Source organism: Cavia porcellus, unplaced genomic scaffold (genome assembly GCF_034190915.1).
Source record: "Cavia porcellus strain 051 isolate PalLab524CR breed Dunkin Hartley unplaced genomic scaffold, mCavPor4.1 scaffold_8, whole genome shotgun sequence".
Taxonomy (NCBI): Eukaryota; Metazoa; Chordata; class Mammalia; order Rodentia; family Caviidae; genus Cavia; species Cavia porcellus.
In genome coordinates, this window is record NW_026947491.1 from 46981718 (window position 1) to 47053806 (window position 72089).

The 72089-nt window shown below is 33.9% G+C and overlaps 1 protein-coding gene and 1 pseudogene across 1 annotated transcript in view; one reads left to right on the forward strand and one right to left on the reverse strand.

The window, feature by feature from the left end:
- LOC100715441 (olfactory receptor 6C1-like) overlaps nucleotides 1–86 on the forward strand; it is a 939-nt gene extending 853 nt beyond the window's left edge. Inside the window, exon 1 of the mRNA XM_003476001.1 lies at nucleotides 1–86. This exon is cut by the window's left edge and continues 853 nt beyond it. Within this exon, the coding sequence (XP_003476049.1) occupies nucleotides 1–86 (86 nt within the window).
- An 11844-nt stretch (nucleotides 87–11930) lies between these two features.
- LOC101789353 (olfactory receptor 6C70-like) lies at nucleotides 11931–35835 on the reverse strand (annotated as a pseudogene).
- Nucleotides 35836–72089: the final 36254 nt, after the last annotated feature.

Sequence of the window (72089 nt, forward strand, 5' to 3'; positions counted from 1 at the left end):
CCTTTATTTATAGCCTGCGAAATGAGCAAGTCAAGCAAGCCTTTGTGAATATGGTTAGGAAGACTGCATTTTTCCCAAGTGCATAAAATACCATGTTATCGGGAGTTAGGTTCATGTTGAAGGGCAATTGAAAAAAACAAGAAATTTCAGGATCCCATTCAAGTCAATTTGATCTTTTTCATCCTTGTGTATTGTACCATTTAACAGTTTGCAATCATATTTTTTATACATTTGGTGCAGTTTACTTTGTATGTATTTCGGACATTCCATTTTTTTTGGTGCTTATTTCTTGCAGGGTCTTACATAGTATAATTTTATAAATAAAACTGTATCTTGAGTTTTTGGGGATGAAAAGCTTCTGATAATAGCAGAAATTATGTCTAGGAACAGGAGATACATTTTATAAATATTGATGTATTTTACTTACCACAGAAAGTATGATTTTACAACTTTTTATTTTTTAGAAATATATTTTACTATCTTGCAATTCCTCTAAGAACTCATTTTTAAATGATATATAACTGAATAAAATTTATTGGTCACCTAAAATGAGTTGTTAAACACTTTGAGAAGTGGATTATAAGGGCGTAAGAAGGCACAGCTCCAGAATCTTAAGTGAAATAGCTACAAGATCTGAGCTCAAAACTAAATGAACAATGGAGTGAGGTAACTACATACTGAAACACTTTTGATTCTTTTGTAGTACATCTACGTTTCACTTACATACAAGAATCCAGTACACAATCAAAGACTAAGTAAATAGCAGGGTTGCATCATTGTAAATACAATTGCTAATAATTGAGTTAAAATGTTAATAATGCCTTATTGGCATTATTAAACCAATGAGCAAATTATCTGCTGTTTTAATTCATTCACTTTCATGGAAATTTCTACTTTTTGAAGTTAAAATGCAACAAGCCAATTCATTTGCAAATACTACAATCCAACTGCTTCATTTGTAAAATCTTAAGTAGCTAATGAGGGGTGCAAAAGGCAATTACTCTGATTTTTTTTTGTATATTTGCATGATTTGAAACTCTGTAAACTATTTCTATGAATGAGAGTAGTGCACATTAACTCTTCATAGCTAGGCTTAAAATATCTCATTTAGTAAAAGCTAATTTCTTGACTACTCTGTTTTTAGATTTCCTCTACTTCCCTTGCTCTGCTGAACATTAAGCACCATCTAATGGTCAGTGTTATCTTAAAACAAAATCATTCTGTGCAAATGCTCTGCTCTGCCTTAACCCAGAAATAACATAGAAGTAGTTGATTCATAAATATGAATCAGATAGCAAAATCAAATTTACTTATTTCTAAGATGCTGACTTCAAAGTTGTGTTTGAAATTAAGTCATTGTTATTGTAAAAGTAAAATATACTTATTGTTAGCTAATAAACATGTAAGGAAAGAAAATAACTTTGAAATTTTACCACTCAGTGATAGCCTTTGATAGCATCATTTTGTGACTTTATCATTTTTCTATCCATATGAGTGTCTTAAATATACATGTTTAAATGCATATCTTACAAATTTGCATATTTATGCATATTTGAAATAATTAACAGATGAAGGTTGTATTCCTTTTTTGGAAGTTTTATTTATTGTATGGAAAATTCTCTGTTAATTTCTTGTAACTCATGGTAATAAATGTCCACTTTGAAAAATATTTTTAAATATTATTTTAAGATTTCTGGCTTAGCTTCAAATGAATGATTTTAACATCAACTGAATGATATTAATAATTCTAGTTTGGTTTCAAATAAATGATCATTATTATGAAAAATTCTGTGATGGTGATTCAGGTACATAGATGAGTTTCCAAGGTTGTCTAATTTCTCAGTATCAATCCCCAAAAATTGAAGCTCTCTTAGAAAAACATATTCCTTTGACAAATGAAAAAATAATTTATGGGTCACTATAATATAGTATTTTCATAAAATTTTTCTATTGATAAAGAATAATAGCCATTAATCAAATACATAATGTACACTATTAACTATGCCTATATACTTAATTCCCAATAATATTTCAATATGGACACACAGCATACACATTCTTGATAATAGTAAAGAAATAGATGTTAGATATGAGAAATCATTTTCTGAAATTCCATTATACTTTGTTGCAAACTAGCACAAAATGTGATAAGGATAATATATTAAAAATCACACATACAAGTAGATATATGTTTTAAATGCACTATTCATACATATTTTGAAAATATTATTCCTCAAAAGTTTTGGACTACTTTGAAACAAGATACACACACATATTATATAATATATATATATATATATATATACACATACATATAATCATTTATGTTTTCTATGAGGTAAAAGTTCTTGAAAGTTTGCATTATGGACAAATTTAGAGTTTCATTTTTAAAAATTTCTATTCCATATTTTCTCCTGAAAATATGAACAATTGAACAATATCTCATGGTCAGACAAGCAATGATGTGTGTGCTTGTGTGTGAGAGAAAAAGCAACTGAAAGAAACAGACAGAATATACCTTTCTGTATATTCTTCAAAGAAGAATTATGAATATTAAAATGCATTCTAAATAACATCAACCTCTTTTATCAAATAGAACATTTGCTATAATTGTCATCAGAAGAGCAACATCATTAATGATAATCATCCATTAAAAAACTATACATTTTTCAGGAAATTAAAGTGAGGGACATTTGAAGCAGATTCAAAATCATAGAGAAATGCTGTGATTGGTCTCTTTCTTCTCTCTGAAATTTAATTAATTGCAATTAATTTTAATTAATTTACCAGAATATAGTTGACAAATCTGAAGCTTCCATAACTTCAAATAATATATTTCCCTATCCATGAATTGAGTATGAATCACACATGGGGTTGACCTCCCGCTCCACCCTGAAGAACTCTACAGCTGCCTAGATCATCAGCAGCACCTCTTCCTTCACCCTGGAGACCTCACAGGGTTTTCTGTATCTTCAGAGTCACTTTCCCTTCCAACCCAGAGATCTCTGCATCCAGTAGGATCATCGGCAGCCCCACCCTCTCTACCATGGAGATCTTGGGCTGGCAGGATCACTGGTTGCCACTCCTCCTCCATTCCAGAGTTCTGTGAACAGGGGGATCATTGGTCACCACTCCCCCTCATTCCAGAGAGTACAACAGCCAATAAACAATTAACGACCAATCCACCACCTGTGGGACCCTGGAAGGCAGGTGGAAGCCACAGGAACTGTGCACTCACCCAGAGGACTTAGCAGGCCTGTAACAGTGTGGTGAGTTTTTCCTTCAACTAGAGGACCTAGGTGGGTAAGCAGGACCAAGAGCAAATACTCCCCAATTCCCCCAGCTGAAACACTGACAAGTCCGGTATGACTGTAGATGAGTACTTCTTCCATACAAAGAACACAGAGTGGGTTGAGGACAACACTGAGAAGGCCTTCACCAAGCTGGAGGAAATTGAAAGAGCTTAAGAGACCCCCAGTGATATGATAGGGTCCCAGGTGAGATGCCCAATATAACCAGGTAAAACTGCCAGTCTGGAATAGCCTATAAACAAAGTAACAATAGGAGCTAAGGGTTCACTTACACCAGTACACCGAGGTTAATCAGCTTAGGGAAAATATAAGACACATTCAACAGGTTGTAGAAGAGGAATTTGAAGGACTGACCCCTGTCCTTTATTGTGGGACCCAGAAATTGGACAGATATCAACCGCATAGTAGGATCTTAAGACACAAATGAAGATCAGTTGAAACTACTGGGGTTGAAAAAACCAAAATATTAATGCAAGAGGTAAAAATGACAAAACAAAAAAGCAAAATGCAATCTCAAACATCCAATCCATCAGAAACAAGTAGAGGAGACACTGAAATAGTGGATAATAGAAGTCATAAACCTGAGATTTTTGAAAAGACAGCAAGTGAAATAAAGAAATAATTTCATGAGACTATAGAGGAAATCAGATTTCAGGTAAATCAGAAATCAGTCTCTCAGGTAAACAAATGATAACTTTAATAAAGGAATTGCTCAACATAGCTAGATAAAAAAGTACAGGAGCATGGGAAAGTGATGGAAACTTTGCATGAATAATTTAGGAAAGAAATAGAATGCATGAAACAAATGTAAAGAGATACCCATGAAATTTAAAAAAAAAAAAAAAAAGGAATTGAAACCTGAAGGAACCATTTAAATGAAGTTGAGGATAGAATTTCGGACATTGAGAATAGGATCACAGCTAACAATCATGAAAGGATAGAACTTTTAAAAATAACAAGGGAGCATGAAATAACAATTCAACAGCTTTAAGAGGATGCAAAAAGAAACAACATAAAACTAATAAGCATCAATGAAGATTCAGGAGTCAATGCAAATGGCAAAATATTCACAGAAGTAATAGCACAAAATTTCTCAAACATGGGGCAATATTCAGATATATAGATAAGTGAGGCACATAGAACTCCAAACAGTCAGAACCTAAGTAAATCTACATCCAGGCATATAATAATTAAGGTCCTAGAAATTCAGCATAAAACCAGAATATTAAAAGCTGTTACAGAAGAGCCACGGCTCACCTATCAAGGAAAGCCTATTAGAATCATGACAGACTTCCCAGGACAAACCCTCAAGCCAAGATGAGTTAGAAATGAACTGTCTCAAGTCCTGAAAGGAAACAACTTTTAACCCAGGTTGATGTATCTTACATAACTTTCTTTGAAAATTAATGGGCAAATAAGATACTTCTATGACAAAGAACAACTGAAGAAATTCATGTACACCAAATCAATCCTAGAAAGAGTATTGAAAAACATAGTAGGTAGACAAAAAATAGTTACAATATCCAGAACAACAGCAGAAAGAAACCACCAGACAGAGCAAGCAATTAAACAAGGGAGAGAAGCAGGAAACCAACAGCAGGAAAGAAACATGAGAAAATTAAGCCAGTACATACTAGTTATATCCATCAATGTAAATGGCCTAATTCACCAAATAACAAAAACATTGGCAGAATGGATTAACAAAAAGGATCCAACAATATGATATATAAAGGAAACACATCAGAATCAAAAGGAAACTCATAGATCAAAGGCAAAGGATGAAAAACAATATTCCATGCAACAGGAACCCATGAAAAGCAGAGGTAGCTATTCTGTTTACAAACAATGTAAACTATAAACCAAAAATAATAAAAAGAGATAAAGAAGGTCACTACACACTTGTTAGGGAAATAATTCAAGAAGAAGAACTAACAATCATAAATATGTGTACACCAAAGGCAGGAACAACTAACTATACAAGACAAATAATAATAGGCATGAAAAACTAAAACACAATACTATAATTTTAGTAAAGACTGTTGGGAGCCGCAGCCCCGAGCCCGGTCGCCTCACTTGGCGGACGTGAGGCCTGTAGTAAAGAGTGAGGCCTGAGGTAGATTACCCCTCCCATCGAATATGTTAGTTTCCTGCTTACCGCGTAAACAACCCGCTCAACAATATAGTCTGCCTGGCAACTGATGATGTTAGCCAATCAGCTTGCCTTGCTTACTTTAACATGATTGGACACTGTACCCGTATATATACCGGTGCCACCCCTGGGCGGAAGTAGAAGCCAGATAGAAGCCCGGAAGTAGAAGCCCAAAAGGAGCCGCGGAGAGCGGACCGGTAGAGGCTTTGGGGCAGACTGAAGCACAAAAGGAGCCGCGGGGAGCGGACCAGAGGAGGCTTCAGCTGGGAGAACCCAGGGCAGGCTGTACGGAGAAGGAAAATAAAAAGAAAAGGTTGTCCACTACCAGACTTTGTCGTGTGTCCTTCCTGCCGGCCGGGAGCGGACATCGACAAAAGACCTTAATACTCCATTGCAACAAAGAGATTAATCAACTAGACAAAAAGTCACAAAGAAATAACAGAACAAAGTCAAACCTGTGAACAAATGGAGTTAGGAGACCTTTACAGAGTGTTCCACCCAAGCACATTAGAATGCACATTCTTCTCACTTGCACATGAGATATTCTCTAAAATAGACCATATATTCGCTCATAGAAAATGCTTAAGCAAATGCACAGTTACTGAAGCTATCCCATGCATGTTATCTATCCAGAGTCTTCTGAAATTAGAAATTAATAGCAAGAGAAACTGTAAAATCTACGTAAACACATGGAAGTTGAATAAAAACCTCTTGAGCAACCAATTGGTATCAAGTGACACTAAAAAAACTTAGAATTTACAATTCAATGAAAATGCGGATACAATGTACCAAACCTGTGGGATGCAATGAAAGCGGTCCTAAGAGGGAAATATATAACAATGAATTGTCACATCAGAAGAACAGAATGAACACAAATAATCAACCTCATGCTACACTTCATGCTTCTAGAAAAAGAAGAGCAAGTCAGCTCAAAACTTATTGAAGAGGGGCTGGGGATTTAGCTCAGCGGCATAAGCACCTACCTTGCAAGCAGGAAGTCCTGAGTTCAATTCCTGGTACCGATGAAAACCGTAAAAGGCAAAAAACAAAACAAAACAAAACAAAACAAACAAAAAAAAAACCTCATTGAAGAGAAGAAATTATAAATATCAGAGCAGAAATTATTGCAATTGACACTTAGAAAACAATACAAAGAATTAATGAATGAAAGAGCTATTTCTTTCAAAGAATAAATAAAATTGATAAGCCCCTCGCCAATCTTATAAAAAAAAGAAAAAAAAACTCAAATTCATGCAACAAAGGATGAAAAGTGAAATTGCTACCAGTTCCATGGAAACTCAGAAGATCATGAATACCTACTTCAAAAACCTCAACTCACATAGAGTGGAAAACACAGAGGAAATGGACAGATTTCTAGAAACATATGAACTACCAAAGCTCAAATGAGAAGATATAACAATTTTGAATAATCCATTACCAGCTACTAATATTGAAAACATGGTTAAAAACTTAACAACAAAGAAAAGTCCAGGTTCTGACGGATGCATGGTTGAATTCTCCAAGAAATTTAGAGAAGATTTAATGCCAAGACTCTTCAAAATTTTAGTGAGATTGAAAGGGAAGCAATTGTTGCTAACTCATTTCTAGTAGGAAGTATTACTCAAATACCAGAACCAGAGAAAGACCCAAACAAAAAGAACTATAGGCCAATCTCCTTAATGAGCATAGATGCAAAAATTCTCAATAAAATACTGGCAAATAGACTTCACCAAATCATGAAAAAGATTATATTTCATTACCAAGGGAGATTTAATCTCAGGAATGTAGCATACACAAATCAATAATTGTAATACATCACATAAATAGAGCTAGAGATAAAATTCACATGATCATCTCTATGCAGAAAAAGCTTTTGATAATATCCAACACTTTTTAATGGTAAAAAAAAATCTGCGGAAACTCAGAATAGATGCTATCTTCTTCAGACAGATAAAAGTCATCTCTTATGGATTAAAATTAAAAAACTCACCCTCAACACCAGCTGAATTAAATCAATGGGTGCTGAGTGTAGATAACCGACCTGAAGAAAGTTCCTAGCAAAAATAGAGGCTTGGAGAATAAGAGTGAGACATTATGGTTTTCACTAAGTGTTGCTGATTGAGCCATTTTTTTTTTTCTCCTGGAGGAGCTAATCATGACTAGCTTCCCCAGTGTGAGTTCAACCATTGTCATTGGAGGAGCTCAGGACTTTGTTGGTGAGAGTGACTGTGATTCACTTTGGGGGAGCTCTGGTCCTTACAATGAGTTCTACTTTCTGACTCTGGAGGGGAAGATGTGTGCTATTTAATTTTCTAGGAGAAATTTGTCATGCTGGCTTTATGGCATGTACTTGACTGTTATTATTATTGGAGGATTTCTGTGGTGCTTTCAGGACAGTGCTGGTCTTTATTATGAGTGTGACTTCTTGGCTCCAGCACAGAATGCTCAATCTACAAACAGCCCCTTCACCCAGCTGGCATAGACTTTCTAGCTTCCACCACAGACTTTTGGACCTTCCCAGTGTAGATCCACAAAACAAACTGGCATGAGTCCTTCTCATGGCCTTTAGATCTTCAGTTTGACTCTTGGAAGACATTGTCATGGGCTATAGATTTTCATCTGGACTCATGCAGGATTTTGCTGTGGGTTTCAGGCTTATGGCTAAATATTCTGTGTCTTTAGTGTTGTGGACAGATTTCCTCACTTTTCTGTGTTTAAATCTGGGTGACCATCATTAGATAATATTTTTATCTTTGTCCTATTGTAATTGTTCTCTGCATAACCTTAACAACAACACCATCTATGACAAAGCAACAGGCAACAGTAACTAAATAGAGAAAAACTGAAAACTTTCACTATAAAATCAGGAACAAGACAAGTATGTCCACTATCCTGACCTCTATTCAATATAGTTATGGAAACATTAACCACAGCAATTAGACAAGAAAGAGAAATAAAAGGAATAAAGATAAGAAGGGAAGAAGTTAAATAATCACTATTTGCAGATGACATGTCATTCTACATGGAAGATATGAAAAACTCCATCAAAAGACTACTAGAATTAATAAGCAGATTCAGCAGTGTAGCTGGATACTTGTCAGTACTCCAAAATCAATAGCATTCCTGTATACAAACAACAAACTCACTGAGAGAGAAATTATGGAAATAACTTCTTTCACAATAGCATCCAAAGTAATACAATACTTAGCAGTCAACCTAACAAAGGATGGAAAAAATGTGTACACTGAAAAATATGCTACTCTAAAAAAGGAGATTGAAGAGGATGTCAGAATGAAAAGATTTCTCTTGGTCTTGGTAAGGAAGAAACAACTTTGTGAAAATGACCATCATCCCAAAACTGTTATACAGATTTAATGCAATACTGATCAAAATACCATTGACATACCTTACAGATCTAGAGAAACCATTCCTAAAATTCATTTGGAATTAGAAAAGACCTAGAACAGGAACGGCAATCCTCAGAAACAATGGCCAAGCAGAAGACATCTCAATCTCTGACCTGACCTAAAACTACAAAGCTAAGTGATAAAATCAGCATGGTACTGGCAAAAAACCAGACCTGATGATCAATGGAACAGATTAGAAGATGCAGACACAGCTACAAAGATTCTCAGACCCCTTATATTTGATAAAAGGGCTAACCATGTTCACTGGAACAAAAGAAGCCTCTTTTATGAATGGTGATGGAAAAACTGCTTTTCCACATGCAGAAGACTGAAACTAGACCTATCATGCACTACATTAATGTCAAAATGGATCAGAGATCTAAATATTAAAATAGAAGCACTAAGTCTACTGCAACACAAAGAAGGTAGAAATCTTGAACATAGAGGTAATCAAAGAGTTTGTGTACAAAATTCATACCTCACAGGAAATATTTCAAAGATTCAACAACTGGGATCTCATCTTATTAAAATGTTTTTGTACTTCAAATGAAATCACCAACAGAGTGAGAAGAAAATTGAAAAAATGGGAAAGAATTTTAGCCATTTGTCCCTCAGACAAAGGACTTATTTGTAGAATATAGAGAATTGAAAAACATCAGGCCCCCCTAATTCAAAGATCCAATCAAATATGGACATCTGAAATGAACACCTACTTCTCAGGTGAAGAAATACAAATGGCAAATAAATACATGAAGACATGCTCAACATCATTGGTAATGAAAATTAAAACAACATTGAGATTCCATCAAACTCCAGAAATTATGGCTGTCACAAAAAAATCAACTGATAACAAATTTTGGGGCTCTTGGGAAAAAGGAACACTTCTCCACTGTTGGTGGGAGTGTGGACTGGTGTAACCACTGTGTAAATCAGTATAGAGATTTCTCAAAAACCTAGTGCTGAAAGTCCCATTTTAACCATCTATTACTCTTCTGGGTAGAAAAACTGAAAATCTCATGTCACAACAATGTATGTTCACCCTTGTTTATCACAGCACAATTTGCAATAGCTAAATCTGGGAAACAACCAAAATGTCCATCAACTGCAGAATGGGTAAAAAACATGTGGCATTTTTATACTCATCTATAAAAAGAGAAATCTTGGAGCTTTTGTAGGTAAATGGAGGCAACTTCATACCACACTTATAAGTGAAATAAGTCAGACTCACATTTGTAAATATCATATTGTCTTCCTAGTGTAAAAATAAATAAATAATAATAATAAACTGAAAGTAATAAAATAATAAAAGTACAATATATTTTATAATAATAAAATGGAAATCAAGTTCTCAAAAGAAAAAAAAACAAGGATGAGTAAAGGAGAAATTGAAAAATGGAAAAGATTATGTGTGTAACTATACACATATAATTGTATATATGTATATGTGTGCAAGATAGATAACTATGCTGCTAATTCTTTGTTATTTCACCAAAAAGAAAATTTTGTGCTATCATTTTTATGCCTACATTTTGTAACCAGAACAACTACTTCTAAGGTAACCATTTGCAATACATTATATAATGTTGATTTCTTTACTTTTTGAAATTCTATATTATTTATATCCTTATTTCTGTTTTACTTTTTTAAAATAAAAAGAAGAAATTAAAAATAAACAGTAAACTGACAATGGACATGCTAAAAATCCAGAAGATTAAAGATATTATTTGAAAAATGCATTTCTATAATTTGGAGAGGCTGGAGAAATAGATGTACTTATAGATGTATTTCAATCACCAAAATTGAACAAAGAGAAAAAATATAACAACAATAAAACAACAAACAAACCTCTGTATAGGAAATAAATTCAGTGCAGTAATAACATTAACTTTATATTACTGCACTGAATTTATTTCTAATACATGGTTCTACCAAGTGATCTGATGGAGTCAATATAGATTTTTCCCAAACTGTCAAGAAATATATAATTCAAGCACTCCTCAATCAAATATAAAGGAACACTATGAAACATGCTCCTGAAGGCTAGCATTGCCCTAATACTAGAACAGTGTAGTGATCTAACAGTAATAAATAAATAAAATAAAAATACATAAAAATAAAATTCAGTAACCTAAATGACCATAACTGTACACCTTCCAAATAAGATACAGACCAAAAAAAGTTATCTTAGTAATATTTTCTTTATTTGGGCAAAATACCAAAAGCCAACAAGTTAAGGGTGAAGAGGTTTACTTTGGCTTACAGTTCCAGTCTATATTTCTCCAGGTTAGAAATACCACAGTGCAAGTAGATGGCAGAAGAAATATGTGTAACCCATGTCAATTAGGAAGCCGACTTGAGAGGCGAAAAACCAGAGGCAGGATTATACCTTGCAACTTTCTCCCTCAGTGGTCCCACTTTACTAGACCTCTACCTCTGAATAGCACATTCAGTTACTTAAGTCATCAGTGGATAAGTCCTTTCATGTTTGTAGTACTAACCTCAGCTCATTAGGGAAAGGTTTATACCTAGAACATAAAAACCCATCCTGAATCCCAAAAGACATATATATGCAAAATGTATTTAGTCCATTGATACGACTTGCCAAAGACTTACCACTTCCAATTTTGGTAAAAAATCCAAGTCCAAAATCTTCACTAAGTATAAACCCTTAGCTGTAAATACATGTAAAAAAAAAAAAAAACAAGCAAACAAACAAACAAACAAAAAAACTAATCCTTCAAACACGGAATGACACAAGAAAAACATTGACATTCTAAAGGGATAAAGTGAAGAATACAAAGGTTTGGGACAAAGCAAAATTAAAAATCCAGCAGGGCAAACATTTAACCCTGTAGTTCCATATTTATCAACTGTGCCATGATGTAGTAAAATGAATTACAAAGGGTCATGGATTTGGGTGGCCTCATCCTTTATGGCATGTTCATTTCAATTCCCCTGGCCTTTTCCTTAAGGTGACTTTGCTTGTGGCTGCAGCTTTCCTTAGCAAATGTTCAAAACTGTTGATATCTCCAATTTTCTAGTATCTACACCACCATTTCAGCTTTAATTGCACAGCTTCACTGCTTGCACTATCAGGTTCATACTGTCAGACTTCCCAGGCTGATTTGAAATCTGGATAGATGACTCCATGACCACATAACTCTCATATTCTGCATATCTGAAAGACCAACACAAGTGAATGAGGCCAGTGTTTGCCAATAGGTTGAGTTGTACCCTTTCCTCCCTTGTGAATTGGATATAGAGTCCTCTAAATGCCTGAATGTCTGAATATTGTGAAGTGAATCACTAAGAACTAATTCCTTATGTGGTCCTTATTAAGTAGGATTTCTATAGATTATCTCTAAAAATGAAGCTTTAGAGTTCTGTTTCCTTGAGTCTTTGAAGGATGGTGTCTTAATATTTCCTGGAATTTCTTAAAGCTATCATTACTACTGTACTGCTATAAAGTATGTGGCTTCTCTGTTCAGCACTAATCTTTTCAGCACCCATGTTCTCTAATGGACCCAACTTTGTAGGTGCTTCATTCTTGATGAAACAGAAAATTTCTAACATCTGATTTTGATTCCTGGCTGTCCTTGTACAATTGATTAATCTTAGTGAGCAGTACCAATGCCAGAGACCAAATATTCAGAAGCTTTGAAATTACCCACCAGATTAGTTTTTCTGCCACCCTTTACCTCAGTCTCTCACAAAGTCCCAGTGCATTGACAAATTCAAGATAAATTTTCTGCAAGCAAGTAACACATGTGATCTCCAGTACAGTTAACAAGGAGTCCTATTCTCAACTGAAACATTCTTAATCTGTTCATTACTGTCTGGTATTCTGAGCTCTGATCATTTCTGCTTATCAAGATTGTCTAACTTTAGCTTCTCTAACCATGATGTCTAAATCTTCTAAAATCTTGTACAAACAAGTTCCAAAGGCTTCTAACCCACGCAGTAAATTACACTCATAGTAAATCCACTTCTCTGGCACCAAAATATGAATTTATTACTGTTTCATAACTGGAAAACCCATAATTTAAAGGGAGAGAGGTTTATTTTGGTTTTAGTCCATGGTTGATTGTCTCCAAGGAAGAAGTGTCATGATGAAAGGGCATGGCAGAGTATTGCTGTTTAACTCACAAAGCAGAGCATTGCTATTTAACTCACAGAGCAGACTATAGCTGTTTAGTCACAAAATTGAGAGATAGATAGATAGAGAGAAACAGAGAGAGACAGAGAGAAACAGAGAGAGACAGAGAGAAAAGCCTGATAACTGGGAGATCTCCTTGTATGTCATTATCCCAGTGATTCACCTCCAATGAGGCTTCACTTCACAGCATCACATTTTCAGTGACTGAAATCATCAGTAGATAATTCCACCAATTGTTCCAGCAGAAACCCTAACTCACAATCCAATTAGCTTCCAAACACATGACACCATTGTGAAGCGCTTTGTATTCAAAATGTAATAACAATAAATCTTTGAAAAGGTCGTACATCATGACCAAGTTAACTACATTCCAGGAATTCAAGAAGGATTAAACATACTTAAATTAATATATGTAATATATTGCTTAAAGGGAAGCACATTAAAGCAATAAAAACATGGATAAAACTTACAATTCCAAGCAAATAGATACAGAAAAAAACCTTACACAAAATCCAATACCTTGCATGAAGAAAATAAGAATATAAGGGCAGTATCTGAAACTGATTAAAGACTCACTGCTGGCATTATACTAAATATATAAAAGTAGAAATAGTATCCATGAAAATCATGAATAAGATTAGAGTGTTGGTGGCATGAGTGAGCTGCAGGTGAGACAGGAAAAGAACCAGGCAGTGCTTCTTGAGATCCAGCCATGTTGTAACTTAGGGCACTGAACAAGAAAGCAACTTGCCCGCCTTCCTGGTAAGCAGCCATGGCATAAGTGAGCAGCATGTGGTGAGCCAGGAAGAGAACCAGTCAGCATCTCCCAAGATCCAGCCATCCTGGATGTTGGGCAGCTAAGCAACTTTCCTGCTAAGTGGCCCTGGCGTGAGCCACAAAGAGAACAAATCAGCACTTCCTGTGATCCTACTGGCGTATGTGCTGAGAATCAAATATCCAATCCCCGACTTCCCCAGTTAGCAACTGTGAGCTGGAGGTCTGAGTATCTCTTGGAAGGATGACAGTACACAATGGGGGATTTCCTACTATCATCTCTTTGAAGGCAAATATTGTTTTCACTGTTTTGCCTTGTTCTGATTAATTGTTTTGCTCTATTCAATATTCTCTTTCAATTGTTTTTATAATGTTCTGTTTTTGGTTTGATTTTGCTATACTTAATGGAATGGACAAGTATTATGAAAATAAGGAGATATACTATAGTACCTATTACTGTTATCCTGGTATCCTGCTCTGAAGTTCTGAAACAATTTCACTGCATTGTCTCAACTGGCTTTGTTTGGTCTTGCTCTGTTGTATTTTATTACCTTCAAAACAAAACAAAACAAACAAAACAAAATGGATTAGAGTGTCTACACTGTTACTCTTGTTTAATACAGTACTCAAAAATTTAGCCAGAGTAATCATGCAAGAGAAAGAACTAAGTAACACATAGAAGCAGTCAAATTAACCTTATTCAGAGATTACATGATCTTTTCCATAGTAGACCAATAAAGTTATTCAAAATCTCCTAGAACTAATAAATTGAGCAAAATGGCACCATAAAAAAATCACCACAAAAAACAACAGTTTCTGAACAGAAAAGGAAATAATCAACAAAACGAAGAGACAACATATGGAATGGAGAAAATTACAGCTCTGCCTTGTAAAGAGCAATAATATGAAGAATATATAAAGAACTTATAGATGGAAGTCCTAAAATACAAGATGAGAAATTGAAATGTGTAGGTCAGCTGCACTTGGGACATTCTCCAAAATAGATCATATATTATCCTATAAAACATTCTTAAGTGTATGCAAAGGTATTGAAATTATCCCATACATAATATCTGGTCATAATGCACTGAAATCGGAAATTAATTTCAAAATTTAATTTCTCAAAAAAACAGTATATGATGTTGATCTTCAGCTCCCACCCTTTCTCCTAGAACCTTGGACTATAGTGGATTAACCATGTTATCTTGATGGGCGATTCAGTAACTGCCTCGCTCAAATAGATAGAGCATCTTATCAGAATACAGTCAGTGTGGTGAGTATGCCCCTAAAATAAAGGTGAACAGTGGATAAATAGGGCCAGTAATAAAACTCCCTCCAACTAACTGTAAGACCTTGGTGTGTCTGGCAAGATTGTGGATGACTCTTTCCTGCACACAGAGAACATCAGGAAGGGTGAGGAGTGTCCCAATAAAGACTCCTCAACTTGGAGAAAATCAAAAGGGGTTATGAAACACACAGGCACACAATAGGGACACAGTAGGGCCTCAGCTGACACAAACACTATAGACAGGGAGATTTGGTGACCTGGAATAACCTGAAGATAAAGTAACAGCAGGAAGTAAATGTTGACCTACATCGATACTCCTAGGCTTGTCAACCAGGAAAAATATAGGACTCATCCAACAGGCCCTGAAGGGGGAACTCAGGTGACTGGCCAATCTCTTCACTGTGGGACCCAACAATTAGACAAACGTCAACCTTACTGTAGGACCCCAAGATACAGAGTACAAGCAGTTGACACTTGTGGGAATGAAGAACCAAATATTAACATGAAAGGCGAAAATGGGAAAAGGAAAAAGCAAAATGCAGTCTCAAACATCTAGTCAACTAGGAGCAAACAAAGGAGACATTGAAATACAGGACTTCAAAAGTAACACACCAGAAATCTCTGAAAAGATAGCAAGTGAAAAAAAAAAAAAAAAAAAAAAAGCTCCATGAGGCTGTAGAGGAAACCAAATTATAAGTAATCTCTCCTTAGTAAAGGAGTTGTTCAGTACAGCTAGAGAAGAAATAGATTTTAAAAAAGTACAGGAGCAATGGAAACTCATTGAAGCCTTCAACGAGCAATATAGAGAACAAGCAGTATTCATGAAATAAACTCAAAGAAACATCCAAAAAAAAAAAAAACCAAAAAAATTCTATTGAAAGCTGGCAAAACCATTTAAATGAGGCTGAGGATATATTTTTGGATCTTGAGAAATGGATAACAATTAGTAATTATGAAAGGATAGAACTTTTAAAAATAACAAAGCAGCATGAAATGACACACAAGCAGCTTCAAGATGATGCCACGAGAAGCAATATAAGATCAATAGGAATCAGTGAATATGCAGGAAGCAATGCAAATGATGTACCTAAAATATTCACAGAAGTAATGGCAAAAACCTTCCAAACATGGGGAAAAAAAGCTGATATGCATATAAGTGCGCCATACAAAACATTAAACAACCCCAACAAACATAAATTTAGACCCAGACATATAATAAGTAAGATCTCAGATATATAACATAAAAACAGAATACTAAAAGCTGTTAGAGGAAAGACACAATTTATCTATCAAGGAAAGCCAATTAGAATCACAGCAGATGTTTCAGCACAACCCTCAAGTCAAGAAGAGCTTGAAGTGAGGTATTTCAAGCCTTCAAAGAAAACAGCTTTCAATCCAGACTGATGTACCCAGCAAAACTTTCATTCAAATTTAATGGAAAAACAAGATATTTCCATGACAAAGAACAACTGAAAAAAATTCATGTCCACCAAACAAACCCTAGAAAGAGTATAGACAGACACATTATATAGAGTTGAAAATGACCACAATTCAGAACAACAACAGAAAGAAATCACCAAGTATGACAAGCAATTAAACAAGGGAAAAAAGCAGAAAGCAAACAACTGGAGAATAACAAAGCAAAGTTGAGCCAGTACATATCAGTTATATCCATAAATGGTTTCAATTCACCTATCAAAAGAAATAGGTTGACAGAATGGGTCAAGAAACATGATCTCACAGTATGCTTTATACAAGAAACACATCTGACCCAAAAGGAAACTCATAGATTAAAAGTCAAAGGAGGGAAAACAGTATTCCATACAACAGGAACCCAGAAAAACAAAACAAAACAAAACAAAACAAAACAAAACAAAACAAAACAGGAGTAATTATTCTATTTACAGACAATGTGAACTTCAAACCTAAAATGATTGAAAGAGATAAAGAAGATCATTACATACTTGTTAGTGGAAAACTACCAGAGGAAGAACTAATAATTATAAATATATTCAACAAATACAGGAGCACCCAACTATGTAAGACAAATACTAATGGACCTGAAAAACCAAATACACAAGAACACATTTTTAATAGGGGACTTTAACATCACATTGTCACAAGGAGATAGATCAACTAGACAAAAATCCAGCAAAGAAATAGTAGAATTGAATCATACCAGTGAAAAAATGGACTTAGTAGATGTTTACAGAGTATTCCACCCAACCACATAAGAATACACATTCTTCTCAGCTGCACTTGGGACATTCTCCAAAATAGATCATATATTATCCTATAAAACATTCTTAAGTGTATGCAAAGGTATTGAAATTATCCCATACATAATATCTGGTCATAATGCACTGAAATCGGAAATTAATTTCAAAAGAAATTGCAAAACTTGTATAAATACATGGAACTTAAATAACAACTTTCTGAACAACCAGTGGGCTACATATCAAATTAAAGAAGAAATAAAGCAATAACTACAACTCAATGAAAATGCAAAAACAACATACCGTAATCTGTGGGATGCAATGAAAGTAGTCTTATGAGGGATAAATACAGCAATAAAGTGACATATCAAAATAACAGAACAAGCAAATATAAATAACCTAATGCTTCATCTCAAGCTTCTAGAAAAAAAAGAACAAGTTAAACCCAAAGTTCATAGAAAAGATGGAATTGTAAAGATTAGAGTAGAAATCAATGCGATTAAAACTAAAAAAAAAAAAATACAAAGAATGAATGAATCAAAAAACTGTTCTTTTGAAAAGATAAACAAAATTGACAAACCGCTAGCTAACCTTATAAAGAAAAAAAAAGAAAAAACACAAATTCACTCAATAAGGAATGAAAAGAGGGCCATTACTAAGGATCCCATGGAAATACAAAAGATCATGAAAATCTACTTTGAAAACCTCTATTCACATAAAGTGTAAAACAGAGGAAATGGACAGATTTCTAGAAATGTATGAACTACCAAAGCTCAAACAAGAAGAAATAATATTTTGAATAACCCAATATCAGCTACTGAAATTGAAAACATAATTAAAAACTTGTCAACAAATAAAGCCCAGGTCCTGATAGATTCATGGCTGAATTCTACAAGAAATTTAGAGCAGATTGGATGCCAATACTCCTTAATCTTTTCAATGGAATTGAAAAGGAAGCAACTTTCCCTAAATCATTCCTGGAGGCAAGAATTATTCTGAAACCAAAACCAGAGAATGACCCAATCAAAAGGGAGAACTATTGACCAATCTCACTAATGAACATTGATGTAAAAATTCTCAATAAAATACTGGTAAATAGAATGCATCAATCATCAAGAAGATTATACATCACAATAAAGTGGGATTCATTCTGGGAATGTGGTGATGGTTTAACTTACGCAAACCAATAAATGTAATACACCATATTAACAGAGCCAAAAACAAAAACTACATGGTTATCTCAATAGATGCAGAAAAAGCTTTCCATAAAGTCCAATACTTGTTCATGATAAAAACCTTTCAGAAACTCAGAATACAAGGTGTTTACTTCAATATTATAAAGGCCACCTATGACAAATCAATAGCCAACATTATACTAAATGGACAAACAATGAAAACTTTCACTTTAAAATCAGAAACAAGACAAAAGTTGTCCACTATCACCACTCCTATTCAATATAGTTCTGGAAGTACTAGCCATGACAGTCAGACAAAAGAGAGAAATAAAAGGAAAAAAGATAGGAAAGGAAGAAGTTAAGTGGCCACTATTTGGAGGTGACATGGTACTCCACATAGAAGACCCAAAAAACTCCATTAATAGACTACTAGAAGTAAACAAATTCAGCAGTGCAGGTGGATACAAATCCAGTGCTAAAAATCAATAGCTTTCATGTATATAAACAAAAAACTCACTGAGAGAGAAATTGTGGAAATACTGTCTTTCACAATAGCACCTTAGGAATCAGCCTAAGAATGTAAAAGAGTTACATGCTGAAAATTATGCTACACTAAAACAGGAGACTGAAGTGGATATTAGAAAATGGAAGGATATTCCTTGCTTTTAGCTAGGAAGAACCAACACTGTGAAAATGGCCATACTACCAAAACTGTTATACAGATTTAATGCAATCCCAATAAATATCATTAACACACCTCACAGATCTACACAGAAAGCACTCCTAAAATTCATTTGGAAACAAAAGAAACCTAGAATATCAAAGGTAATTCTTGGCAACAAAGACAAGGCAGGACACATCTTAAGTCTCGACTTGAAACTATACTACAAAGCTGTAGTGATAAAATCAGCATAGTACTGGAAAAGAAATATACCTGAGGTTCAATGGAACAGATTAGAAGGTGCAAGCACCACTACAAAGACACTCAGCCACTTGATGTTTGACAAAGAGTCTAAACATGTTAACTGGAAGAAGGACAACTTCTTTAATAAATAATGTTGGAAAAATTGACTCTCCACATGCTGAAGACTTAAGCTAGATCCATGCTTATTACGATGCACAAAACTAAAATCTAAAGGGATCAAAGACCTAAATATGAAAACAGAAACACTAAATTTACTGTCAGACAAAGTAGGTAGAAATCTTGGAGACATAGTGGTAGGGAGAGAATTCATGAACAAAATGCAAACTGAATGGGAAACACTTCAAATATTAAATAGCAACTGGGGGATCTCATTTTATTGAAGAGTTTCTGCACTTCAAAAGAAATTACTAACAGAGTGAAAAGAAAACTCAAGGAATGGGAAAGAATTTTAGCCAGCAACCCCTCAAACAAAGGACTTATGTCCAGAACATATAAAGCATTGGAAAACATCAAGCCCCCAAATTCAAATACCCTCTCCAAAAATGGGCATCTGAGATGAACACACATTTCTCAGATGAAGATATACCAATGGCAAATAAATATACAAAGAAATGTTCACCATCATTTATCATTCTAGAAATGCAAATTAATACAGCACTGAGATTTCATCTCACTCAGGAAAGAACATCTGCTATCAAGGAATCAACTCATAGCAAATGTTGTCAAGACTGTGGGGGAAAAGGAACACTGCCCTACTATTGGTAGGAGTGTAGACTGGTGAGCCACAATGGAAATCACTATGGAGATTTCTCAGAAGACTAGAACTGGAAGTTCCATTCAATACAGCTATTCCTCCCCTGGGCTTTTTCGCAGAAAAAGTGAAAAAGTCATCTCATAGTCATATATGTGCTCCCATGTTTATAGCAGCACAATTGGTAATAGCTAAATCTTAGAAGCAATTAAAATGCCCATCATCCACAGAATGTATGAAAAAGATTGTGGTATATTTATGAAATGGAATATTACTCAGCTATAAAAAATGATGTGGAGGCCCTCATAGGTAAATGGAGACAACTTGAGACTATCCTCATAAGTGAAATAAAGAAGAATCATAATTATAAATATCATATTGTGTCTCTAGTGTAAAATATAATAAGAAATGTAGGAGTAATAATACAAAAAATGTGTAATTGCTATTGTAAAAAAGAGGAAAAGAAAGTGCTCTAAAGGGTATACCTGTATGTATATTTCAGTGTGTAGGATTGATAGCCAAGTTACCAAGTTTTTGTTGGATTATTGATCAGAACTGTTTGCAGTCTCACTGTTTGAATGTCCACTTTGTATGCTTTACTTTTGTAACTTGAACAACTATTTGTAAGAGGACAACGTATAATTTATCAACTAATGATTTCTTATTGTTTGTTTTTTAAAATTCTGCATTATTTCTACCTTTTTTCTGTTTTCCTTTATATAAAATTTAAAAAAAAGAAGTATAAATTACCATTGGGTACACTAAAATTTCTCAACATCATTGCCCACCAAAGTCTACAAAGCTTGTTCTCTGTCTCTCTCTGTCTCTGTCATGTAAACACACTCTTGCTCTCATGCTATCTTTTTGTAGTATTGGATATTGAACTCAGGGCTTTATTTCCCTCATCCAACTTAAAGTGTATTAAAATATGTTTTATTATGTGTGGTAATATTTATTCTAACAATAATCTCCACCAGAAACTGCTTACTGTATTCTGTTCATGATTTCCAAATATTTTGTTAAGGAATCAGAAGTAATATCAATGTACTTCATATATTTAAGCACCCATAATGGCCCGGATATTCAAAAAGTCATCCATAATGAGTGAAGATTGAACAGAATATACAAAATGTACCTCTTATTTTCAGATCTATGTTTAACACTGACATTACTCTGAATAGAACCAAAATAGTGAAATACAATAGAATAGAACCTGAATAGAGAGTGAAATACAAATTCTGAGACATTGACTTTATTAACACAGATCATATTGAAATTTATATTGCCAAATCAATATTGTATGTAACTTTCCTAAACATTCTTTAAGAGCAGAAGACATACTGGGAGGTTATTTCCAAGTGTCTCTTTCTCGTATGATTCTGAATACTATTAGTCAAAAGAGGAACTTTACAAAATTTATGTTTGTAGCACCATGAATTCTGGTGATCATCAGGCATCTTTGTAGGCAGGATGGTGAGCTCCTGTTACATTCATAAGAAACTTTCAAATAAATGTTTAGAAGCTACCTACTTTCTATAAAGGACACTGGCAAGAAATCTCTTAGAAGTTGCTGACGTTACCTGCCATTTCCCAACAAAATGTTCTACAAAGACCTTCAGTTTTGGCATCCAGTATGAAAAGTTTTCTAGTCTTCTCAGTTCCTCAGTTCTCTCAGCAAAGTTCAAATTTGGTTCTCTCAGGTCTTCAAATTCAGACAAAGTCCTGGAGACCATTGCATTAACAAGAAAGTAGACAGTGAACTGAGAATCATTTGAGGAGGGCCCTAAAGAAAGAAGGTGATTTAGAATGAGTTTTTTTGTCCGGAAAATCTTTTTGAAATTCTTTGCCTAGAAACTGGGAATTGAGTATTACAGTTCACAAGATATAAGGAAACAATCATTCCCAATTAACTCCCCTTTGGAATATAGTTGATTTCAACAGGAAGTAATAGGAAATTACATGGTTTCAGTTACTGAGATTTTAATCTCACTTTGCTCACATATGAAAGTAAAAGATTCAGTCTTGTGGAAAACTTCTTCAGAGAATAAAAGCACAAAGTATTGTAATAAGGGAGGTGTAACCTTCTCTGTGAGTAGGAGATCATAAACATTATTAATATAATATATTAGAAATACACTATGGATGCATGTTATTGTATGAGTGCATGGAAAACATATTATGGAGTAAAATAATTTGGATAAGAGGTTCAAACTGTGAGGCTTCTTATATATGAAATTTTTGAAATGGTAAGAGTAATCTCTAAGAGCCAGAAGAACTTCACCAGATATGTGAATTCAATGATAGAAACAATTTGAGCGAAAACATACATAGAAGCAAAATTAAATAGTTGGTATTATGTTTATTAGCTATATGGTTATACAAGAGTACATATGTGCCTAATGTATTGATTAAAATGACTAATTGCTATTGGATGGAAGACATACATAATTAATATGTTAAAAATTAACACAAGTAAAATTAGGAAAACTTAAGGTACAAGTTATTTTAAGTTCATAAAATTTCCTCAAATACAGAATAAATTGCACATTACATTTTTAAGAAATTAGCAGAATTTATTTATTTATTTACTTTAAGATTCAGAGTAAATAAAGCCATATCCCAATTGGAACCAAACCTACAATTTGAGTTATTTGTGTAATATGTGAAAGCTGATTATATTTACAAGTAGTTTATTTTTAACTGTTACAACAAGTGGAAAAAATTTCTGTGGAACATTCTTTTTTGTATATGTTATTCCTGTATCCAGTTCTGTCTTTAAAAGTTCATCATGAATGATGATTGCTATTAAGTGGCAAATTCTATCTTTCAAATTACCCTCATGTTCTACTTATTTTATATCACAGAGTCAATTATATTATAAAATGAATATGATATTCTGTGATTGTCTCTAATGATTTTAACAACACAAAAGTCATTAAGGATAGATGCCAAGCTAAACCATTAATATACTGAAGTAGTAAACTATGTATATATAAAAGTGTTCATAAAAAAAAAGCATTCAGTGCTGTGCTTTATGAGAAGTGATATTTCTAGGTAAAGATGAAAGTTGGCACTGCTATTGAAAAGTAATTTTCCTCTAGATCTTAGGAAGATCTCAGAAAGATGAGTGGAGAGTTTTAAAACACTTGTATAATGAGATATAAAAGCTCAAGCAGAGAAATGGTGTAAATCAGAAAAAATGTAATTGAACATTGTATTCAATTTCATCATTCATAATTTAATAGCACACTTTATATCTAAATTTTGTCTCACTATTTTGAAAAAAATTAACTTAGGAAACACATACATGAGCGCTTCTTTCACCTATTGGTCGTTAGGGTGTAAATGAAAGGATTGAGTAAAGGAGCAACAGAAGCATTGAGCACAGCTACTCCGTTAGTTAACATCACCCTTTCCTTTGCTGATGGCTTTGTATACATAAAGATACAGCTCCTGTGTGTAATGGAGATGACAACCATGTGTGAGGAACAAGTTGAAAAAACCTTCCTTCACTGTTGAACAGATGGAAATTTTAGAATGTTCTTAATCATGAATGTGTAGGAGAGGACCACTAAGAACAATTGATAACAATAAAGTAAAATAAAAGCTATCAGTTCTATTAAATGTGCATCTGTCCATGAGATCTGTAGGACTGGAGAAGTGTCAAATAGGAAAGGATCAATCACTTTGGAAGTACAGAAATCCAATTTGAGTCCCAAGAGCAAAAGGGGAAAGATGACAAAAAATCCAATTGCCCAGAAGGTGAGTATGAGCTGGTAGCAGACTTTGCTGTTCATATTGTTTGGGTAGCTCAGTGGTTTGCAGAAGGCAACGTAGCCATCATAGAATATGGCAGCCATATGGTAAAGCTCTGTAATTGCTAATTTAAAGAAAAAGAATAACTGATCTGTACCACCACTGAAGGAAATTGTTCTGTTTTCAGTGAGAATGCTTATGAAGAATCATGGAATGCAGACTATAGTGAAGGAGATTTCTAAAAAGGAGACATTTCAGAGGAAGGCTTACACTGGCCTCTTGAATCAAGGATCCAGCAGGATAAGGGAAATGATGATTACATTCCCCATCAGGCTCAAGATGTAATTGATAAATAAAAATAGAAAAATCACCGTTTGTTGTTCTTTAGTTTTTATATTATAATAGATTATAATGTTATAAATGAAAAGGATATAAATTATGTGGATTCATAAAGTCCCAAAATTTGGAAATACACTTATATTCTGCATAATGTACAAGATTTGAGATGCTATATAATTTCTTGATTCATGATAATTTCAGGTAGAATCAAATTTACTCATATACAGTGATCTATAGTTCATGAGATATTAGCAAACACAATCATAGATTTTCTTTTTGCATCGGTCAATGACCAGAGTTGTCTACCTGGGCTTTTTAAGCAATGAATCAAAGCTTACCATAATGGATAGTGTTTTTAGCTGTGTTTTGTTTTATTTTTATGGCTAATCATATAGGTTTTCTGATATTTCCAAGGAACAAAGGGAGGCTAATTTTCTCTTATGTGGGTTTTCAAACTCTAATCATTTATTATATTTACTCAAGTTATCAGTTCCTCCTACATGTATTTTTTAGTTATGATTTTGAAAAATATATCATAATAAATAATATTGAGTGAAATTTACCATAAAAGAGAAATACAGAAAGAAATGAAGACATCTTATGGGAAACAAAATATAAAGTGAAAGAAAAGATATGGAAGATCAAACAAATTATGGTTAACTGAGTTGAATGAAAAATTAAAAAATTAATGTTATGGCAATTAATTTTATAAATACATAAATAAGATATTATATGGGAAACGTGTTAGTGTAGATCATGCTTCAGTTGATAACACACCTTTTTCTAATATCTTAAGTTTAGATTAAAGCATAAGTATATTTTAAATCAGCAAGATCTAGAAAAAATTTGTTCAAGGTTATGTGATACATTTTATACTCACAATAGTGGTAGCACTGAAAACAAGACAAATTAGACAACAGAATAATAATACCTAAATATCAGGCAAACAAGGAATAAATTTTACATCTACTAATACATTTATTATATATTATTAATAAAATATAGTTTCAAAAATTTTGCAAATATTATATGGGATAAGTGAAATTAAGTCTCAAAATATATATTATGGCTTGCATTAAGAGAATGGACTCAGGTTAAAAGAGGCTATTTAAAAATTCAGAATTTTAAAGTTACATATTTCACTAAAATTCTTGTAGAAACTTTTAATGCCAGGTCTACTATGAATCCAAACTGTGGAAATTTCTTCTGAAAATTATTATTGATAAAAAGATGTAAAAGTTCTTAGTTTTTCTTTGATCACCAAAAGAAATCATAAAATCCATTTTAAATTAACACTGTGTGAGACTATGTGATTAAACTGAGGATTAACAGAACCTTTGTAGCCTCTCAAAAATTTTTAAAAACCTATACATTCTAAATAAATACATACAAATAAGAAGAACAATGGATATGAGGCCAGAAGAAAAGACATACAAGGCAAATGAAGTAGAATAAGTAAAAAACAACAGTGACACAAACTTGACCTGGTTGACAAAAACCTTTAGATATCTCCTACTTGATCATTTCTGATCAAATGTATACTAGTGGAAAAGACAGTGACCAAATATCTGGAGTCCTTTAGCACTCTCTGATGATTGTGAAACAATAAAACATTTCTTATTATTGAAAGCATGGCAAAGCTGATAAAAATGTTTAATTACATAGTTAAACTAGAGGTTTTCATGTCAACTACTGATCTGTTCTGCTTTAATAATCACTTGTACCATCTATTCCCACATTACGCATTGTAAGAGAAAGCAATACAAAATCACAGTATGACATTGTATGAATACATCACAATTAAAATAATTATATTTAATTTTATTTAATACAATATTACAAAAACATAACATTTTACAGCCTTAAAACACTCTCGTTTCATTTTTTGTGATCATTCAACATTGTCTAAAAATATAGTATAAAAAGTAGTAAAAACACTAACATTTCATACTTTAAGAGCTTTTTAAAACAAATTTTATACTCAGACATTGGCAAACATTTTGAAGTTCAATACTTGGCTCACCATCCTGGTGAACAATGAATAGTTGTTCATTCTTCTTACCAATTCTTTGTACACTAAAATATACGACTGACTTATTTTTTGCTCATAAAAATTGTTGACTGATTTATTGCATATTATTAGAAAAGTTTATCAATTCACCCTCTATTCTACAATATACTGCAATTCCTTTATGTAATGCATTGTAAATTTTGTGCAGTGGAACATACAATGCAATATGACAACCAATTCTTAGATTGCTGAAGATGTATGCTTTCTGTTTTTTCTGGGAAAAGATCTAAATAAACAAATAATTATCAGGGTAAATGAGATCGAGGAGCATCATTTGTAAGTGATTTTATATTTTACGTTCCAGAAGTGTTTTCGCTTGCAAACACACTCACTCTCCAAACAGTTATAAAATATCATACCATAGTGATGATTGCATACTCGTGTTTATAGCAGAACAGTTTGGAATAGCCAAATCTTGGAAACAGCTCAAATATCCTTTAACTAAGTAATGAATAAGGATGAGGTTGTTTTGATGTTGTACTATTTTGTGTTTTTTTTTTTTTTTTTTTTTTTTTTTTTGTAATGGGAATCAAACTCAGGACTTGGTGCTTGCCAGGCAGGCACTGTGTAGCTGAGCCATGTCTCCAGCCTGATTCTTTCTTTATAATGGAGAGCATGCAGCCATAACTAGAGATATAATTGAGACATTTATAGATAAATGGATACAGCTTGAGACCACACTCTTAAGGGAATAAATAAAACTTGCCTGTATAAATACTGTGTAGATTCTTTCATTTGAGAAACTGAAAGTAAAAATGACTAAAATGAATAACAGATGTTGTCAAGAAGAAAAAAAATTGTTCAAATAGGAAGCATAATAGGGAAGGGGATGTGGAATAGAAGATAAGAAAAACAAAACAAAGAAGAGGCAAAGAAAATATGGAATCAAAGCTTTGGTAAACAAAGGAAAAAGGGGTGTAGTTGTATCTTCTAATCTATTCCGTTAATCTTCAGGCTGTTTTTATTCCAATACCATGCTGATTTTATTATAGTAGCTTTCAGGGATTGTGATTCCTCCTGCCTTGCCTTTGTGGCTTAGAATTACCTTTGCTATTCTAGGTCTTTTTTGGCCCCAGATGAATTTTAGGAATGATTTCTTTAGATCTATGAGGTATGCTAGTGATATTTTGATTGGAATTATATTAAGACTGCATAATAGTTTTGGGATAATGGCTATTTTCACAAAATGCGTTTTCCTATTCATGGACAAGGTATGGCTTTCTATTTTCTGAGGTCCTCTTCAATTTATTTTCCAGGGTATTATAGTTTTTCCTGAATAAACTTTTACTTCTATTGGTAGATTTATATCTAAGTATTTCATTGCTTTGAATGCTATTGTGAAGGGTGTTGCTTCTCTTATTTCTCTCTCGGTCGTTTTGTTGTTTGTGTATAGGAACGCTTTTGATTTTTCAGTGTTGAGTTTGTATCTACCTATCTTGCTGAATGCATTTATTATACCTAGGAGTCTTTCAATGGAGTTTTGGAGTCTTTCAGTGGAGTTTTGGGGTCTTTTATGTAGAGTATCATGTCTTCTGCAAATAATGATAGATTAACTTCTTTTCCTATCCTTACTCCTTTTATTTCTCTCTCTTGTATAATTTCTGTTGCTATTATTTCCAGCACTATATTGAACAGGAGTGGTAAAAATGGGCATTTTTGTCTTGTTCCTGATTTTAGGGTAAAAGCTTTTAGTTTTTGGCCATTTAATATGATGCTAATGTTGGTTTGTCATAGAAGGCTTTTATCATACTGAGGTAAAGACCATCTATTCCAATTTTCTGTGTTTCTTATCATAAATAAGAGTTGGATCTTATCAAAAGCTTTTTCTGCAAATATATAAATGAGCAGATGGTTCTTATTTTTGGCTCTATATTTTTGATATGGGTGGATTACATTTACTGATTTGTGTATGTTGAACCATCTCTGCATTCCTGGGATGAATTCCCACTTGGTGGTGATGTATAATCTTCTTGATGATTTTCTGCATTCTGCTTGCCAATAATTTATTGAGAATTTTTGAAACTACATTCATTCGTAAGATTGGCCTGTGGTTCTCTTTTTCGATTGGGTCTTTCTCAGGTTTTGGTATTAGATTAGTATTTGCTTCCTGGAATGAGTTAGGGAGAATTTCTTTCCTTTCAATTTCATTGAAGAATTTGAGGAGTGTCAGCATTAAGTCTTCTTTTAATTTCTTGTAGAATTCCACAGTGAATCCATCTGGACCTGGGCTTTTCTTTGTTTTTAAGGAGTTAATTGTATTTTCAATTTTGTTAATTTAATTGTGTTATTCAGCAGTTTTATATCTTTTTGACTCAGCTTTGGTAATTCATATGTTTCTAGGAATCTGTCCATTTCTTCTGTGTTATCAAGCCTATGAGAGTAGAAGTTTTAGCAATAAGTATTGGTGACCTTCTCTATTTCTATAGAGTCCGTAGTGAGTTCACCCTTTTCATTTCTTATTGCATGAAATTGAGTTTTTTCTTTCCTTTTTAAAATAAGGTTGGCTAGGGGCTTATCAATTTTATTTATTTTTTCAAAGAACCAATTCTTTCATTCTTTAATTCTTTATATTGTTTCCGTAGTCTTTATTGCATTGATTTCTGCCCTAGTCTTTATAATTTCCTCCCTTCTTTTGGCTTTGGGCTTGACTTGTTTTTCTTTTTCTAGATGTTTGAGGTGTAACATTGGGTTGTTTATTTATGTTTATTCTGTTTCCAAATGTGGAGATTCTCTGCAAAAAAATTTTCTTCTGAGGACTGCTTTCATCGCATCCCACAGCTTCTGGTAAGTTGTATCTGTATTTTCATTTTCTTGTAAGTATTATTTTATTTCTTCCTTAATTCCCTCTCTGACCCACTGATTGCTCTGGAGTGTATTATTCAATTTTCATGTGATGTGGGGGTTTTGCAATTATTTTCATCATTAATTTCTAGTTTCATGGCGTTATCATCTAATAACATGCATGGGGCAAATTCAATTCTTTTGCATTTACTTAAACGCGTTCTGCGTGCCAGTATATGATCTATTTCAGAGAATGTCTCATGTGCTGCTGAAAAGAATGTATATTCTGAGGTTGATGGGTGGAACACTGTATACATCTACTAAGTCCATTTGTTCACAAGTGTGATTCAGTTCTGTTATTTCTTTGCTGATTTTCTGTGTGATTAATCTGTCCCTTTTTGTCAATGGCATATTAAGTTCTATTATAATTGTGTTATTGCTTATCTGATTTTTCATTTTCATTAATATTTGATTTTTATAGCTGGGTGCTCCCAAATTTGGCACATAAATATGGAAGATTGTTACCTCTTCCTTTTCAAATTTCCCCCTTACTAGTATGTAGTGACCTTCTTAATCTCTTTGTATCATTCTTGTTTGCAGTTCAAATTGTCTGCAAACAGAATAGTTACCATGCTTTTTGGGGGGTTTCTGTTGTATGAAATATTGTTTTCCATCTTTGACTTTCAGTCTACGAATTGTCTATTGGATTAGGTGGATTTCTTGAACACAACATATGGTTGGGTGTTTTTTCCTGATCCATTCTGCCAGTCTGTTTCTTGTAATTGATGAATTGAGGCCAGTTACATTAATGGTTATTATATGTATACACACACACACACACACACACACACACACACACACACACACACATATATATATATATATATATATATATATTTACTTATGTTTACTTTTGACATGTTATATTTCTGCTATTGATTCTTTGCCTTTCCAGTCTATTTTATGGTTTGTCATGCTTAGTGCTTTTTTCCTATATCTATCTTGAATGTCTCAGTATTCTTTGAAGGATTATTTTGGTGGTCACGAAGTTATCCAGCTGTTTTTTGCCATGGAATAGTTTTATTCCTCCATCCATTTTAAAAGACAGTTTTTCAGGGTACATCAATCTAGGTTGGAAGTCATTTTCCTTTAGGATTTGAAATATATCACTCCACGCTCTTCTTGACTTCCTTGTTTGTGTTGAGAAGTCTGCTGTGATTCTGATGGGGTTTCCTTTATAAGGGACCTATCTCTTCTCTCTAACAGTTTTTAATAATATGTTTTTATGTTGGATTTATGGGATGTTGATAATTATATGTCTGGGTGTAATTTTGTTTTGTTCAAGGATATTTGGAGTTCTATATGCTTCACAGATGTGTATGTGACTTTCAATACTCATTTTTGAGAAATTTTCAGCTATTACTTCTATAAGTAGTCTTGATATCATTTGTGTTGCCACCTCCTTTTTCATAGAAATACATTAGTCAACAAGACTAAATCAAGAATAATCAGAAAGAGTGAATAGAGCAGTGACTAATAAAGTGGACGAAGAAATGAAAAGCCTGTAATTGAAAAAAAAAAAAAAAGGTGATTTTGCAGCTGAAGTCTACAAATATTCAATACAGCACTAATACCAATATTTCTTAAACTTCTTGAAAAAAACCCTATACAACATTCTTCTGACATAATAGTGTGAAGTTAACATCACCAATCCAAATGCCAAAATATTTTGAAAAATTTAATCACAGTAGAAAAAACAACTATGCTTTCATTAATTAATATTGTAACTAGAGTATTTGAAAAATAATCTGTAAAATTAAAGTAGGGTATGTGTAACTGAAGTTTTTGATTCATAAACTACAATAGAAAAAACATAAAGAAATATTCAGATGTTTCAATACCTGAATACAAGGAATTTGGTATATTTGATAAATAAACCAGATAGCATAGGAAATATATTTTAAAATACAGGAAATTATGTTTTAAATAATTCACACAAAGATGTCAGCTTTCTACCAGAAACTTTTATTTAAACATAACTGATACCTTTTTAAAAATTTTTTATTTAAAAGGAAAAAGAGAAAAAACAAAACAAAACAAAGCGATGCAAGGGTACAAGTAATACAGAAATACAAAAAAAAAAAAAAAAAAAAAAAACAGTAAGAAATCACCAGTTAATAGATTACACAATATCGTCTTAGAGATAGTTGCTCAAGTCACAGTATCAAAGCATACAAAGTGAACATTCAAACCGAGAGACTGCAAACAGTTGTGTTCAATGATCCAACCAAAAACATTAATATGGTCATCTATTTAACACTCCTAAACACACTTGCAGTTGTATCCTTTAGAGCACTTTTTTCACTCTCTTTTTTACAACAAAATTTACACATTTTGGGTTTTATTACTCCTTAGTTCTTATTACTTTTTTTTTTGAAGAGAATAAAGTCAAATACGGCAAAACATAAATAAAGGCAAATATGGCAAAAGCTGTCAGTCAAAACCAAGGATAGACATAGTACATGATGTAAGAACAGAGTACAAGGTTATAAACAATGGTTACTATAATGCCTCTTGTTTCCTTAAAAAAGAATTGTCTATCTCATTAGGTATTATAAAGTTGAACAAAAAAGTAGAGAACAAGACCAATAAAACTTAAACATTGTAAACATTACAGGACTTCCAAAGGAGATAATAGACAAACCAGAATGGGGTCTTAGTGAATCTTATTGCCTTCAAAGTAGTTGCCTATACCCTAAAACTTGATACTGTCATATAGAACAGAACAGAGTCTAATCAGTCAAAACAAGATAGTGGGGGTATTACAGGACTTCAAATCAAGTTAATAGGAAATCAAAAATTTACTATAATATATCCTGGTAATTTTTTAAATTTTTCCCCTTAATTAAAAAACCATAAAAAAAACTCAATAATTTTTTAATGAATAAGGGAGAGATTGAGATAAAAGAGGACATAACAACATAACAATACTGGTCAAAGCATGACTATTTCAGCAACCTAGTGCTTCACCAACAAATAACCCAATTTAATAGTAGTTACCATAGTGTCTGTCTTTTTCCTTGAAATATTTGAATATAACTTCATATACTATAGCTTCAAATATTTCCATATCAAGAAGTCCAGACTAAAGCCTTTCCAATTAATAAGTGAAAACTTTATAAGGCTTCAAGGCCACAAAATGGAGAATCACGATTACCACATACTTTTATATATTTGAATCATTACTTACATTAGGGAAACTATTCGGTATTCACACAGGCGAGATTGATTTATTTCACTTATGAGTATGGTCTCAAGCTGCGCCCATTTATTGATAAATATCTCAATGTGATCCTTCTTTATAGCTGAGTAATACTCCATTGTATAGAAATACAACGACTTTTTTATCCATTCCTCAGTTGATAGACACTTGGGTTGTTTCCAAGATATGGCGATTACAAATTGTGCTGCTATAAACATAGGTGCACATATATCACTGTAGAATGATGCTTTCAGTTCTTCTGGGAATATGCCTAGAAGTGGAATAGCTGGAATAAAGGGGACTTCCAATCACAGCTTTTTGAGAAATCTCCAGACTGACCTCCACAAAGGTTGTACCTGTCTACACTCCCACCAAGAGTGTAGGAGAGTTCCTTTTTCCCCACAGCCTCTCCAGCATTTGTTGTTGTTGGTTTTCTTGATCCTGGCCATTGTTTCAAGAGTGAGATGGTATCTCAGTGTGGTTTTAATTTGCATTTCTCTAATGACCAGTGATGATGAACATTTTTTCATGTATTTATTTGCCATTTATATTTCTTCATCTGAGAAGTGCGTGTTCATGTCAGATGCCCATTTTTGGATTGGATCTTTGAATTTGGGAAGTCTGAGTTTTTTTAAATTCTTTATATGTTTTATACAAGAGTCCCTTGTCTGAGAGAGAGTTCACTAAAATCTTTTCCCAGTTTGTGGGTTTTCTTTTCACTATGCTGGAGATTTCCTTTGATATGCAGAAACTTTTTAATAAGAAGTGGCCCCACTTATAGATTCTGGGAAGTATTTCCCGTGCAGTTTGAGTACTGTTCATGAATTCTCTATCTACCCCTATGTCTTCAAGGTTTCTACCCAATTTGTCTTCCAATAGATTTAGTGTTTCTGTTTTAATATTCAGATCTTTGACCCATTTAGATTTTAATTTAGTACATGGTGATAGGCATGGGTCTAGCTTTAGTTTTTGGCAAATGGAGAGCCAGTTTTTCCAGCACCATTTATTAAAGAGATTGTCGTTCTTCCAGTGATTCTGCTTGGCTCCTTTATCAAAGATAAGGTGGTTGAGTGTGTTTGTAGTTTTGGTTGTATCTTCTAATCTATTCCATTGATCTTCGGCTCTGTTTTGATTCCAATACCATGCTCACTTTACTATTGTTGCTTTGTAGTATAACTTCAAGTCAGGGATTGTGATGCCTTCTTCCTTGCCTTTGCTGCTTAGAATTGCCTTTGCTATTCTAGGTCTCTTCTGGTTCCAGATAAATTTTAGGATTCATTTTTCTAGATCTATAAGGTATGTTGATGGTATTTTTATTGGGATTGCAGAATGTGTATAACAGTTTTGGGAGAGTGGCCATTTTCACAATGTTTGTTCTTCCTATCCATGAGCAAGGGATGTCTTTCCATTTTCTGAGATCATCTTCAATTTCTTTTTTCAGCGTATTATAATTTTTCCTGTATAGGTCTTTTGCTTGTTTTGTAAGAGTAATTCCTAAATATTTCTTTTTTTTGCTTGCTAGTGTGAAGAGTGTGGTTTCTCTTATTTCCCTCTCTGTGATTTTGTTGTTAGTGTATAGGAATGCTATTGATTTCTGAGTATTGATTTTGTATCCAGCTACATCACTGATTTTATTTATTATATCTAAGAATCTTTCAATGGAGTTTAGAGGGTCTTCTAAAAACATAACTGATACCTTTTAAAGAGGCTAATTATATGCTACTGTTGATGTTCAGACCTACTGTTGACTTAACAAAAATTTTGCAGTTATATTTCAATTATATAATATCAAAATATAAATAGTTTTTGGAAAAAAATTTACATTATTTCTTACTCATCAAAAATTCAGATTTGTATCTTGAGACAAAATATGGACATCTAAAAATATTGTTCTGAAAAAAATAACATTTATCAATCCTAGATATTTTATTCCAGTTCCAGAAAATCAATTTAATGAGTAAATAAACCACCTCTCTATATGTAATCAGAGGGGGAACGGTGCATCTTTTAGAATTTACTTTGAAGGACTGATTAAAAATCACAAGTATTAATTGTAAATCAACATGGAAGTAACAATCACCTTTGTAGGAAAAGATGTCACATAGTTATAAAAAAATTATTCAGTGCTTGAATGAAGTAGCATGTAGAACTAACTGCCTTGAAATGATAAACAGTATTCTTAAAAGTAGTACTTGAACTAGGTTATCATGAGCCTGGAACAAACTTGGTAATACATTAAGCTTTGCAGAATAATTCCATGAGAGTTGAAAGAAGAGATTTAACATGGGCGGTATGTTTTAAGCAAACTGATTCTCACACCTAAGAGAATCAGAATTAGTCAACCTCTAGTAAGCCTTTACTTTTATTATGTTGTCTCCTGATACTGCATACATTATTTTCATTTTATACTTTTAGAATATTTCTAAAATAGAGATTGTTCTAGGATTATTAGATATATATTGTCAAATAAAAAGTTATATATATATATATATATATATATATATATATATATATAAAATATGGCATACACACACACACACACCTGAATAATAAGTAAAGATACCATTAATTGTTTAACTCTTTTACTTAAAATCACATATTAATTCAATTCGAAAGAAAAGTGTAACTTTCTCCTATATATAATTTCTTTTGGGTTTATTTTATTCTCACCCATCAAGTACTAATTTTTTAAAAATTATTTTCTCCCAGGACACCCAGGCACAAGGCCCCAGAACCACATTCCAGGCATACATCCCACTAGCTTCCCAGGTACTAGAGGTTCTGAACTCTGCTCAGTGAGTGTGAGGCCCAAATGCCATATTGTGAATGTACATGTCTGCTTGTTTCACAGAGGCTCTGATCTCTGCCCAGCCCAGCATCCCAGTTGGAACATATACCAAACTGCACAGATCCCAGAGGTACCAAGCCTGCCCAGCCCACAGCTCCAGAGCTATCCATCTGGAGGAGACCAGCTTAGGCTATAGATCTTGGAGATTTTAAGTCCTGCCCATCAAATCCAAGGGCCCAGTGCCAAATTTGGGGTGAGTTCCAGCTAGCAATGTGGATGCCAGAGGTTCTGAACTGTGCCCAGCCAGGATTAGGGCCATACTTTGTGTGCATGTGCATATGTAGCTGCATGAGCCCTGGAGATTCTTAACTCTGCACAACCAGGTGCAAAGCCCATGCACCATAGTTTGGGGTGTGCTCTGGCTAGCTAGGTGGGTCCTGGAAGTCCTGAACCCCATCCATCCAGGTGAAAGTCAGCAGTGACACAATATACGGGAGGGCCTCCACTAGCTGGATGGGTCCTGGACATTCTGAAATCTGCACAACAAGGTGCCAGACTCCCTCACCATACTCTAGAGATGCATCCTTGTTAGCCACACAGGTCCCAGTGGATCCAAGCTCTGCCCATCCCAGAGCCACAGAGCCATTCTTTAGCAAATGACAGCGTAACCAACAGGTTTTGGACATTTTGATCTCTGCCCATCACAAATCGAGGCCCCAGTACCATAGTTTGGGGTCTCCTCTTCGCTAGCCATGTGAGTATCAAAGGATCAAAGCTGTCTCATTCAGTGTCACAGTGCAATCTGTTGGTAGGGTGCCTGGCCAGCCACACAGGTCTCAGAGGAAAATGACAAAACAAAAGAAAAAGGTGTAGTCTGAGTCTTCAAGCCCACAGGGAACAGATCCAGACATACAGAAATGACAGGCATTGGAAACTGCACAACTGAACTTTCTGAAATAATAGCAACTGAAGTAAGGAACAACTCCATTAAGCCATAGAGGAAATCAGATCAGAAATAATCTCTCAGGTTAAAAAAAGAAATGCCAAACATTGAGAAGGAAATGTTGAATAAAGAAGATATAAATAACAAATTAGAGGAATATAAGAAAATGAAGGAAACCTTGAATGAACAATATAAGAGAGTTAAAATGCATGACACAGATTCAAAGGGATACTTCAGAAATTAAAACTTCCATTGAAAACTGGCAAAATTGCTTGAATGAAGCTGAAGATAAACTCTCAGACCTAGGAGACAGGGTAAGCTTAAAATCATGAAAGAAAAATTCTCTTAAAAATAACAAGGAATCAGGAAACCATAATTCAACAGCTTCATGAGCACAAAAAGAAAAACAATATAAGATTTATAGGTGTCAATCAAAAAGCATGTCAACATAAATGACAAAAGAAGACTATTTACACAAATAATAGCAGAAAAATTTCCCAGCATGGGAAAAAAAAACTGGTATGCAGATGAGTGAGACATATAGAAACCCAATTAGCTACAACCAATGTAAATCTTCACCCACACTTATAATCACCTAAATTCACCTGAAGAACAGAATACTAAAAGCTGTCTGAAAAAAGGAACAGATCACTTACAAAGAAAGCCCATCAGAATCTTGACAGACTTCTAAACACTAAGTTTCAAGTGAAGAAGAGATGGAGTAAAGTATTCCAAGCCCTGAATAAAAACAATTTCCATTCTAAATTGATGTACTTTACAAAAATATTTTTGAAAATTACTGGAGAAATAAGATACTTCTATCGCAAAGAACAACAGAACAATGAAGAAATTCATTACCAAAAAACCCTACAAAAGAATATTGAAAGATACTCTAGAAAGAGATAAAAATGACTTCAGTTCCAAGAATAACAGCAGAAGGAAATCACTAAACAGGGCAAACAATTAAACAGAGAGAAAAAGTAGAGAATAAATAATAACAACAAAAAGATGACAAATGTAGTCAGTACATAACAGTTTTATGCAACAACGTAAATGGCCTTAACTCATCAATAAATAGAAACAGATGGGCAGACTGGATTAAGAAAAAAAAATCTAACTATGTTGTGTACTAACACACTCTTAACTCAAAAGGAAATTCATAGACTAAAAGTCCAAGTAATGAAAACAATACTCCATGCAAAAGGAACTCAGAAAGAAAGCACAGGTAGCTGTTCTTTTTGTGAACTTCAAATCAAGAATTAATAAAAAAGAAAAGTTTATTATCTACTTGTTAGAGGAAAACTTCAAGAGGAAGTGGTTACAGTCATAAATAGTAATGCACCAAATATGGAGTGCCCAACTATGTAACACAAATCTTAAAAAACATGACAAATGATACAAGCGGTAATATAGTTATAATTAGGCACTGTAACTCCATATTATCATGAAGAGACAGATCAACAAAATAAAAAATCAGCAAAGAAATAACAAAACTGAATCAAACTTGTGAACAAATGGCCCTAGTAGATGTGTACATAGTGTCACACACAACAACATACAATATATACTCTTTTCAGTTGCACACAGGTCGTCATCTAAAGTAGAGTACATACTAGCCAACAGTACCTGCTTAATCAAATGCAAGAGAATAAAACGATCCCATGCATGTTATTTGATCATAGAGCATTAAAATTGGAAATAAATCACAAAAATACACAAGAATTTCACAATTACACAGAAATTAATAATCATTCTCCAACCAATGGGTCACAGAAGAGATTATACAATATATACAATTGAATGAAAATTCAAATGCAACTTACTGGATCCTGTGGGATAAAATGATAATAGTCCTCAGTGGCAAATTTATACTGGTGAATTCCAGGATCAGGAAATTGAATGAACAAACACAGAAAAACAAAACAAAACAAAATAAAACAAACCAACCTAATGCTGTACCTCAAATTTTTAGAAAAAAGAAGTGCAAGTCAAGCCCAAAGACCAAAGAAGGGAGGAAATTATAATGATGAGAACAGAAAGCAATGCAATAGAAACTAACAAAATAATAAAATGAATTAATGAATTGTACAGTGGACTCACTGACCACATAAATAAAATTGATAACTCCCTTGTAAAACATATCAAAAACAAAAAGAAAACACTCAAATCCGTACAATAAGAAAGGAAAAGTTTATAATCACAACAGACCCTGTGGGAATACAGAAGATCTCAATACCTACTTTGAAAACCTTTGCTCTCAGTGGTTCAGTAGCACAAAGGAGATGGACAAATTCTAAGAAATATAAATTTCCAAAGCTGGATAAAGAAGATATAAAATTGCTAAATAACCTAATTTTAGATAATGATCGTAGAAATGTAATTAGAACCTTACCAAAAAGAAAAGCCCAGATCTGGTTGGATTCACAACTGAATTCTACAAGAAATTTAGGGAACAATCTATTCCAACACTCCTAAGACTCTTCAGTGAATATGAAAAGGAAGAAAATCTCCCTAATTTATTCCTGGAAGCAAAAATTATCCTAATACTAAAACCAGAGAAAATCACATCCAAAGAAGAAAATTACTGCACAGTCTTCCTAATGTACATAGATGCAAAAACTTCAATAAAATACTTGCAAGTAGAATGCAGCAAATCAATAAGAAGGTTATACAACACTATTAAGTGGGATTTATTCCAGGAATACCAGAGTGGTTCAATATATGCAAATCAATAAATCTAATACACACATCAACAAAGTCAAAGACATGAATCACATGATCATCTCAACAAATGCAGAAAAGGATTTTAACAAAATCCAACACTCATTTATGATAGAAACCCTATGGAAAATTAAAATAGATGGTCTTTACCTCAACCTGATAAAAGTCATATAAAATAAACCAAAAGCCAAAATCTTACTAAAGAGACAAAACTGGAAATTCGCAATATAAAACCAGGGACAAGACAAGGATTACCATTATCACTACACTTATTCAATATAGTTCAGGAAAAAATAGCCAGAGCAATGACAAGGGAGAGAAATAAAAGGAATAATGATAGGTAAGAAACGAATTAGGTTTAGAGTTAGGGTTGGGGTTAGGATTAGGGAAAGAAATTAATTTAGCATTATTTGCAGATGACATTATACTCTACATAGAAATTCTCAAAGTCTTCAAAAAAAGACTGCTAAAGTTAATGATCAAATTCAGTAGACTAGCTGGATACAAAGTCAACATGCAAAAATCTGTATTACTGTACAAGCACAATATAATCACTGAGAAAGAAAAAAAGGAAGTAACACCCCTCACAGTAGCATCCAAAAAAATAAAATACTTATGAAAAAGCCTAACAGAGGTAGTAAAAGACCCATACAGTGAAAATTATACTACTCTGAAAAAAGTTAGTGAAGAGAATTTCAGAAAATACAAAGATATTCCCTGCTCATGGATAGGTAGAACAAACGTTTAAATGGTGATTTCCCCAAATTATTATAAAGATTTAATGCAATGCAAACCAAAATAGCATTAACATAACTCTCACATCTAGGAAAATCACTCCTAAAGTTTACGTGGAACCAAAAGAGACCTAGAATAACAGAGCCGTTTCTGGACAACAAAGGCAATGCAGGAAGCATCACAATCTCTGACTTGAAATTATACTACAAAGCTACTGTGATAAAATGAGCATGCTCCTGCAGTGAAAGCAGACCCAACTATCAATGGAATAGATTACAAGATTCAATTGCAACTATAAGCACACTCAGCCACCTTATCTTCAACAAAGGCACCAAACATGTTCAATGGAAGAAAGATAGCCTCTTTAATAAATGATAGCCATTTAAAAATGAGGCTGGAGAAACTGGTTTTCTGTATGCTACAAAGTAAAACTAGATCCATAGCTATCATGTACTATACTAAAGTCAAAATGGATCAAAGATCTAAATATTAAGACAGAAGCACTAAATTGGTTGGAAGATAAAGTAGGTAGGAATCTTGAAGATATAAGTGTAGCATAGAATTCATGACCAAAAATAAACTGCATGGTAAATAGTTGCCAGAAACAATATCTGGGATCTTCTCTTGTTAAAAAGTTTTGCATTTCTAAAGAAATCTTCAATATAGTAAAAATAAACCTATGAATTTTGAAAATATGTTAGCCTCCTGTTTCTCAGACAAAGGATTTATATCTAGAAGTTATATATAAAGAATTTTTTTTTTAGAAATCATGCTCCTAAAATTTAAAGACCTAGTCAAAAATGGTCATCTGAGATGGATATGCACTTCTCAGATGAAGCAATACAAATGGGCAAAGAAATACATGAAAAATATTCAGCACCATCAGTCATTACAGAAATATCAATTAAAACAAACTGAGATTCCATTTCACTCCAGAAATAATGGCTAAGACGAAGAAATTAAATAGTAACAAATTCTGGAGAAGCTGTGGTGAAAAATTAGCACTTCTCTACTGTTGGTGAGAGTGTAGACTGGTGCAACTACTGTGGAACTCAAAAATCTAGGATTAGAGTTTCCATTTGACTCGGCTATCCCTCCTCAGATCATTTTCCCAGAAGAACTGAAAATATCATACAAAAGTGATACATGTGCACTCATGTTTATAGCAGCACAGTCTGTAATAGCCAAATCTTGGAAAGCATAATGCCCTTCAACTAAGAAATGGATCAAATAGATGTGATATTTTTATACAGTGGAGTCCTACTCAGCTATGAAGAAGGATTGCAATAAGTCTTTTTGGTCAATGGATGTGACTTGAAACCATACTCGCAAGTGAAATAAATCAAATTCATTATGTGTAAATACCATATAATACCCTTAGTGTAAAAATATAAAAGAGCAAGTTAAATAAAAATCTACGACAAATATTGTGTAGGGGTAAGATACTGATCAAAGGGGAAAAGTAACTGGGAGAAGGGGAAGGCAGAAAGAAGTAAGGGAAAAGGAAAATGATATAATTTTGAATATATATACACAAGATAGCTAAGATGACAGACCAAATTCTATTAGTTCTTTTCAAAGAACACTTAATACTCATGATTATATCAGTTTTACATGTCTCTATCTGGTAATTCAACAAACTTTTCAGAAAACATATGCAATGTAGCAACGATTGTTAAATTCCTATCGTTTGTTCAGAGTTTTTTTGTTGTTTGTCTTTTTTGTTTTTGTTTTTATTTTGCATTTTTTCTTTTAAATAAAAAATTAAAAATAAATATTTCATCCCATTAAGAATACCAGATACAAAATCATGGAAAAATAATAATATGGTCTCATTACATATTTACTGTAAAACGTTCATGAAATAGGATATGCAATTGCCAAAGTATTTTGTTATATTTAATTTTTTAATATTTTCATCATGCAGAAAAATTAATAGTGTGTATTTCTTGATAATCTTCTAAAAAGTATTTTACTCATCCACTTCTCTGCTTTGTTATGTCTATAAATATATATGTTATTATTCATGATATATATATATATATATACATACATAAATCTATATATAAGATATACAGGGAGATCTCACATGTATACCAGATAAATGAAATGTGAAAAGAATAAATACAGTGAGTGACTTAACTGCTTTATTTCTAGTAATCATTCACAAATTGTTTCCATCTATTTTCAGAATACCCTAACATTATAAATTGAAAATTCAGGAATTTGAGGACATCAATTAAGTAGCTTAATTCAATATTAATTTTCAAAGTAAATCACAAGATTAAACATTTTCTTTTAAGCATCATTATTTGTACATCTGTCACATGGAAATAAATTACTATTCTCATAAAATGCTGTTTAAAACCAACAATCATAAATTATTAACATGCCTTTTCAAATATGAACGGCAAAAGTAATGGTTAAATACTATCACATTATTTTCATTTCTCTAGAAATAATATAGACAAATAAGTATCCCAGTGACAGTGAAACTTTTAGAGTTTTCATTGACACAAAGAGACTTCTGGGGCACAAGTACTACTACCTCATCATCACTGAAGTGGACAATATGCTCAAAATATAAATGTATATTATGTTTAAGGTCATAATATATCACAAATGCAGGGTAGTTTAATATCTTTCTGTGATACAAAACTAATAAAATTTCAAATGAAATTATTTTGCAGTCATGACTCACTGGAACTTTTAAATAATAAAGGGCAAATACTGAACTTAATCTAAAGATTTAAAAATGACTACAGAAAAAAACGATGATGAAGAAAAAAACATTTTAATGAAGATTTAAAAAATTACTGTACCAGATCAAATATTCTTGTGAAAAATAACTAATTTGAAAACATAAATGATGAATATCCAACTATCAGAGCACTAAAAGAAGAAATGGAACAAAGTCGGAAGTCATTGGGTCATAACTTAATGAAAAAAAACAGAACAAATATAAGTTACAATATATCTAGCAGAAAACACTACCTTTAAAATTTACAAATATTATTTTCATCTTAAAGAATAATATCCCAAACAGTTTAAAATAGAAGCATATATTTGAGACAAATATGCATATTGTGTATCCTCTCTAAAAATATAACACTAGAAAAGAATCACTTGATATCTTTACTGTCACATTGATTTGAGCCCACAGAGACTCCTTTCTCCTCTCAATAATTCTCATTCTACTGCCACACACTTTGGCTGTGGTTATCTCACAAGTCAACAGCAGTCTTGCACATGGATTTATACCCTTACTAATTGCAATTAGACTAATGTAAAAAAAAGTTCCCATTTACTATTATTTATTTCCGTGTATGCTGCATACTTTTTCTATGGATTGCCCGCAGTGCCATATAAAATCAATCAATACTAATCTTTTGGAATGTTTGTGTTTTCTGTACCCTAAACTTAAGGACAATATGCAGAGATAATGAAGAAGTCTCATGAGAATATGAGACTCAAGAAGAGTATTTTCCAAAGGATCAGCAATTACATAAATATTTTCCCCAAAGCTTTGTCTTTTTAAAAACAAAATGTATATTTAAAGGAAACTACTATAAACTGTTATCAGAGAAATCAACATAGATTGACCTTATGCATTCTGTATTTCTATAAGTGGAAAGGGTTTTTAATCTTCAGGGGATGCATCAAAGATAAACCTAATCATTCAGATTATAGGTTAGTCTTGCCTCCAACATCACTTTCCGTCTGAGTAGTGTAGTCTAGGATTTTCATTGAGTTACTTGACTTGAACTGAACTGAATGCAGTTGATGCAATGTGTCTATTTCTTCAAGCCATCATTGTGTACAAATGTCAGCCCATTCTGTGACTCAGAATAGAAGGGCGAGAATGCTAGGAGGTGCTTTGTCTGGCTATGGAGTGAGTTGGGAATAGGGAGGAGTTGGAGAAATTCCCCTTAATCTGTTGGAGAGTCACGTGGCAAGGGATGTCAGACCAAACATTCATTTAAGTTTAAGGCTCTAAAAGCAGTTTGAGATGTCTGCATTTTTTGTTTATGATGAAGTAATAACTGAAGCTTTTGTATATTTTGAGTTTGTCACCTTTGAGTTCATGTTGTATAAGAACAGAATCCTTCAAAAGTTTCTATGAGATGATTGTTTTCAACTTCAACCCAGAACTAGTATGCTGGAGTCCTGGTCACGTGGGGGTATGAAATGGAGAGGCAAAGTGTTTTCTAGTCTTCCAGACAAGTCTTGGTCTTTTACTGATCCCATTTTACTCTGGGTTGTGACTTTCAGTGGTGTTATTTCATTCATAATTTTTTTATTTCCCTTTTCCACACCACATTCCTGGCTGCAATGTTCCCAAACTATTTCTTTGCTATATTTTAATATACTACCTTAGGTAAGAAAAGTGGATAATTTGTGACAGAGTGGGACAATGTCTTTCTTCAAAACAAGAAAAGAGATTTCAAACGATTTCCTCCATAAGAAATGGGTTCTGTATAATGATTACCCGTCACATTACAGAACATGTCAAAATCATGAAGGGGTGTTTCTCAAATATTCACATGAAGACCATTTGTGTTTCCTTTAAGTAAACTTCATTAAAATTAAGGGGCAACTTACCCTTCAGGGAATTTCTCTATTTCCATGCTAAGAACTTAATGGAATTAGTTTTTTAAATGTTCATATTACTTTATTTTTGCACCAACTTGTCTTACAAGTAAGCAGATGTTAGCTAAGACTTTCTAATGCACCTTTACATATTTCGGGAAAATATTTTTGTCCTGTGCAAGTTTCCTGAAGTTTTCTTCTAATAAACACTGAAGCAACAATTTTTAAACTCTCAAACTCAACATGCTGGAGTTAGAACTGAAAGACTTGCACACAAGACAGATAGCTGTTTGTGGAGTAATCTTAACAAATTTTCTGTGCCTTTGTAAAAACCAAAGCCCTTTACCAGATTTGAGAGGTCATTGATCAAACTTCTACCATTTAAAGGACTTATAAAATCTGAAATTCAGCTCTATTGTATTATTTCACTCTTTGTTGCTGGTCTCAACCTCATAGGTAGGTTAGAAGAAATCCCAAACCTTCAAAAAGAGCTTAGCTGACACTTTCTTCTGTTTTGTAGTGTACCTTAGTGTCATTTTGTGTGAATGTGGCCAGGTAAAATTTTTTTTTTTGTTTTTGTTGGAGTTTTTTGTTTGTTTGTTTGTTTTTGTTTTGTTCTGTTTTTTTTTTCTTTTCTCTTGTTTGGGTAGGGTGAGCTACAACCTTAGAAAGGAAAATGCGATATATTTATCCAGTATGTACTATTTTGTTTTTGTATTGCAAGAGGAGTTGAACTAATTTTGATAATAGAAGTAAATGGTGGAAAATGTTAAAACAAAGAAAAGAAAAGAAAAGAAAAGAAAAGAAAAGAAAAGAAAAGAAAAGAAAAGAAAAGAAAAAAGAAAAGAAAGGAATTTTCTCTCTTCAACCCTTGGTCAAGAAAGTCACAAGAGGAGTTTGGAGTCAGTCAAATGGTTAACCTAACCCATGGAAAATGGTTGACAAACCAGTTTTAGAAAGTGCTCAACATTTCTCCCTATAAGAAATTTGTCAAGAATTAAAAAATATAGCTTAGCTAGCCAGTTTCACAGTTTCTGGTAGAAATTTTAGACTTCAGAGGCTCAGAAAATAGATGCTGCTACTCAAGCTAGCAGTAGACAGAAGATTGATGCTTCATTATTTCTTCTTGCTCCATAGCACATTGTATGGATATGACAAGAGGGCACACATGGATGTTACACAGCAGGCCTGGGTCACACATAAAGAACCTCAAGTTCAGGACATTTTATTATTTTGAAGAGGCTGTCGAAATCATTAATAGGTCTTACCATTCTGGTAGAAATCACTTTTATAACCTTGTTAAGGAGAGTCTTGTCTTATTAGCTAGAGAGAAACATCTTTATCTTTCAACCTGAATTAGATAACTTTCACAAAATAATTGAAATATTTGTAGAAATGTTATAGACAATTGCTTTTTTATTTAAAGGAGGAAAAAAAAAAACCAAAATAGTATAAGGGTACAAGCAATACAGAATTAAAAAAAAAAAACAGTAAGAAATCACTAGTTAATAGATTACATATTGTCATCTTAGAAATAGTTGTTCAAGTTACAGGATTAAAGCATACAAAGTGGACACTCAAACAATGAGACTGCAAACAGTTTGTCCAATGATCCAACAAATACATAGTCATATGGTCATCTATCTTAACACTCCTAAACACATTTATAGTTGTATCCTTTAGAGCACTCTTTTTTCCTCTCTTTTTTACAACAACATTTACACATTTTGGGTTTTATTACTCCCATAGTTCTTATTACTTTTTTTTGGAAGAGGATAAAACCAAATATGACAAAACAAAACAGTCAGTCAAAACAAAGGATGGACATAGTACATGATGTTACCACAGAATACAAGTTAATCAACAATGGTTACCATAATGCTCTTGCTACCTTAAAAAGAATTGCCAATATTATTATGTATAATAAAATTGAACAAAACAGTAAAGAACAAGACCAATAAAACCTAAACATTGGAGACATTACAGTACTTCAAAAGAAGATAATAGTCAAACCAGAATGGGCATTATAGTGAATCTTATTGCCTTCAAAGTAGTTGCCTATACCCTCAAACTTGATACTATGAAACAGAACAGAACAGAGTAAAATCATCAAAACAAATAGTGGGAGCAATACAGGGCTTCAAATCAAGCTAATAGGAAATAAAAAAAATTACTGTAATATACCCTGCTAATTTTTTTGATTTTTCCCTAATAATAAATAATGATAAAATAAATAAATAAATAAATAAATGAATAAATAAATAAATATTTTTTTAAAAGGGGAGATTGAGATAAAAGAGGACATAACAACATAACAATACAGGTCAAAGCATAACAATTTCAGCAAGCTAGTGCTTCACCACAAGATAGCCCGACTTAATAGTAGTTACCATAGTGTCTCTATCCTTGAAATTTTTGAGTATAACTTCATATGCTATGGCATCAAACATATCAAGGCAGTGTGAAACCATTCAAGACGATGAAAGTATTACAGAGTATTTAGAACCAGCTAACAGAAAACGAATAGTTTCTACATTATCTCTTTGCCTATAAAAATTTGGTTTATAATATCACATATAATAAAAATCCAGTAAGATACAACATGATAAAACCAATAGAGACAGAAGAATAACAGTTTGGTGGGACTTCAAAACAAGATGATATTAAATCAGCACTAGCTATTATGATGTCCTGTTTTCTTCAAAATATCTGTTCATATCATCAAAGGTAATAATATCAAACAGCTCAGATAAAGCCATTCTAATTAATGAGTGAAAACTTTATAAGGCTTCAAAGACATAATGGGAATCATGATTACTGCATACTTTTATATATTTGAATCATTTCTTACAATAGGGAAACTTTTCAGTATACATACATGTAAGTTTGATATATTTCACTTATGAGTATGGACTCAAGCTAAGTCCATTTATTCATAAATATCTCAATGTGATCCTTCTTTATAGCTGAGTAGTACTCCATTGTATAAAAATACCACAATTTTTTTTTTTATTTAAAGAAAAGGAAACAAAAAAAGAAAAAAAAATACATGGAGATAAAAAAAAGGGTAGAAATAATACTAAATTACAGACAAAAAAAAGGTAAGAGATTGCCGGTTGATAAGTTACAAATTGTCATCTTCGAAATGACTGTTCAGGTTATAGAATTAAAGTATTTAGAATGACATTCAAAAAAGTGACCCTACAAACCATTCTGCTCTATGGTCGAACAAAAGCTCTGTAATATGATTATCAGTCCCACCTATTTGTTTTACATCTCTAAGAGGGTAAGGTTAACCATATCAAAACAGAACAGAACATTTAAAAAAAAATAAAAAATAAAAAACAATTTAAAGAAATACAGATTTCAAAGCAAGTCCACTGGAGATCTACCTTATCTAACTGTCTCTAGCTTCTTACAGATAGTTGTCCCTAACTTCACCCACTTTATATACTTACTGCATATTATAGAACTAATCAAATCATTACAGGATGATGGAGTCTTTTTAGGTCCTCAAGTTTCAAATTAGGGAAGACAATAGCAACTACCATCGCATCTCTCATTCTCTTTGAGATAGCCATCCCCATCTCTGCATATGCTGAAGTTGAGCTGAAGAAACCAGTCCAATGTCATTCTAATCAGCAAGCAATAGATTGCTAGAATTTATATTATAATGCTACAAAATAAGCCTCGGGTTTTTCAGGTCTCTTCCTCAGAGTATTTGTTCCTATCCTCTCTGTATTATAGGGAAAACCAAGTCATAACAAGACAGCGAAACAATTTCCTAGAAAAACATGCAATGGATAAGACTTATAAAACCATAATATAAGTGATCTTCCGTAGCTACTATGTTTTCTCTTGTTATTTTCAATAGATTTGTCCACAACACTGGCTTATTATAGTTAAACATACATACACCTATTTTTATAAAAACTTATCTTTGACTGCATTGTAGTATTTGAGAGCTGTTACTGATTCATACCAGTATGGATATCCTTTACATCTTGTCATGCTCAGAGTAGTTTCCTCTACTTTTAGGGTTGATTCTAACACGCATACCGATTTCAAATAGGATCAGTCAAGGCCAACCAATAGTCTTATGATTCAGATACAATTAAGATCACTCATAGTAGGACAATGTAAGTAGTACCGGATTTCAGCCTAAGTCAATAGGAAAGTAAGGATAGCTACCATGGTATAACCTGCTATTTTTGGTTCTAGAGGTCTGTGTCCTCAAATCTGACGTGAGTGGACAGACCAGAACAAATTTAATTCAATCTAAATATGGCACTAGGACTACTGTGTCTTTTAAATCGTTATACACCATTAGCAATGACCTCTGCTTTTTTTTTTTACATATAGTTTCAGAGCTGTCTCTACCAAAGACTAGCTTACCGTCTCTGCCTCATGTCTGCTACTCCACTTTTCTGCTATATTTTGTCCACCTTATTCCCTCATTCCATTGTCTGCCCCGTTCACTGAGGCCTCTCTGCCACTGTAGCTGTAATCCTGATTTCTCTTCCTCTCTTTCTCTGTAATGTCCTTCAGCGCTCTCTGTAGGGTTGGATTGGTGGCCACGAACTCCCACAGTTCCTCCTTGTCTTGAAAGTATCTTATTTCTTCATTAATTTTTAGAGAGAGTTTTGACGGATATATGAACTTCGGTTGCATATTTTTTTCCTTCAGGACTTGGAATATTTCTCCCCACTCCCTTCTTGACTTAAGAGTTTGTGTTGATAAGTCTGCTGTTATTTTGATAGATTTCCCGTTATAGGTAACCTGCATCTTTTCTCTGGCTGCTTTTAATATTCTGTTTTTTTTTTTTTGGTGGATTTCTGGGATCTCGATTATTATATGCCTAGGCGTAGATCTGTTTTGGTTGTAGGTAGCTGGCATTCTGTATGCTTCTTTTATCTGGATATCATTTCTTTTTGCTATACGTGGGAAATTTTGCTTTAATATATCTGTAAATATTTTTTGTATTTCATTTTTGGATGTTCCTGCTTCCTCACTCACGTTCTTTATTCTTAGGTTATGTATCTTTTTATCATCTTCCAGTTTTAGAATTGCTTCTTTCTGGTTCCTTGTTATTTTTAAGAGGCTTTTTCTTTCACGTTCATAAGCCCTAAATCTCTCTTCAAGTTTCAGAAGGTTGTCTTTAGTTTCTGTCAAGGCATTTTGCCAATATTCAATGGAGTTTTTAGTTTCCTGATATTCTCTTTGGATCTGTTTCATGTATTCTAAGTTATGCTTAAATTCTTCTTCAGATGCTTCTCTTTCTTTTCTGAATTCCTCAGTTCTTCCATCTGTGTTCTCTTGGGCGGGGCTTGTCATTTCTTTAATTAATCTCTTTATATCTTGCCTCACTTGGATCAGGAGTACATCTTTAAATTCCTCTATGAGATCATGTAAGTACTTTTTAATTTCGGCTGATGCTGTGTCGAGTAGAGGATGGTTACTGTGTTTGTTCTCTTCAGTGTTTAGTTCTCTTGGGTTTATTTTCTCCTGTTGAACAGCTGGAGATTTTCTTTTATTTTTATCTCTTGTCATGTTTCTGGTTTCTTTCAGACTGTCCTGGAGTTCTCTGGCCCTCTCCGAATTGCTTAGGGCCTCTCAGAAGCGTGCTGGCTTGAGTTTTTGCTGTCCTCCCCAATTTGCTGTTATCTGGGGTAGGCTGGGATGCAGGGGCGGTACAGTCTAGTCTCTAGCCTCTGTGCAAGTTAGTTCCTAAATTAGGCTGTACTTTCTGGTTGTCACTGAGTTGTGACTATTTTGTATCCGCTTATTGGGCCCCAAGCAGAGGCTTGGTTTAGCCCCAGTAGCTCCTGCCAGTTCTCTTTGAATCAGAAGCAGCTGAGTAATGGCACAGGATTCTGCCCAAGTCCCAGCCGTTCTCTTCCAAACCTCTCTGTGACAGGAGTACCAGAAAAGCAGCTCTGCCCAAAACTAAGATGGCTCCCACTAAGTTCTCTGTGTGGAGCTGAAGCCAGCAAGTAATCAGGCTCTGCCAGGACTCAAGATGTCTTCCACCAGCCCTCCCTACAAGGGGACCTGGTGATGTCACCAAGCTGCGGTTTCTGCCGCCAGGCTAATATGTCTGCACCAGACTCTGTGTTATTGATTTCCCCGTGGTGGCGGGCCAGCTGTTCTCTGGCCAAACCCAGCAGCCACGGGGTTCTCTGTACTCACCAGAGTCCGGTGCATGTCCTCGTTCCGGGACCGCTGCACACCAAGCTGCCCACTTTTCCCGCACTTCCAGGACAGCGCGGGGCGGTGCACAGCGTGCGCTCCCAGCACAGTACTGACCGGTCAGATATCTGTGCACCGTTTAAATTTGAAACGCCCGCGCTTTGTACGTCCGCTCTGGTGCAGCGGTGCAGACTTGGCTGCTACTTGGAGTCTCGGTCCGTTTCCCGCAGTCCCCAAAAGCAACTCAGCTTTTCGTGCTGGGTCCGCGAGTCTGTTTGTTGATTTAAGGGCGCGAGATTTGCAGCCTCCCGTTGTCGGCATTGAAGGTCTCAGCACGACTTTAAATCCTCCAGCTGTACTGTCTTGGTTAATAAGAATCGCTATCGATTTGTCTGGCCCTCTCCATGCGTCTTTTTTTAGCTTCGAGTTTGAATTCTCTGGAGAGACTCTTCGCTCGATCCCCTAGCCCGCCGCCATTTTCCCGATCTCCCCCGATCTGAAAAATACCACAACTTTTTAATTCATTCTTCAGTTGATGGACCCTTAGGTTGTTTCCCAGATCTGGCAATTACAAATAATGCTGCTATAAACATGGATGCACATGTATCACTGTGGTATGATGCTTTCAGTTCTTCTGGGAATATGCCTTCTAAGTGGGATAGCTGGAGCAAATGGGACTTCCAATCCCACCTTTTTGAGAAATCTCCAGACTGACTTCCACAATGATTGCACCAGTCTATACTCCCACCAACAGTGCAGGACATTTCTTTTTTCCCCACAGCCAATCCAGCATTTGTTGTTGGTGGTTTTCTTGATCCTGGCCATTCTTTCAGTAGTTAGATGGAATCTCAGTGTGGTTTTATTTGCATTTCTCTAATGACTAATGATGATGAACATTTTTTCATGTATTTATTTGCCATTTGTATTTCTTCATCTGACAAATGTGTATTCATCTCAGATGTTCATTTTTGGGTTGGATCTTTGAATTTTTGGGGTCTGATTTTTTTTTAATTCTTTGTATGTTTTAGAAAGAAGTCCTTTGTCTGAGTGAGAATTCACTAAGATATTTTTTTCTAGTTTGTTGGTTTTATTTCCACTATGCTGGTGATTTTTTAGACATGCAGAAACTTTTTAATAAGAGGTGGTCCCAGTTATTGATTCTGGGAAGTATTTCCCATGCAGTTTGAATGTTCATGAATTCTCTATCTGCCCTATGTCTTCAAGGTTTCTACATAATTTGTCTTCCAACAGATTTAGTGTTTCTGTTTTAATATTCAGATCTTTGATCCATTTAGATTTTAATTTAGTACATGGTGATAGGCATGGGTCTACTTTTAGTTTTCAGCATATGGAAAGTCAGTTTTTCCAACACCATTTATTAAAGAGACTGTCATACTTCCAGTGAAGCTGTTTGGCTCCTTTATCAAAGATAAGGTGGTTGAGTGTGTTTGTAGTTGTGGTTGTATCTTCTAATCTTTGGCTCTGTTTTGATTCCAGTACCATGTTTGTTTTACTACAGTTGCTTTATAGTATAACCTCAAGTCAGGGATTGTGATGCCTTCTGCCTTGCCTTTGCTGCTTAGAACTGTCTTTGCTATTCTAGGTCTCTTCTCACTCCAGATGAATTTTAGGAGTGATTTCTCTAGATCTATGAGGTATGTTGATGGCTATTTAATTGGGATTGCATTGAATCTGTATAAGAGTTTTGGGAGAATGGCCATTTTCACTATATTTATTCTTCTATCCATGAGCAATGGATGTCTTTCCATTTTCTGAGATTTTCAATTTCTTTTTCAGTGTATTATAATTTTCCTTGTATAGGTCTTTCACTTCTTTTCTAAGACTAATTCCTAAATATTTCATTTTTTTTTGGTTGCTGGTGTGAAGTGTGGCTTCTCTTATTTCTCTTTCTCTCTGTGATTTTGTTGTTAGTGTATAGGAATGTTACTGATTTTTGAGTATTGATTTGTATCCAGCTACATTACTGAATTTATTTATTATATCTATGAGTCTTCCAATGGAGTTTAGGGGGTCTACTATGTAAAGTATCATGTCATCTGTAAATAATGATAATTTGACTTCTTTTCCCATCTTTTATTTCTCTCTCGTCTAATTGCTCTGGCTAGTATTTCCAGGACTATATTAAATAGGCATGGTGATAAAGGACATCCTTGTCATGCCTGATTTTAAAGTAAAGGTCTTTGGCCATTTAGTATGATACTGGTTACTGGTTTGTCATAGATGGCCTTCATTATATTGAGGTAAAGACAATCTATTCCAATTTTCTGTTAAGTTTTTACCATGAACGAATGTTGGGCGTTATCAAAAGCTTTTTCTGCATCTATAGAAATGATAATGTGGTTCTTATTTTTGGCTTTATTGATATGGTGGATTACATTTATTGATTTATGTATGTTGAACCATCCTTGCATGCCTGGGATAAATCCCACTTGGTCTTGGTGTATGATCTCCTTGATGATTTGCTGCATCCTATTTGCCAATATTTTATTGAGGATTTTGCATCTGTGATCATTAGGGAGATTGGTCTATAGTTCTCTTTTTAGTTGGGTCTTTTTCAGGTTTTGGTACTAGAGTAATATTTGCTTTCAGGAATGACTTAAGAAGGATAGCGTGCCTTTCAATTTCATTGAAGAGTTTGACCATTGTCAACATTAGGTCTTCTTTGTATTACTTTTGGAATTCTGCAGTGAATCAGTCTAGGCCTGGGCTCTTCTCTGTAGGTAAGGACTTAATTACATTTTCATTTCATTAGTAGAAATTGGTTTATTCAGTAGTTTTACATCCTCTTGACCTAGCTTTAATACTTCATATGTTTCTCGGAATCTGTCTATTTCTTCCGTGTTATCAAACATTTGAGAGTAGAGGTGTTCGAAATAGGTATTGACGATCTTCTGTATTTCTATAGAGTCTGCAGTGATTTCACGTTTATCATTTCTTATTGCATGAGTTTGAGCTTTTTCTTCCCTTTTTTATAAGGTTGGCTAGGGTCTTATCAACTTTATTTATTCTTTCAAAGAGCCAACCCTTTGATTCATTGATTCTTTGGATTGTTTTCTTAGTCTCTATTGCATTGATTTCTGCTTTGATATTTATAATTTCCTCTTTCTTTTGGCTTTGGGCTTGACTTGCTCTTCTTTTTCTAGATGTTTGAGGTGCAGCATCAGGTTATTTATTTGTATTCATTCTGTTTTCCTGATGTGGTAACTGAGTGCAATAAATTTTCCTCTGAGGACCACTTTCATTGCATCCCCAGATTCCAGTAAGTTGTATTTGTATTTTCATTTGCTTGTAGGTATTGTTGAATTTCTTCTGTGACTCACTGATTACTCAAGAGTGCGTTACTCAGTTTCCATGTTTTTTTGGGATTTTTTCAGTATCTTTTATCATTAATTTCTAATTTCAAAGTGTTATGACCCGATAATATGCAAGGGATAATTCCAACTCTTTTGCATTCATTTAAATATGTTATATAGTCTATTTTAGAGAATGACCCATGTACTGCTGAGAAGAATGTTTATTCTGATGTTGTGGGATGGAACACTCTGTATATGTCTATCAAGTCCATTTGTTCACATGTGTGATTCAGTTCTGTTATTTCTTTGTTGATTTTCTGTCTGGTTGATCTGTCCCTTGGTTTTAATCATGTGTTAAGGTATCTGTTACAATTGTTTTACTGATAATTTGATTTTTCATTTCTGTTAATACGTGTTTTATATAACTGGGTGCTCTGTAATTTGGTGCATATATATTTAAGATAGTTATCTCTTCCTCTCGAAGTTTTCCCCTAACCAGTATTTAATGACCTTTTTTGTCTCTTCTTATCACTATTGCTTTAAAGTTCACATTGTTTGCAAACAGAATGACTACTCCTGCTTTTTGGGGGGGTTCCTTTTGTGGGAAATATTGTTTTCCATCCTTTGACTTTCGGTCTGTGTGTGTATTTTGGATTAGATGGTTTCTTGTAGACAACATATGGTTTGATTTTGATTGTTGATCAATTCTGCCAGTCTGTCTCTTTTAAATGGTGTATTCAAACCATTTACATTAATGGTTATAACTGTCATATGTTTGTTTACTGTTGACATGTTATATTTCTGCTGTTGCATCTTTATCTTTCTGTTCTGCTTAATTATCTGCTTTGCTTAGTGATTTTTTCCTAAGTGTATCTAAACTGTCTTTCAATATTTTTTGCAGGGTTGACTTGGTGATCATGAAGTTCTTCAGCTGTTCTTTGTCATGGAAGTATCTTATTTCACCATCAGTTTTGAAGGACAGTTTTGCAGGGTACCTCAGCCTAGGTTGAAAATCATTTTCCTTTAGGCTCTGGAATACTCCACTCTATGTTCTTCTTGATTTTATTGTTTGTGCTGAGAAGTCTGCTGTGATTCTGATAGGTTTTCCTTTATAAGTGATCTGTCTTTTCTCTCTGACAGCTTTTAATATTCTATTCTTATGTTGGATTTCTAGAATGGTGATTATTGTCTGGGTGTAGTTTTATTTTAGTTATGACTATGTGGAGTTCTATATGTTTCACTGATCCTGATGTCAGTTTCTGATCTCATGTTTGGGAAATTTTCAGCTATTACTTCTCTAAATATCCTCTTCATGTCCTTTATGTCATCCCCTTCTTTTTCATTAATCCCTATGAATCTTATGTTTTTGTTTTTTGTTTTTTTGTTTTTTTTTTTTTTGCAGTTGTTGAATTGTTGTTTCCTGAGTCTTTGTTACTTTTAAAAGGTATTTCCTTTCCTGTTCACTAGCTGAAATCTTGTCTTTAAGGTCTGAAATTCTATCTTCACTTTCATTGAGGTGGTTTTTACAGCTTTAAGTGGAATTTTTGATTCCCTGTATATCTCTGTGTATCTGCTTTATATATTCTGTTTGTTTCTTATATTGCTCATCTAGGGAATCTATCTTTTTGTTTAGTTCCTCCTATTTCTTAACTGTGTTTTTTATAGATATATTCAGCATCTCTGTCATTTCTTCTTTTACCTGGGAGATTATTTCTAGTTTGAATTCCTTTAAAGCTTCCTGGAGTTACTTGTTTATTTCAGTTGCTATTATGTCCAACATTTGAGGTGTATGGCATATATTTTCTTCTATATACATCACTCCTAAGGTTTCTTTGTATGGGCTGGAGGTTTGAGATTGTAACTTGGTCTTTCATTTTGTCATTTTCCTACATTTTTGTGTTTCAAGTGTTTCCAGTGTTATTCTAAGACTTCCTAGGGTGTGTTGGAAATCTTTTTCTATGCCCTCAGCTCCTGGGACTCTGGCACCTAGTTCCCTGGATTGATAGAAGGTCACTGGGGGTGGAGCAGGCTGCCTCAAGCTCAGCCTCTGGAACCCTGCCTGCTTCCTTAGCACTCCACAGTACACCAAGCACAGCTGGAAGAGGGCAGGCTGATGCCCACTCTGGAACCTGCCAAGCTGCTCCAGTACACCTGGAAACCATGAGGTTTCCTGCCCAGGCTGAGTAAGGGTCCCAAACAAGCTGATATCTGGGAAAAGTGCTTAGGGCCCACTTATGCCAGGCTGCCGGGCCTCTGGAACTAGTGGTACCCACCTGCTTGCTTAGAACTCCACAGTCCTCCAACACAGCAGGGAACAGGGAGGCAGATGCAGGTGCCCCAGACCCGCCAAGTCATTACATTGCAACCAGAAGCCGTGAGGGTCCCAAAGAAGTTGGACTTGGGGAAAGTGCACAGGGCACTTACTCCAGGCCGCTGGGCCTCTGAAACCAGTGGCGCCCAACTGCTTGCTTAGAGCTCCAGTTCTCCAAGCACAGCCAGGAATGAGGAGGCCAATACAGGTGCCCCTATTTTAGACAATTGTAACTCATCATCAATCATAGCTGATAAATTGGTACCACAATGTTTGCATGAAACACACCTTTAAGTGGGGGAGCAACATCAATTTAGTTATTTTACTATAAAACATCAAACTCAGTGATCATGAAAAGTTGGAATACTAACTGTTCATTACTCAGGTATTGTTACTTAGAAAGAAAATGAAGTTTGGCCTCAAATAAGTTGCACTGAGTATAAACCAATGATCTAAATCTGAGAAATACAAGTAGAGCAAATGCCCTAATATGAGTAGGCTGTTTTTAACCTCACTGAGGATTTGAATGAAAGAAAACTGAGGTGTGTGACTTTGATTCTTTGTTTGATTCATAGCAAATCAGAGATGCTTCTGATATTACTATTAATCTATAAAAGTACATTCACTATATCAATAACTTGATACTTAATACTGGCATTGTCTTAACTATCTTCAGTAAATGGGCCAGAACTTAAAACACAAAGGCAATAGATGTTGCAATCTAATTGAGGTGACAGGATATTTGTTATCTTCTAGAATTCATCTGTTGAAAGAAAGGTAAATTATTCATTTGAATGGGGATGAAGAGTGAATCTTTAGTCATATATCTGTTCCTTAGGTCTTTGATGGTACTATAAGACCTGTGGTTTTACCAAGTTACATAACATTTTAGATTTATTACTTGCTGATGTGTATTCTCTGGTTTTTCCCATGACAAATTCTATGACTGTACTGATTAAATTAGTTTTCTCTGAATGTCAATACCAATTGACCTTGAAAGTAAAATACACTCTTATTTTGCAAAATGCTTCACCAATATTAATGGATTTTACATCCTTACTAGATGTGTTGTATCACAATTCATTCATTAAAATTTGGGGAAAATGGGTACCAGCAGGAATACAGAGACATGCAGATTTCAAATATCTGTGATTTTTCCACGAGAAAATTCATACTGGAATTCAGTATCAACAGAAGCTATTCCACATTTTGTGTCTTATACTACTAGTGTTTGTTTACAGGCTCTAATCACCATAAATGTCACACATAAGTCTGAAGCATAATCAAGACATTAACTTGCCCCAAGATTACAAAGTATTTCTTTTCTCTTTGTTAGTAAATAGTTACACTATCATAATATAGTGAGCCAACTAAGAAGTCAAACTTTGTGGTGGTACATGCTTCTAAACCCAGTATTTCAGAAAACTGCAGTTGGAGAATTCCAAGTATGAGAATAACTTAGACAACTTAGCACATTATGGACATCTTGCCTCAAAATAAAAACATACAATGGGATGATAACATAACTCAATATATAGGTCTTATGTTCAGTCCTCAGTACTGAAAAAAACTTCAAATGAAAAGACATAAACAATGACTGTATTATAATTTACTCATTATGATGACAAAAACCAGAAAAAAATAAATGAGAATACTTAAGGCAATATTTCACTGAAATAATATGTATAATTTTTGAAGCAGAATTAATTTATATATTTCTACTGATTATGGAAGTAACAGATGATTCCATTCTTCTACTCAAGCTTGCAATTTGTAGCATACTTATTTTAATGAAGAAAAATAAATTCTAAGGTTTAGGTTATTAGTGACATTAGAGAATAATATTCAATTCACATAAATTTCTCCTAACTGTACAACCAGAGAAAACTAGAGGAAATTTCTTTCTATAAAATATTGATTTAATCATAGGCAGTTTACTAACACATCCAATTACAGACTTCAGTCAATTTACAGAACAGGAACTCATGAAGAATGTTTTTTGCAGAAGTATCTTACACTGATATTAATATCAAAATCTTCTTTCAGTCTTTCTCAATGCTTGAATATTCCTGTTAAAGAAAAATATACTCCCCATTGAAGTACTGAAACATATAGTATTAAAAGATTGTGTGGCTACATCTGTGAGTTAATCATTAAAATAACTATACAGTGCTCCTGTGTTCAGTTACTAGAGTATGGAAAAATGGAATGGAAAGTAGTTATATCAAGAAGCACTAGGTTGCTGAACAGTCGTGCTTTGACCTGTATTGTTATGTTGTTATGTACTCTTTTATCTCAATCTCTCCCTTATTCATTAAAAAATTATTTAGTTATTTTTATGGGTTTTTTTAATTAAGGGGAAAATTAAAAAAAAATTAGGAGGATTTTTATAGTAACTTTTTTTGATTTCCTATTAACTTGTTTTGAAGTCCTGTAACACTCCCACTATCTTGTTTTGACTGATTAGACTCTGTTGCATTCTGTATCATAGTATCAAGTTTGGGGGTATAGGCAACTACTTTGAAGGCAATAAGATTCACTAAAATGCCCATTCTGGTTTGACTATTATCTCCTTTGGAAGTCCTGTAATGTTTACAATGTTTAAGTTTTATTGGTCTTGTTCTTTACTGTTTTGTTCAACTTTATAATACCTAATGAGATAGACAATTCTTTTTAAGGAAACAAGAGGCATTATGGTAACCACTGTTGATAACCTTGTACTCTGTTTTTACATCATGTACTATGTCTATCCTTGGTTTTGACTGACAGCTTTGTTTTGCCATATTTGACTTTATTCTCTTCCAAAAAAAAAAAAAGTAATAAGAACTAAGGAGTAATAAAACCCAAAATGTGTAAATTTTGTTGTAAAAAAGAGAGGGAAAAAAGTGCTCTAAAGGATACAACTGCAAGAGTGTTTAGGGGTGTTAAATAGCTGACCATATTAATGTTTTTGGTTGGATCATTGAACACAACTGTTTGCAGTCTCTCTGTTTGAATGTTCACTTTGCATGCTTTGATACTGTGACTTGAGCAACTATCTCTAAGATGGTAATGTGTAATCTATTAACTGGTGATTTCTTACTTTTTTTTTTTTTTTTGTAGTTCTGTATTACTTGTACCCTTACACTGCTTTGTTTTGTTTTGTTTATTCTCTTTTTTCCTTTTAAATAAATTTTTTAAAAAAAGAAGTAGTGATTATGTGCTAGCTGGTTTTCCATAATTTGAGTGCATATGCAGCATTTACCCAAGCAGATAGTTAAAATGCAAAAAACCAGGTATCTTCTCAATGAATAATTAATCTAAAGCATTGCTTTAACTGCCAAAATTACAGAGGATAGTATCGTCAAAGATCTGAGAAACAAATGTGAGCTTAATTTCTCAGCCCCATTCAACTCAACAATTTACCTTTTCTAATGAAGATGAATATTAGAAGAAAAGTCAATGAGGTGAATTAGAACACAGAGAGTACCAGTGAATTTTGTGGTTTTGGGAGGTCCCTCCCCCTTCTTTTTTTCCAGTATCATGATATGGAGCTTGTTACCTCTTGCTTGAGAGGCAGATGCCTTGCCTCTGTGTTGTATCCCTGGGCCAGGATGAAGTGAATCAGGTAACAACTTCAATTGTATCTTTCTTTCCAAGTTGTAACACATGTACTGGAAAATATTGTGAAAATACAGGTACTAAATACCAAATGATTAAAATGGTGAATGTGACTATATAGATTAAGTGATACTACCTGATAAAGTTGCAACAACCTGTTGCAGGAAATAGTATACTCACATTTACTAGGATTTTGTATTAACTTATTCCTTGAGACAGAAAACCACAGTCTAAAGGTCAATGGTAACACAAAAACTGCTTTTTTTCACAGACTTCAATCTAACAATGTATTTTATCTCTTAAAGGATTGGCAGGAGTAACAGGAGAAAAAAGGTGAAAGGATGAGAAGCCTATGGGAATTGTATGACGATATGCCAACCAAATGTTTAAAAGAACTTTGTCAAATTTAGGTTCCAGATTTTAGGTAAAGTATATTTAAAAGATACTTTAGTGAGTATTATGGTATTTTAAAAGGCAATAGTATTGCAATGTTTCTTTTCTGTGATATCACCAAAGAGTGATACCAAAGTACTCACCAAAACTGTATTCTTATAATACAGATTACTCTGCTCAGAATTAGATGATATTTTAATGGTGAAAAAATATCTAGTTAAAAATAGCAGTTAAGCAATTGTAGTCGCTTAATTTTATTTTACAATAATTATGGGCAAAAATCAATCCATTAAAATAAAATTGAAAATTAGCTTCAGTCAATATTTTTAATAATGCACATTAGAAAACATTCATCTTACAATTTTTTCTGCAATTGAGATGTGCAATAGCTTGAAAAAGAATATTTGGGAAAGAAAAACAGTGTTAAAGCCAGAGTTAAGTAAGTAGAGTAGTGTACTTTACACATGGTACAGATTTTATAGTTTTGTTATTCCATCAGCCATGTCAGAAATCTGTGCCCTTCTGCTGGCTCTTTGATTCCAGATTTAAATAAATATCTTTTCTTCTGAGACACATTGCACTTTCTAGATCCATACATTGTTCTCTAACATCAATAAGAACATTCCCTTTAAATCCCAAATACCATTATATCTAATTTTCTCACTTTCAAATATGCCATCCTCTCTGTTGCTGCTTTTGATGGTTTGGAAGACAACAGAGCTCTTGATGATTCATGATTCTTTTGCTTCTTCTCATGTGTTTGCCACAGCAACTTGCTTTTACTTATTTTGTTTTGAAGGTAGTGAAATACAACAGAACAAGACAGAACAATACCAGTTGAGACTGAGATTTGTACAGAACCTCACAAGAGGTTACTGTAATAACAGTAATAGATTGCATAGTATATCTCTTTATCTTCACAATAGTTGTTCTTTCTATCAGGTATAGCAAATAAAACCAAATACAGAGCATTATAGAATTTATCAAATCAGAATATTGAATAGAGCAATATAATTAATGAGAACAAAGTAAAACAATGATAACAAGATTTGCTTTTAAAGAGATGGTAGAAAGAAATTTCTCCTGTTTGCTATATTACACATGGTCAACCCTCCTAAGTGATGTTCAGATGTCTGGCTCCCATATGCTAACAGGGTGGGGGTACGATGTGGATTCTCAGCCCATGCACCAGTAGGCTCACAGCTGCTTACCAGGGAGGTGAGTGGGTTGCTTGTTTTCCCAGTGCCCTAAGTTCCAACATGTAACAGGTCTCAGGAGACGCTGGCTGGTCTCCTGGGGCAGCTGCCACTTGCCCGAGCCACAGATGCTTACCAGTGAGGTGAGCTGGTTGCTTGATTTGCCAGTGTCCTAAGTTCCAAAATGGCATGGATGTCAAGAGCTGCTGGCTGGTTCCTCCTGGAGCAGCGGCTGCTTGCCTGAGCCATGGCTACTTACCAGGGAGGAGAGCCTACTACTGTTGTAGTCAGGGGCTTACAGAGAACAATTAGAATCAGGACATGGCATTTATAATATTGTTTTATGATAGTCACCTAGAGTTAACACAAAAAAGGGCAGGAAATCTCTCCATAGCACCAAAAACATAAAATATTTAGTCAAGGACCTAAATCCCACAGCAATGCCCCACATGAGTTCAGATGAAAACCTAGAGCTCATGACAATGCCTATGAGTCCAACTGGAGGTCCAGAACCTACAAGAAGGACTCATGCCAGTCTCTTTATGGATTCCTGCGGGGAAAGCCCAAAGGTAGGTGGTGGAAGCCAGAAAGCCCATGCCATCAGGGTGAAGGAGCTGTGCTGATGGGATGAGGGTTCTATGCTGGAGCTGAGATTCACATTCTCAACAAAGACCAGGGCTGTCCTGAAAAGCACCAGAGCTATCCTCAGTGACATGGAGGCCCCACGCTCCTTCAACAATGACAGTCAAGTACATGCCAGGAAGTTAGCGTGACGAGTTCATCCGAGAGACCAAGCAGCACATGTCTTCCCTTCTGAAGCAATGCTCGATATGAAGACCAGAGCTTCTCCAGAACCTAATGGCTCAAACAACAACTCTTAATCCATGACAACTACTTTAACTGTTTGTCAAATTCACTGTCAGAATTGCTGCCATAAGGCTTGAGGCAATAGCTTACCTTGATTTGTTTTTCTTTTCTTCATTTTGGTTGAATTTTTAATATTACAATTGTAAAACACATAGGAGTATAACACATTTTTGTCATAAAGTCTCATAATCAGTGTGCATAATTTCTATACTTTAGAATGTTTCTATTGATGAATTGTTAATTTTAATTTTATGAGTTTAATTATATTAAGCATTGAGTGTTTACAATGAGTGCTTAACAGGAAAAACATCATAAAAAGTAGTGCATTTAAAAATATTTATTGAATGTTTATAAAAAGTATCAAAATTTTCAGCATCAATATTTTTGTTGTATAAAATCTAAAACATAAAATTGGAAATGAATTGCTACATGAACTACAGTGAAAATATTCATAGCATTCTACAAAATAGTCTTCACTTAATTTTCATAATTTAAGCAGTCTTCACACAATAGCCCAATGTATACAAATGTATTGCATACACTAACAGCACATGTGTTTTGCTTTCATTGCCTTTTCGTAGGATATACTGACATCTCACTGATCTGGCTATTTTGCAGTAGGTTTTTAGTACATTATGCAATATGTAGTTAAACAGAACACAAAAATCAATCAGATAAAGTTAAATCACACTATGTATTGCATGGTTAGAATATTCACATGTGTATGTGAATACAGAGGTTGAGAATATCAGCTCTGTACTTGCTTACAACACCTAAGAAATAACATCAAAAATAGATATCCATAGGAATGACAATGTAAACACAAAAGTCTAAACAGAGGTAAACTTTGTTTCAACAGTCTTATACTGGGCTGTCTTCTACATGGCGATTGTAAGCACCATGCACACATGTTCTGCTGGCAGAAGAAAAGTTTATTTCTGTGACAGACTTTTGTTTGTGCTTTAATGGTAGTTTACTTAGGTTATTTTTGATGTTGTCTTTCAGGTTTTGTAAGCAGGTAAGCAGTTTATATAAACAAGTTGATTTTTATTCTAATCACTCATTACCTATATATTTGATTTTAGTGACATAAATGTATATTGTACAATACAGTAGAAAGCTCTTGAAAAAACAGGAAGATATGAGAGCTAAAAAGAATGGTCTTCCACATCAGAAAGAAGTACACACATTTTCTGTAAGTGTAAGCAGCCTGTGTACGTGGTAAACCACTTACTGAACATCAATAACTTTGGCAATAGGAGCATCATGTCTTTTCACAGCATCATTTGATTTATTACTATACGAATAAAGACCCAGTAGCAGGTTTCTAGGGTAAAATTATAAGTGGAAAGCATAATAAATCTTTGAATCTACAAAACCATCAACTTTTGTTGTATTTTAACCCATCACTTTTCTATAAATCTTTTATGATCCTTTGATTATTTTAAAAAATCTCTGCTAAGTATACAAGATCAATTAGTGCTTTCACTTCAGCTAGTGAGGTGTCACAACAAACAGATGTTTTTGAATATGGCTAGTGGTACGTACAGAACATTTGACTTGAATTTCAGCCTTTGTGTATTTCACAGAACCTGTGTTACAGTATTCAACATTGAATGGCAGTGCTGAATTCTGTCCAAAGTGTTCCACTCTTGCCAGGACTATCAGTATATTTTCAGACCTATTTATAACCTTGGATTGTTTCATTTGTTTGCAACACCTTGACTAGTCAAATATGAGCTCACATTGCTGTTTTCTTTGTCACCAGAATCAAGAAGATTTGCATTCCCTGTGTGTATGTCAGTAGATTCTTGTTCTGTTTAACTGTCACAAGAACTTTGGCTCACAAGGCCAATATCGAAGTCATCATCATCACTGTCACCCACACCACTGTTCTGTTATGAGAGCATGTATTTCACCATAATGGACCACTTTCATCATCTGTGCATGAGTAATCTGATATTTCAAATCTGACTTCCTTTGTAACTCATAAATCTGGTTATCCATGTGACATTGTACTGAATTGGGTTACTTTATTTTTTCCATTAAAAAAACTTTTTCAGAAGAAATCCTAGGGTGTTTTAGGTATACCATCCCCCATTCCATATTTATATTATCTTATTTACAACTTCAATATATGAAAAAAATTGAACTTTGCTGGTCATTCAAGAAATGCAAATGAAAACAACACTGAGACTCTACCTCACTAGAAATATGGCCTTCATCATGAAAACAATAAATAATAAGTGCTGGCGAAGCTGTGGGGGAAAATGAACCCTTCTCCACTGTTGGTGGGGGTATAGTCTTTACAACTAATGTGGCAATTAGTGTAGAAATTCCTCAAATACCTGAGATTGGAGATCACATACTCACCTTTGCACTGACTGGACATATTCCTAGAAAAAACTGAAGACGTTATACCACTGTGACACATGTGCACCCATGTTTAGAGCAACACCATTCATAATAGCTAATTCTTGGATTTTACATCCTAAATGCACATCAGTTGCAGAATGGAGTAAGGAGGTGGCATTTTTATACAATGGCATGCTATTCAGCTACAAAGAAGGATATACTTGAGGCTTTTGTATGTGAATGGATCCAATTTCAAACCATACCCATTAGTGAAATAAATCAGACTCACATATGTAAATATTGTATTATCTCTTAGTGCAGAAACTTAAAAGAGTAAATATGATCCAAATTTTATAGTAGATACTATGAAAGAAATAGAGAAAAAACTGATCAAAAGCAAAGAACAGCTGAGATAAGGGAAAGGAGAAAAGATAAAAGGGAAAAGATTAGATAAATGCAAGATAAATAATTATGCTACACTCTTGTGCTTCATTAAAAAGAATGATTTGTGCTTCCATTGTTTGACTGTTTGACCAATTTATTCATACCAGTATCTTTTAATTGAAACAATTGCTTTGAATTTAACAATACAGAAATATTAACCATTGTAAATCTATTAAATTTTTTAAAAATTTTATCAGTTTTTATGATTTTTTTCATTTTAAAATAAAAGAATGATTCAGTGTATATAAATGAAAAATATTCCACAAGAACAGAAAAAAAACATTTAATCATAAAAAATAAAAAAGATGCAGATAAAACCCAATTTCACCTCATGATATAAATTACACATAACATGAATGTACCTCAATAAAATTACAGTATGTAACAAAATGAGAGAAAACATCAGATTGGATGTGAAAAAGGCTAAAAGCCTCTTTTTAATGCCCAGAATCCACAGTAATGCCTATTTTCCCTCTTTTAAAAAAAAAGAGTATTAAAAATATGAGCAAGAATAATTAGCAAAAGAGAAATAAAGGTTATCCAATTAGCAAAACAGATGTCAAATTTTCACTTTGTGCTTTTGTAAATATTTTATATACATCTTATATAGAGAAAATCTCCAAAATCAATCTAAAAGCCATTAGAACCAATATGAATTCAGTAAAAACAAAAAAACAACATAGGGAATCAATAGAATTGCTACACAATGTGAGTCAAATAGCATATATCAAATCAAAAATTTCATACAAATATAAAACTAAAGATAGAATTATTAAAGAATAATGTGGATTGTTTCTTTAAGGAAAAATACATCATGAATGAGAAAATTGAGAAGGATACAAAACAATGATAAGACATACAACCTCCAAGGAAAAAATTAAAATTCATACTTCCTGAAGTGATCAACAGATTCAATAAATCTGTACCAAAACATTAGTGATGTTCTTCATGGAGCTATAAAAACCAATTCTAAACTTTATGTAGAGGCATTAAAAAACTCATAATCAAGTTAATCTTTAGAAAAGAATAATGTGGGGTCTATTCCAAAATGTTAAGAATCTGAGGCAGGAACCTGAGTGATCTGCAATGGAAGACAGAGGACAAAGTCCAAGATGAAGAGGAACACTGAAGCCCAGTGGTAGAAAGAAGCCACAGCTCCTTAGAAAAGTAAGCATAAAGTCTGTCCCAAAGAAAAGCAGTCACAAGGAAGCCCTTCCAAAGAAGACCAGCAGAAATCCTTCCCTCATGTTCATTTATGCTCTTCCAACAATCAGGCTGACTCAAGCCAAATGGACATTGTCTCTCAAATAATAAACTTAAAAAAAAACCTTAACATATTTTGAAAATATTCATCATCAGTTGAAGATGATTATTTCATATATACTTATTTAAAATCTTAGGGCCAGGCATTTGTGAGGAAAAGTCCAATGTAATGGTGGTTCTCCATGATATGAAACCTGCCATTTAATTTAGAGTTTTTACTTGTTTCGTATTATATTCATGATTAATCAATAGAGAAAAGAATAAAAAGATCTTGTGAACAATGAAACTCAATTGACTTTTAAAGGAGGAAGTAATTTACAGGCAAACAATAGGGTGATAAAAAGGGAGCTTAAGGGAACTGTGATAGAAAAGAGGTGGCTGAACTTTTTGGGTGAAGTCAGGAGTTGAAAATGAACAAAAATGATTCAAGCACATTTGTATATCTTCATCTGAGAACTGTGTGTTCATTTCAGATGCCCATTTTTGGAGAAGGTCTTTGAATTTGGGGGCTTGATGTTTTTCAGTTCTTCATATATTCTGGATATAAGTCCTTTGTCTGAAGGGTGTCTGGCTAAAATTTTTACCTGTTCTGTGGGTTTTCTTTGCACTCTGTTGATGATTTATTTTGAAGTGCAGAAACTTTTCAATAATATGAGACCCCAGTTGTTGATTCTTTGAAATGTTTCCCAAGCAGTTTGTGTTTTGTTCATGAATTCTCTGCCTACCCCCGTTTCCAAGACCTATCTTGTCTTCCAGCAGATTTAGTGTTTCTGTTTTTATATTTAGGTCTTTGATCCATTTAGTCTTTAGTGCATGGTGATAGGCAAGGATCTAGTTTTAGTCTTTGGCATGCGGAGAGGCAATTTTTCCAACACCATTTATAGAAGAGGTTATCCTTCTTCCATTGAACATATTTAGCCCCTTTGTCAAATAACAAGTGGATGAGTATCTTTGTAGTTGTCCTCGCACCATCTAACCTGTTCCATTGATCCTCAGGTCTATTTCTTTGCCAGTAGCATGCTGATTTTATCACTGTGGCTTTGTAGTATAGTTTCAAGTCAGGAATTGTGATGCCTCCAGCCTTGCTTTTGTTACCCAGAATTACCTAGATGTCTTCTGTTTCCAAATGAATTTTAGGAGTGTTTTCTCTAGATCTGTGAGATATGTTAATGGCATTTTGATTGGGATTGTGTTAAATCTGTATAAAAGTTTTGGGAGTATGGTATTTTCACAATGTTAGTTCTTCCTAGCCAAGAGCAAGGAATAGTCTTCCATTTTCTAATATCCTCTTAAATCTCCTTTTTAGTGTAGCATAATTTTCAGCACATAGAACTTTTACATTCTTAGTTAGGTTGATTCCTAAGTATCTCATTTTTTTTTAGATGCTATTGTGAAGGGTGATATTTCCATAATTTCTCTCTTGGTGATTTTTTGGTTTGTGTACAGGAATGCTATTGATTTTTGTGCACTGACTGTCTCCAGCTGGATTTGTTTATTACTTCTGGTAATCTTTTAATGGAGTTTTTTGGATCTTCTATATAAAGTATCACGTCATCTGCAAATAGTGATAATTTAACTTCTTCCTTTCCTATCTTTATTTCTTTTATTTCTCTCTCTTGTCTGATCGTTCTGGCTAGTGTTTTCAGAACTATATTGAACAGGAGTGGTGATAGTGGACATCTTTGTCTTGTGCTTGATTTTGAAGTGAAAGTTTTCAGTTTTTGTCCATTTAGTGTAATGTTGGCTGTTGGTTTGTCATGGATGGCCTTTATAAGATTGAGGTAAGCATCATGTATTTCTGGGTTTCTGAAGGGTTTTCCTCATGTGTTGGACTTTATCCAAACCTTTTTCTGCACCTATTGGGATGACCATATGTTAAGAGTATCTTGTGATCTTCAAATAGTGATAATTTAACTTCTTCATTTCCAACCTTATTCCTTTTATTTCTCTCTCTCCTCTAATTTCTCTGGACAATATTTCCAGAACTATATTGAATAGGAGTGGTGAGAGTGGACATCTTTTTCTTATTACTGATTTTACGGTGAAAGCTGTTTGTTTTTGTTGATTTGGTATGATGTGAGCCATTGATTTGTCATACATGGCTTTTATCATATTAAGTGAAAGACCATATATTTCATTATCTATGGGGTTTTTAGTCATGACTGTGTGCTGGACTTTTTCAAAACCTTTTATGCATCTATTTAGATGATCTTGTGATTTTTGCCTTTGACTCTGTTGATGTGGTCTATAAAATTTATTGCTTTGTGTATGTTGAGTCATATCTGCATTTCTGGAGTGAATTTCACTTGGTCATTTTATATACTTATCTTGATTTGCTGTGCTCTCTTTGATGTATTTTACTAAGAGCTTTTACACCTATATTCATTGAGGAAGTTGGCTGTTCTCCTTTTTGGTTGTTTGTTTCTATGGTTTTTATATACTAGTAATACTTATCTCCAGGCATGAGGTAGGCAGAATTGATTCCTTTCCATGTATTTAAAGAGTTTAATGAGTGTTGGCATGAAATCTTCCCTAACTTTCTCATAGAATTTAACTGTGAATCTATCAAGACCTAGACTTTTCTTTCTTGTAAAGTTTTTCTTATACATTTTTGTATTTAATAACTGTTATTGAGTTGCTCAAAATTACAGATGAACCCAGGGTCTTGCAGTTGGAAAGTGAAGGAAGGCATTACACAAGCTCTTGCCACCACTCCAAGTTACTCTGAATGGGGGAGAGGTCCCTGACCTCCTGAAAGCCTGTCAAAGTCCTCCAGATCTATTAAATCTATTTTGCATGCCTAGGATTATTTTCACTTGTTCATGATACATAATATGCCTAATGTGCTTTGAAACTCATTTTGGCTCTATTTTGTTGAGAATTTCTGCCTTTATGTTAAGAGGGGTTTTAATGAGGTTGACTTGCATCTTTCTTCAATGTATCTGCTTGATGATGATGTAGCTCAGTAGCACAGCACTTGCCTTGCAAGTGTCAGATCCTGCATTCCATTCCCAGTACCAAAAATAAAATTATTCATGCTTGTTTGGTTTGGCTATGAAGGTATTATTGACCTTTTTTGATTCCTGTCCCTTTCCTTCCATGGCAGTCCTAGTGATAGAGAACATTCTCAGGGAATGTTCTGCTCTCAGTCACAGTAGGAAGACAGCTAAAACAGATGGGAATTGGGCGCTGAGTAGCGGGCTTGGTATGCATTGGATCTCACCTGCCCTACTTAGTATTTTCTCTCTGCTTCTTTCTTTCGAAGGTTTTGATACTTCTGCAAGATAGAGTATGTGCCTGCGCTAATCTGTAAGCATTTCTGAGAACGAGAAGCACTATTTTTTTCTCTAGGCACTCCTGATACTAGAAGTTATCTAGCTGGCTTCTCCTTCATGTCTTCTTCCCATGTCTAAGTCCCCCCAGCCCCCGTTGCTGGATAGCACAGAACCTAAGAATCCTCAGAGCATGTCATGAGCACTGTAGTCTCTAATCCTCCATAGTGGGGTCTCCCAAACCAAGATTTTCTTTCAGAATAAGTATTGCAATTGTTTTCCTTCTCTCTAGCTTTATGTCTCAATTACTCACTCAACTGATATATCTAAGGAATAAATGAAACACTTCATAAAGTAGATCAAATCCTAGTGAACAAAATGGGCAAATTTAAGGAGTAAGAATTATACACACGGACTTTCAGCCCTTAATAGAATTGAACTGGAATTCAGTAATAGAAATACATTTAGATAATCTTCAAATATATGAGGGAACAGAGAGTACAATTCAAAATAACCAAGCTTTAAATCGAAAGTATTCAGGAAAATGTAGAAAGATTTAAGCTACATAAAAACAAATATTGCAAGGATTCAACAATTAGCATGTTAGCATATTTATTACTATGAATTTTAATATGGTTCACTTATTTTTCAAACACACCAGCACATTCTCCATTTTTACCTGTCATTTGCAGATATGTTCAAGACAATGAGTGTCTCTAAAAAAAAGACTGTTAATATTCATTAAAAAAAGAATAAAGGCACAAAATCAAATTTCTTACTCATCACCTACTGAACTTTTAGCTGTTGCTCTAGAAACTAAGTACTTACTTTACAGACAGAATGCTGCTTGCTCATAAGTAGAGAATAGGACAGATACAAGCCATAAAGTTTACAGCTTAGACTCTGGCTTCTATAAAGTAAATTCTTTGAAAAAAAAATTTCTTATTCTTACAAGCTATTTTCAGGAAGGGGGCGATTGTATATTTGGCAACAAAATTTTACCTGTTTCTTTCTTTTTTACCTAAGAAGGATTTAAGACAAAACAAAAACTGAGTATAATAAAAGTAGTTGTTAAATAGTGAACATAAAAGTACAGCAGTATGTTTCATATCTACATTATTACAATCTGAGTTTTATTAATTTCTCTGGCCTTGATGTCTTTTCAATAAAATTAATATTGTGTACAACCAAGAAAATTTTATTTATTGGTTTTCATTTTTTCGACCACATTTATTTCCATGATCATACTTAGAAGAATATATAACAAAAATAAAAATTATCACCACTAGTATTAAGCTATTATTGTAGTTTTATCATCAATTTCCACCAATAAATTATGTTTTTAAATGGCGTCAGATTAAAAGTACACTTTATTTCTAAAATATATAAATTTGAAAGTTGAAGAAAAAGTCTCAGTATTGTTTTAGAAAGCCTTGATTCAAGGGTACATTGTGCATAAATAAAGTTTTATTGCATAAAGTGATGTATCAGAACTTTAAACGTGTTTAGTGAATGTAAGATTTTCTTTTTCCACATAAAGGAGTAGAAATAGCCAAAATACTTACAGGTTTAGGGGTCCATATCTTCATTTCACTGAAGATACTTTCTCTTCTACTTAAAATTTCAAATCTTTCAATTAAATATTATTTATTTTGCTTCATGTTTCAGCAATAGATACTATTGAAAGAAAAAAAAATTAACTTGAGTAACCACACAAGAATTATTGAGTTTGTACCATCACTGTGTGAGACAACCCAAAGCTTCAGACTGTAACTTTTATCTTTTTTTACATGGAACATATAAAGTATCACTGGAAGCTTAACCATCATTTATAGCCTGTTGCATTCAAAGTTAAAGACTCCTGTATACTTTCTTCAAAATTTCTTGTTGGAAATTACATTTGCCAGTGTGTCCATCCCAAGATTTTTGTTTTCAATAATTACTAAAGCCCAGATTATTTCCAGTAACAAACTGTTTAGCTCAATTATTTATTTTCATCACCTTGGACATGTGTGAATCATTTTATTTTAATGGCTATGTCCTATGATAGCTATGTGGCCATATGCAAGCCTCCGTGCTATATTTGCTTCATGAATAAGAAAATCTATGTGCTCCTTGTCTTTAGTGTTGCCTGGAAGGATTTCTGGACATTTTTCTCAGCACTCATCCTTATTCTCCAGTTGAATTTCTGTGCATCTAATATTATTGATTATTCTCTTGTGACTACTTCCCCATCTTACAACTATTGTGTTCAGACATGTGGCTTTTGGAGACGGCTGATTTTTTTACTTTGCCTCAATTACTGTGCTTTTAACTTTTTTTTTTTTTTGTCTTTTTCTTTTTTTTAAATGGTACCAGAGTTCGAACTCACAACCACACATTTGCAAGGCAGGCACTTGTGCCGCTGAACTAAATCCCCAGCCACAGTTACTGTGCTTTTCACACTGACTTTTATGATTATTCCTTATATATTTATGATTAATGCATATATATGTATCATTCACACCGTTCTGAGGATCCCTTCTGCCAGTCGAGGAAGAGGGCTTTCTTTACCTATTTGTATCACATGATTGTCATCTCCATTTCATACAGATGTTGCTCATTTATTTATGTCAAAATTTCAGGTAATAAAAGAGCATCGTATTCCCAGGGAGTATCTGTTCCTAATACTTCAATTGGTCCCATTTGAACCCTCTATTTACACTTAAAAGAATCAGCAAGAAAAGAGGCTTTCAGAAACTTTCCCT